The sequence below is a fragment of the Lolium perenne genome, chromosome 7, assembly GCF_019359855.2.
Source record: "Lolium perenne isolate Kyuss_39 chromosome 7, Kyuss_2.0, whole genome shotgun sequence".
Taxonomy (NCBI): domain Eukaryota; kingdom Viridiplantae; phylum Streptophyta; class Magnoliopsida; order Poales; family Poaceae; genus Lolium; species Lolium perenne.
In genome coordinates this window covers 31,919,237-31,990,594 of record NC_067250.2, presented here as the reverse complement: position 1 = coordinate 31,990,594, position 71,358 = coordinate 31,919,237, and the positions used below count along the sequence as shown (strand labels likewise).

Below are 71,358 nucleotides of genomic sequence, written 5' to 3'. Positions count from 1 at the left end.
AGAGTCCAAAGCTTTTAAGCAAAAGAGAGAAAAGAGAAGAGAGGCGTCTTGCGCAAATCTTGTTGCTTCTCAATCTTGCAACCAAGCCACGGTCTCTCTTGCGTTGGCGTGACACCGAGCTAGTAGTCTTCGTTAGGCCCATTTTGTTCTTGCTCATTTTCCAAGTCGCGCTAACCCCATTTTGTCCCACGCGTGTGTTCCTCCTTGTGTATGCCTTTTGGTGATCACCGCCTTTGACTTGTGACTTTTGGATCTTACCCACTTTTGACAATAGACTTTTCGTTTGGTTCTTCCATTTGGCTTTCCACATCCATACCTAACACCATATAGAGTTTTGTTTTTGTGTGTGTAACCGGTTGTTCCTCACCTTGATACACCTTTTCGATTTTGGTTTGCAAGTTTTGACATTCTTGGTAGTCTTTCCTAACCACCCACCACATAGTTCTTGTTTTAGTTGTAACCATGTCTAGTGGAGAAGGGAACCAACTACCGATGACGCGGCACCAACATTGGATAGCTACTCAAGCCGTCCACGCCAAGCTAAATCAATTTGAAGCCATGCTCAAGGATACCAATGTCCGCTATGAAGAAAGAGCCCAAGTGCAAAGGAATGACCTCAACAATCAAGTGCAAGACCTCAATGAGAAGATTGAAACTCAAGGCAATGAGTTGAAGGCCACACTTGCCATACAAGGTCAAGAAACAAGGGAAATGAAGACGGCGTTGGACAATATCCTCCACACACTCAACCGTCAAGAAGAGAGAAGACACCACTCAAGGTCTTCGCGCTCTCATAGCTCAAGGTCAAGAGCTCCTACACCGTCTCGCCATGATTCTAATGAAGACCCACGCCACCATAATGTGGATGTTCAAGTGCTTCACCAACAAGCTCAAGAAGCGGAGCAAGCTCGACTTCGACTTGTCCATGAACGTCAACGCCTTGAAGAAGAGCGCCTTCACCAAGAGGACCTCAATGCTCAATTCCAACAAGAGCAAGACCGCCTTCGACATGATCAAGAGCTAGTTCGAGCAAAGGGAACAAGAGCGTCTCCGCAATGAACAACAAGCACTTGAAGAACAAGAGCGGCAACGACAAGTGCAAGAAGCTCAAGCTAGAAGACAACGCCTTCATGAAGAGGAAGAAAGGCAAGCGCACCAAGAGCGCCAAATCATCAATGTTGTTCGTCCTCAACGCCCTCAAGGTCAAGATAATCGCCGCCATCATGATGATCGCCCTCATGCTAGAAGACCTCCTCCAAGGGCAAGAAATGAAGAATCAAGTCATCACCAAGCATCAAGTGAAGAAAGTGTGATGCCTCGACAACGCCACAACAATGATGATCAAGATGAAGGTCATGGAAGACCACCTCCTCGTCCACAACATAGCAACAACAATAGAGATGCTCAAGGTCCACAACATCCACCTCAACAACGTCAAGATATTGGTGAAGAAAGACCACCTCCTAGGCGCAATGACCGCAATGAAGAGGAAATCTTTGGGAAGCTCAAGTTCACCATGCCCAAATTCCACGGAGAAGAAGACCCCAATGCATACCTCTCTTGGGTTCACAAGGTTGACAAGATTTTCCGCATACACAACTTCTCCGAAGCAAAGAAAGTGGCCATGGCATCACTAGAGTTTGAAGGGTATGCAAATGTTTGGTGGGAAGAAGTGAACAAGAAGCGTGACAAGGAAGATCTAGACCCCATTGCTACATGGGAAGAGATGCAAGAAGTCATGCACAAACGCTTTGTGCCCAACCACCATAAACGCGACCTCTTCAACAAGCTCACTCAACTCAAGCAAAGCTTCAAGTCCGTTGAGGAATACTACAAGGAGATGCACATGACAATGATGAGTGCCAATGTGGATGAGCGAGAAGAGCAAACAATGGCAAGATTCTTGAATGGATTGAACATTCCCGTCAAGAGGATAGTGGAGTTCTTGCCTTACACCAACATGGTTGAATTGCTTCATCAAGCTACAAGAGCCGAGCGCCAAGTGCGAGAAGACATAGCAAGTGCAAAAACAAAGTCCTTCTTCGCCGCGCGAAATGCAACAACCACCTCCTCAAGCATCAAGAACACAAGTGCTATTGCCCCAAAGGATCCTCCCAAGCAAATGAAGAGTGCCTTCAAGTCAACAAGCTTCAAGCCGGATCAATCAAATATGTCCTCCAAAGCTTCCACGGGATCTAGTAACATCACTTGCTTCAAGTGTGGGGCTCAAGGACATAAATCCTTTGAATGCAAGAACACAAGAGTTATGATAACTCGAGATGATGGAGATGTGGAGTACTTGAGTGAAGGAGAATATGAAGCATTGGTACAAGCCGCAACCAATCTTGAGAATGATGACTTGGAAGACCAAGAGCAAGTCCTATGTGTACATGATGCAAGCCCGTCCCTTGTGGTGACCAAAGTGTTGACAACCCATGCACTTCCCAATGAAGATCAAAGGTGCAACATCTTCCAAACAAGAGCCGGAATCAATGGCAAGTCAATAAAGGTTATCATCGATGGAGGGAGTTGCCACAATCTTGCAAGCACTGAACTATGCTCCAAGCTCAACCTCACACTCCGGAAACACCCCCATCCTTACCATGTGCAATGGCTAAGTGACAATGGAAATGTCAAGATACAACACACCGTCTCCGTATCCTTCAAGATTGGCGCCTATGAAGACACCGTTGATTGTGATGTAGTGCCCATGACGGTGTGCCACATGCTACTTGGTCGCCCTTGGCAATATGACAAAAGAGCAAGCCATGATGGCTACACAAATGCCTATAGCTTCAAGGTCGGCGACAAGACATTCATCCTACGCCCTATGACTCCTAGCCAAGTAATTGCGGACAATGCAAAGGCTTTAGCGAGGGCTAAGGAAGCTACCATCACTAGTGAGATGAGTGGTGAGAGAGTGACCCACCAAAAGGAAAGTGAGCGCCACAAGCCATATATGAGTGAGATGAAGAGTGTCCTCATAGCTACCAAGAGTGAGATGAGAGAATTGCACCACAACCCATCCACCATATTACACTACGTGCTCATTTGCAAGGGGCCTTCTTCGGAGACTAACAACTTAACAACACTTCCTTCATCTTTGTTGTCTCTTTTGAAGGAATTCCAAGATGTCTTCCCCGACGAGCTTCCTCATGGACTACCACCGCTTCGAGGGATTGAGCACCGCATCGACCTCATACCCGGCGCCCCACTACCAAACCGCGCCGCCTACCGCACCAACCCCGAAGACACAAAGGAGATCCAACGTCAAATACAAGACCTCCTCCAAAAAGGGTATGTTCGTGAAAGCCTAAGCCCTTGTGCGGTTCCCGTGATTCTTGTGCCTAAACCGGATGAGACGCAACGGATGTGTATGGATTGTCGCCCCATCAATGCCATTACTGTCCGTTACCGCCATCCCATTCCGCGTTTAGATGACATGCTTGATGAACTTAGTGGTGCCACGATTTTCTCTAAAGTCGATTTGCGTAGTGGTTACCATCAAATCCGCATGGCCATTGGTGATGAATGGAAAACGGCATTCAAGACCAAACTCGGTCTCTATGAATGGCTCGTTATGCCTTTCGGTCTTTCCAATGCTCCATCTACTTTCATGCGCCTCATGAATCACATCTTGCGTCCTCTCATTGGCAAGAGCGTGGTTGTCTACTTCGATGATATTCTCATTTATAGCAAAAACCTCGAGGACCATGTGCAACATGTGAGAGAGGTCTTGTGCATCTTGCGTCATGAAAAGCTTTATGCTAACCTCCCCACGTGCACCTTTGCTCAAAACAAATTGGTTTTCCTTGGCTTTGTGGTTTCCGCTAATGGGATTGAAGTTGATTCTTCCAAGGTGGAGGCCATCCATAATTGGCCTACTCCTACAAATGTTGGTCAAGTCCGAAGCTTCCATGGACTTGCCGGGTTTTACCGCCGCTTTGTGAAAGATTTTAGCACCATTGCTTGCCCTTTGAATGAGCTTACCAAGAAGAATGTTCCGTTTGTTTGGGGCAAGGCCCAACAAAATGCTTTTGATGAGTTGAAGAAAAGACTTACCGAGGCACCACTTCTTGTTCTTCCAAACTTTTCCAAAACTTTTGAGATTGAGTGTGATGCAAGTGGACTCGGTATTGGTGGAGTGCTTATGCAAGATGGAAAACCCGTGGCATACTATAGCGAGAAGTTGGATGGCGCACGCCTCAACTATCCTATATATGACAAGGAACTTTACGCTTTGGTTCGTGTTCTTGAAGTTTGGCAACACTATCTTTGGCCAAAAGAGTTTATTATCCACTCCGACCATGAGTCTTTGAAATATTTGAAAAGTCAACATAATTTGAACAAAAGACATGCAAAGTGGGTTGAGTTCATTGAGTCCTTTCCATATGTAATCAAATACAAGAAGGGCAAGGACAATGTTGTGGCGGATGCTCTTTCCCGCAAACTCACCCTCTTACTCACTCGTTTGGATATTAGTGTTTTGGGTCTTGATGAAATCAAAGATTTATATGCTTCCGATACTTTCTTTGGCCCAATCTTTGCAAAGTGTTCTAGTGAGAAGGGCATCGATGATTTCTATTTGCACCAAGGATTCTTGTTCAAGGGCAACAAACTTTGTATTCCTATGTCTTCGCTTCGCCTTCTACTCTTACAAGAATCACATGGTGGTGGTCTTATGGGACACTTTGGAAGAGACAAGACATATGCCATGCTCTCCACTCACTATTATTGGTCAAGAATGAAGCGCGATGTGGAGCGCCTTTGCTGACGGTGTACAACATGTTTACAAGCTAAGTCAACTTCCAACCCCTATGGTCTTTATACACCATTGCCTATTCCTCATGCTCCTTGGTCCGACATTAGTATGGATTTTGTGTTAGGATTGCCTAGAACCAAATATGGTCATGATTCCATTTTCGTAGTGGTTGATCGATTCTCTAAAATGGCACATTTCATACCATGCTCCCGAACGGATGATGCTTCACACATTGCTTCCTTGTTTTTTAGGGAAATTGTGAGACTCCACGGTGTACCAAGAAGCATTGTGTCGGATCGAGACGTCAAGTTTATGAGTTATCTTTGGAAGTCGCTCATGGCAAAGTTTGGAGTGAAGCTCTTATTCTCATCATCCTCCCGCAAACGGACGGCCAAACCGAATTGGTGAATCGAAGCCTCTCCACCCTACTACGAGTCCTTGTCAAGAAGAATTTGAAGTCATGGGAAGATTGCATCCCGCATGCGGAGTTTGCCTACAACCGCGCCAAGCACACTACTACAATGAGAAGCCCGTTCATGGTTGTCTATGGCTTTGAGCCTCCTACGGCGATTGACTTCCTTCCTCTACCGCTACATGAACAAGTGAACATGGACATCGACAAGAGAGCACAATACATGAAGAAGCTACATGAAGATACAAGGGCAACAATCGAGCAACAAGTTCTTCGTCAAGCAACACGCCTCAACATGAAGAAAAAGGCACGGATCTTCAAGGAAGGAGACCTAGTGTGGTTACATCTTCGCAAGGACCGTTTCTCTCAAGAACGAAACTCCAAGCTCAAGCCCCGAGGCGATGGTCCCTTCAAGGTCCTCAAGCGAATCAACGACAACGCCTACATCATCGACATACCAACATCCAAGTACTTGGTGAGCAACACATTCAATGTGTCCGACCTCTCGCCATACCATGAAGATGAAGAGACGTTAGAGTCGAGGACGACTCTTTCCCAAGGGGGGGGGAGATGATGTAGCCCCGCTCACCGACGACGCTACACCAAGACCAACAAGTCCCCCAAGTGGACCGATGACACGGGCTCGAGTCAAAGCGCTACATGATAAGGTGAACTCAATCCTCACTACCCTTGATCTCGAACCCCATTGGATGGCTTGCTACTTCATACAAGTGCTCTATGTGTCATCAGGTACCAAGCTCACCAAGGAACTGAAGGAGAAGAAGGAACGCCGCTAACGCCCCAAGAAACTGACGAAGAAGAAGGATCGCCATCAAATGGAGAAGGTCGCCCAGGGCCGGCACTGCCGCCACCATCAAAGCCGGCATCGCCGCCTGTAGCACCCCCGGCATCGCCGGCCGGATCAGCCCGGCATCGCGGCCGAAGCACCCCAAGATCGCCGCCTCGAAGCACCAGACCGCCGGCCTCCCCGACGTCCATTACATCTGGACCACCCATTTAAATCCTGTGGCTGTGTACTTTTCATAAATGACTAAGTTACCCCTCCTCAGATCTGGGCTCTATATATAGGGCACCCCCAGCCACGAATTAGGGTTAGAGATGAACTAAGAAGAAACTTGAGCTTTGCTCTTACCCATGTGGGAAACCCTAGATCTATGATCTTGTATCCACCCGGGCTCCTTATCGACGCGTGATGATCTCTTTGGTGACTTCTACCGTTTGTTGATCTTTTGCTTGCACTTCTACCTTTTGGTCTTTTGCTTGCACTTCTATCAACCTTCCGGTCTTTTCACCCTTCTAGATCTCGCGTGTTTCGATTTGTCGATCTCTTTGCGGGACTTCTACCGGAAGGTCTTTTCTCGCAACCTCTATCGAGTAGGTGTATCGGGCCTACGAGGGAAAACCGGTTTGTGTGCATGTGTGTGTTGTATCCCCACGAATTCTCCTCCGTGTTCGTCGTGTTCATCGTGTTCATCCACCTCCCCCACGAAATCCACCCAAATCCGTGAAGATCGGGCACATCCCCGGGCTTAGCCCTTATCAAAAGACCTGCCACGACAAGCGACCTACAGGCATGTATCCAGAAGAAGGGTGAAACATCAAGGAGTTTCCTCACTCGGTGGTTAGCAACCAGGAACGAGTGCGAGAACGTTGACAATCGCACATCCATGCACGCCTTCATAGGTGGATTGCAGAGGGGAGGACTGCTACGGCACAAGCTCACTTGCTTGGTCAATGCCAATAAACTGACTTTGGATGACATGATCACCATCGACAGCGATCACACCGCCGCCGATGACGACGCAGGCGGAGATCTCGCAGCTACAGCCATACCCCTGAATCAGCAAAAGAAGAACCGTGATAACAGCCCCAGCAGTAGCAACAAGCGAAAGATTCCCCCCGATGACCAGAAGAGCGGTGGATCCGAGATGGTCGCCATGGCGTTCCAACGCGGAGGTCAGGGAGGCGGAAGAGGCCGCGGACGTGGGGGCGGAGCCGACAGGGGCCAGCAGCATGCTGATGAGGTCACAGCTGCTGGGTTCCGCGCTCCCCAAACCTACGAAGAATACAGAGACATGCCTTGCTTAGCCCACATTGATCCGGCTACTGGCAAATCCCCTCACACCAATCGCAACTGCAAGTGGGTCAATGATCTCAAAAGTGACCCGGAAGCAGGATACAAGCGAGCCCGCAAGCACCGCCCACGCGGCAAAGGAGGCAAGGGCAAAAACAAGGACAAAGACGATGACAGCTCCGAGGCAATGGATGAGGATGATGCTTCGCCGGGTCCCAAGGAGAAACCCGCAGCTAACAAACCCAACCCCTTCGATAAGAAGAGCGCGGGTGCGTACCACACCTTCCTCGGAACTCCAACAGTCCGCGCCACAACTCTCCGGATCCTGAACGCCACAGTTCCGGCAGTGCCGCAGTATGTCAGGTGGTCGAAAACTATGTGTACATTTGATAGGAAGGATCACCCTACCGTCATGCCGAAAGAGTGCTATGCCTTGGTTGTAAGTCCCCGTATTGACGGGTATGATTTCTCCAAGTGCCTTATGGATGGCGGGGCCAGCTTGAACATCATGTACCTGGAGACTCTGGAGCGGATGAACCTTACCAAGGAACAGCTTAAACACAACACCACTGAATTTCATGGTGTGGTTCCGGGTAAAAAAGGCAAACTCCCTTGGCAGCATCAGACTTCCCGTGGCCTTCGGCGATGTTAACAATTACCGCGAAGAGATGATCACGTTTGAGGTCATGCCCTTCAAGAGCTCCTACCACGTCATCTTCGGCAGGCCCACCTACCATAAGTTTCACGCAAGAGCGTGCTACATCTACAACAAGCTCAAGATTCTGGGTCCCAAAGGTGTGATTACCATATCCGGAGACTACAAGAAAGCTCACGAGTGCGAGTTAGGTGAAGCCGCCTTCGCAGAATATGTGATATCTGGAGAGGAGCTGCAAGGCTACAGAGCCGCGGTGGATCCAAAAGAGATGCATACCACCAAGAAGCAGGTTTCCGAACAGAAAACTTCGTTCAAGGCCGCGATAGAGACCAAGAAAATCGACTTCAAGGAAGGAGATAGCTCTAAGCAGGTCTCGGTCGGAGCCAACATGGACCCCAAATAGGAAGACGCGCTCGTCGAGTTCCTCCACGCTAACATGGACATCTTCGCATGGCAACCTTCTGACATGTCTGGAGTACCAAGGGAACTCGCCGAGCACTACCTCAACATAAATCCGGGGGCTAAACCGGTGAAGCAAGCTACGCAACGCTTTAGAGATAAGAAGCGCCGCACCATAGGAATGGAACTAGCAAAGTTACAAGAGGCAGGTTTTGTAATAGAAGTTATCCATACTGATTGGGTCGCAAATCCTGTTCTTGTACCCAAAAAGAATTCTGAAATACTAAGAATGTGCATCGATTACTCCGGCTTGAATAAGCACTGTCCGAAGGATCCGTTCCCCTTGCCACGCATTGACCAAGTCATTGATTCGACGGCGGGGCGGAACTTCTGTGTTTTCTTGATGCATATTCCGGGTATCACCAGATCCGAATGAAAAAGTCCGACCAAAAGGCGACCTCGTTCATCACTCCTTTTGGTGCTTTCTGCTATGTCACCATGCCTTTTAGTTTGAAAAATGCAGGTGCCACTTACTAGCGTACGATGCAGCGGTGACTGAAGGACCAAATTGGCCAGAACGTACACGCTTACATCGACGACATCGCGGTCATGACCCGAAAAGGATCTGACTTGATCAACGACCTCACAGAAACCTTTGAGAACCTCCGAAGGTACAAACATTGAATTATCTGCCTTCGACATCAATTACAAAGCCAGAACTACGATCAAATCCCAGATCCTGGCAGATTTTGTCGCGGATTGGACAGAAGCTCCGGATGCAGAACTGGAGCCGGAACCTAAAACTTGGGTTATGCACTTTGACGGATCCAAGCAGCATCAAGGCTCTGGAGCCGGAGTCACCCTGAAGTCCCCAACCGGAGAAGAACTGCAGTACGTTTTGCAGATTCACTTTGAAGCTACAAACAACATGGCGGAATACGAGGCTCTACTACATGGTCTGCGCATTGCTAAGGAAATTGGGATCAAGCACATTATATGTTGCGGAGATTTCGACCTGGTGGCACAACAAGTAGCTAGAACCTAGAACGCCAGAAACTCCGTCATGGCAGCTTATAGAGACGAAGTTGACGAGATCGTCAAATGCTTCCTCGGATACGAAGTCAAGTACGTCTGGAGAGATGATAACACAGCGGCTGATATGCTATGCAAGCTCGGATCCGGCAGGAAACCCATTCCACCCGGAATTTTCCTTCAGCACTTACGGATACCCACGGTAAAGGGCGCTAACCCGGAAAACCCTGACGTGGAAGTTTCTCCGGCTAAAGAGGTGATGTTAATCATTCCGTCCTGGACTCATCCTTTCCTGGACTACCTCTTAGACCGCAATAAGTTGCCTGAGGACGAAGTCCTCGCACGACAGGTCATCAGACGAGCAAGATCCTACACGATAATTGATGGACAGCTCTACAAACGAAGTGCAAACGGGGTATTCATGAAATGCTTCTCAAATCAGGATGACATTGAAATCCTTAGAGAAATTCATGCTGGCGATAGCGGGCATCACGCCGCTCCCAGATCCCTAGTTGCAAAAGCTTTTCGGCAAGGATTTTACTGGCTCACAACTAAAGAAGATGATGAGAAAATAGTGAAAACCTGTCGAGGCTGCCAATACTACGCTACTCAACCAAGCGCTCCAGCTCAGGAGCTCAAGACCATCCCTATCACATGGCCGTTTGCGGTCTGGGGGCTTGATATGGTGGGGAAGCTGAAAAATCGTCTCCTGGTGGTTTTGAGTACCTCTTGGTCGCTATTGACAAGTTCACTAAATCGATCGAGGCAAAGCCAGTGAGAAAAGCCGATGGTGCTACAACACACAAATTCGCCTGCAGCCTCGTAGTGAGATACGACATCCCACACAGCATAATCACAGACAATGGCACAAACTTCGCACAGGGAGAGTTAAAGGATTACTGTCATGATTTAGGGATCCGACTTGACCTAGCATCTGTGGCACATCCACAGTCCAATGGACAGGTAGAGCGAGCCAATGGTCTCATACTAGCCGGAGTCAAGCCTCGCCTTGAAGAACCGCTGCGTCGCGCAGCCGGAGCTTGGGCAGAGGAGCTAGATTCTGTTCTGTGGAGTTTACGAACTGCCCCTAACAGACAGGGTTTACCCCTTTCTTCCTGGTATACGGATCTAAAGCAGTTCTTCCTTCTGACATCATCCACGACTCACCGTGAGTTTCCGCATATAATGAAGATACAGCTAATGAGGCTAGACAGCTATCTGTGGACCTGATCGAGGAAGCTCGGAACTTAGCTGACCAGCGTTCCACCATCTACCAGCAGAAACTCAGACGCTATCATAGCCGTCGAGTTCGGAACCGCTCGTTTAGGGTTGGCGACCTGGTCCTCCGCCTTCGACAGGTGAAAGAGCATAAGTTGCAATCTCCATGGGAAGGACCTTTTGTCATCAGCAAAGTGCTACACAATGGATCATACTACCTCGTTGATTTCCGGGAAAAAAGTGATTGACCTCCAAATTGGCACCGGAAACGAAAACAAGCGGATCCGGATGACATCTATGACGAGACAGATTGTCCATGGAGCATAGCACAGCTACGTCCTTTCCACACTTAGAAATTTTTCCGAATTAGATACTTTGTAATAGTTATACATGATCAATGAAATAAAGCATATGGTTCACTCTTTGAGTCTTTTACCTCCTTTACTTGTTCATTTTTAGATCGTGTATGTTTTCCGACTAAAACCGCAGAGCTGGATATTTCCGCCTAGGCGTGTATGAAAGTTGTGATTTTCAAAATCGTCCTTTAGGACGTAAGCTTAAGTTTTCTGGTGGAAAATTTTCTGTTGCAAACTCATGGATTCCTGGTAGCAACTTCCGACACCTCAGCTGGGGGCTTGTTTCCGCGGTTATTGACGGATTTCCATTGGGCTTCATCGCCGCAGGCGAGCGTTTCCGGCTACAGGTCTTCCGGCTCATGGAAGGTCAAGTGAGCAAGCCGGAAAACTTCAAAACCAGCACTTGCTTTTTCAAATGAACGAAACATGCATCCATAATATAAACGTTCGCAGGATAAGTTTTCCGCTCACATGCCATTGTTTCGTCCCTAACTACATAAGAATACTTAGGTTTTATTACAAACCCACTCCGGGGCCAAAATGATGCATCATATTGTTTCATGACAGGTTTTACTCGGAAACATGATCTTCATCCTCCGAAGCTAGATACGCGGAAGCGTCACCGGAATCCTCGCCGGAATCATCGTCAGATTGGTCAGCGCTGGACCCGTAGCCTTCTTCGAGGTGTTCGTCTTCATCTTCGTCCTCCGCGTCAGTGAAGCCCTCGGGAAGATCATACTTGTTATATGAAAACAAGAGATTCACTCGCTCGGCTAACGGCCTATCATAACCTTGGGTTTCCGCGAGGGAAAGCTTGACGTTGGTCCCCTTCGGAGCTCCGCGTGCAATATCGGCGAAGTTCATGGTCGGGAAGTGAGCTTTGCAAGTTGCCAAGGTGAGAGAGGCGACCCCGTGGGCGGAAGACGCTTGCCAATCTTTAATGAGATCCGGCACCATTTGCATGAGCTTGGTCATCCGATCAATCACGGCGGTTGTGGCTCTCTTTAAGTTCAAGGCCTTGGCAATTCCGCGGCAGGCTATGAAGAAATCGTTGATAGAGTTCCGCGCATCTTCATAGACTTCTGTCCTGCTGAGAGGAGCTTCCTTGGTCCATTCAAATCCAAGAGCAGCTGTGAAACAACATGACCAGTTTCCTCCGCGACAAAAGCATAATCAAACATGAGAAAGTCGGAGTACAGAATGAAGTCCTTACGGAATATCAGCTTGTCAATATCTTCCGCCTCCGTCTCATAAGCTTTAGCCTTGGTAACTAGCGTCTTTATGTGCGCGTTGCTTTTCTTTAGCTTGTCGTTGAGATCTGCGATGGCTTGAGCATGTCTTTCCTCTAGCTCCTTCCTCTTCTTAGTTTCTTGCTCAGAAGATTCTTTGAGGAACTCTTGGAGAGAGTCATGCTCGGCCTTAAGCACCTCAAGCTCTGCAGCAAGCTCATCGACGGACGGCCGTTTGGCAAGTTGTTCTGAAAGGCGGAAATAGAAGAACATGTTCAGTTTAAAGTTATAAGAGGCATTGCGGAACCTAGGGGCTAAGTCGGAACCTTTACCTTCATAATTTTTAACGCGGGTCTCCAGGGTCGCAATGGATTTTTGGTTCTCCGCGTCCCTCTTCTGCAGCATCTCAATCTCTGTCTTTTGCTCCAGCACATGGACGCGCAGATCTTCATGCAGCTTCCACGTGTTCTGAGAAGCAGGTCAGAGTTAGCCGGAAATTCAAAATTCTTGGGGCTGGACGTGAGGCTAAAATCCTTAGTGTGGAAATTTTTTAAGTTTCCGCTAAGGTACACAGTTAAAGACATTGGCTCATACATGTTACCCAGAAAATGTATAAACCAACGCTTGGGGGCTGGTGTTACCTTGCGCACATTCTTGTGCTTGACGAAAAAGACTTTGAGATCGCTCTCGAGGTCGTTCAGCTCTTGTTGTTCCGTGTCCGCGGATCCCCACACTTTCTCCATCATGCTGGAGATTTCCGCGTGGCGTTGTGAGAGGGGGACTTTCTGCAGGACCGGGAAAAATTGAGGGTGCGTCTGGGGCGTGCCAGTTGCACGACTTAGCAGTAACTTCTTTGCGGCATCATTAACAGAGCTTCAGCCGAGGTAACAACAGGTTGTTCAGGCGGAGGTGGAGGCGAGGATGCGCCCTTGCCGGAATCAGCAGTCGGTTCTTCAGGGAGGTCATCAAGGTGGATGACGTCCTTTGGATCCGGCTTGGCAGATGAAGAGGCCTTGGGCGGAACCTCTACTTCCGGTGTAACAGGTACTGAAGCCGGAGATGGCTTGGCCTTCTTCTTGGGGTTCTTTGGGATCTTGATTCCAGAGGTTCTGCTGCATGCAAGGAAAGGCTTAGCACTTAACATATGCCTATTGAATGGTAGCAAAGGAATTTTAGACAGAAAATAAGCACTTACGAGAACGTCATGAAGAACTGGTCAATGTTTGGTTGTGACTGCTTGCTGGTATCGATATGCTTGAGGCGATGTTTTTCTTTCTCCGCCCTCCGGGTAGCCACGGCACTTGGTGCTTCGCGGGCGCGCTTCGGGGCAGGGCCGGAGGGAGCAGCTCTTTTTCTCTTGGCAGGACCTGAGGTTTCAGGAACCTCCATGTCGGAAGCAGCCTCGGGGTCGTTGGTTCCGGAGGCTGGGACCCGGACTAAGGTTCCGAGGTCCTTCTCCTCTAGATCCTCCAGCTGAGCACACAAACACTTAGTTATTTTTGCAAAAACAACAAAGGAACTAGTGTTATGTCAAGAGTTATACTGCGATCCCGGAGCCGTTGGTGTGGATGTCTAAGTTGCACACGTGAATCCTAAGATCACGCGGAATCTTGATCAGAAGCCGGATCCGCTTGTCCACGGCGTCAGAAGAAAGATTGTCCTTAGAAGCCCGCATAAGATCGTCACCCCCGTGTACTGGAACATCAGACGGTCACGATGCTATAGAGGTTGGATCTGCTTTGTGAACCAGGACATGGTGAGGTCTTTCCCTGACAGGCCGTCCTCCGTCAGCTTGCAGATCCGCCTAACTGCGCGAGTCAATTGAGGAGACTCGGAAAGATGTGGGCACTGGGTCCAGGCCGGAGTCTCGCTGGCGGGGCCATTTTTGAAGGCTGGCAACACCCTCGCGCTGGCCGGGTCGGAAACGTCCTTCGGGTAGAAGAAGCCTCCGGACCAGTACCACGCGGATTCATGGCGGTCGGTGTGAGGATAGACGCGGCCAGGGCGGAGCTTGAACGTTATCGTTCCGCACGTGGCCAAAGAAGAAGTTTGAGGAACCTTCTCCTTCTTGACGGAGAAAAAGTACTGGAAGAGGGAGAGCTCTGGGGTTACTCGGAGGTGGCCTTGGCATAGCGTCACGTGATTGTTGATGGCCAATATGTTGTTCGGAGAGATGTTGTGCGGCTGCAGCCCGTACACCTTCAGAATTTCTGAGAAGAAATCGCTGGGCGGAAAGGAGAAGCCCCGCTCGACGAGCGCCTTGGTCACCACCATTTCTCCAGCTTCGGGAGCTGGAGTCAACGAACCCGGAATCGTCCGCCAGGACTTGGGCTTCAAGAATCCCTCCGCCTCGAGGTTGCGGAGCTCGGTTTCCGTGGTGGTGCAGGGCCACCACTTTCCCTTGGCTTCGCTGTCTCGCGCGTGAGCCTTCGATTTTTTGGCACCTGCTTCCTTCGCCTTCTTTTCCATCTGTTCAGCCCCCGTGGTTTCTTTCGGGTTAGCTGACGGCCCTTCGATGTTTTTGTCGGAGTCCTTTGAAGGCTCCAGCTGGACTGGTACGAAGGGAGGAGGGGCGGAAGAGATTGGTGTCGCCATAATTGGCTCAGACGATGGAGGCGGAAGCGAAGAAGACATCTACAAAGGAAAAGGCGAGATGACTGAACTTAGCCGGATCCCAACGTCAAACACCCTAGTCATCCCTACCAAGTACGGCCAGAAGACGAAGCTCGGAGGACTTACCGTAATGGAGTTTGCGGTTGTCGGAGTCACCGGCGGTGAGGTATTCGCTGCGGTGGCTCGCCGGACTTAAAGAACATGAAGAATAGCTCGCGGCGGCGTTCGAGCTCCGGTGATCTTCCGGCGGGTTCCGGCGCGGCGGAGGAGGATCTCGGAGGCGGCGCTGTTAAGAGAGGTGAAAAGGGTGCGAATGAGGTGATTAGGGTGGACGGTGGGATATTTATAGGCGCTGGGGTGAGATTCGTGCTCCGCATCCTGTGTTCGGAACGCAAGCGTCGCGCCATTGGATGGTTGACTCGTGTCAAAAACCCTAAGCGGTTGATACGTCCAAAACGTATCTACTTTCCCGAACACTTTTGCTATTGTTTTGCCTCTAATTTGTGTATTTTGGATGCAACTAACACGGACTAACGCTGTTTTCAGCAGAACTGTTCTGGTGTCTCGTTTTTGTGCAGAAATCCAACTTTCGGGAAAATCCTCGGAATTTATGCAGAAGGCCCTATTTTCCCAGAAAACTGACGGAGCCAGAAGGACAACTCAGGTGGAGGCCCGAGGGCCCCACACCATAGGGCGGCGCGGCCCAGGGGGGCCCGCGCGGCCATGTGGTGTGGCCCCCTCGGCCGGCCTCCGACGCCCTCCTTTGGACTATTTATCGGCCTCGACCTAAAAACGCACGGGAAGAAGTCGAAGTCGCCAGAAACCCTCCAGAACGCCGCCACATCGCGAAACTCCGTCGCGGGAGCCAGAAGTCTCCGTTCTGGCACTCCGCCGGGACGGGGAATTGGAGGAGATCATCGCCGCCATCACCGCCAACACCTCTACATCAACCAGCCATGTTTCCCCCATCCATGTGTGAGTAATTCCCCTGCTGTAGGCCGAAGGGGATGGTAGGGATTGGATGAGATTGGTCATGTAATAGCATAAGATTGTTAGGGCATAGTGCCTAGTGTCCGTAATTGGTACTTTGATGATATTGTTGCAACTTGTTATGCTTAATGCTTGTCACTAGGGCCCGAGTGCCATGATCTCAGATCTGAACATGTTATTGTTTCATCAAGATATTCATTGTTTATGGTCTTACCTATAAGTTGTATACACATGTCGCTGTCCGGAACCAATGGCCCCGAAGTGACAAGAATTGGGACAACCGGAGGGGATGGTAGTGATGTGAGGATCACATGTGTTCACGGAGTGTTAATGCTTTGCTCCGGTACTCTATTAAAAGGAGTACATTAATATCCAGTAGTTTCCCTTGAGGCCCGGCTGCCACCGGCTGGTAGGACAAAAGATGTTGTGCAAGTTTCTCATTGCGAGCACGCACGACTATATATGGAACACATGCATATTGATTGCTTTGTACTTGGACACCGTTTTATTATTATCTGCAAATGCCCTGCTATGATTGTTACATGAGTTTCTCTCATCCATGCAACGCCCGTCATCCGTCCCCGTGCCTACAGTATTTTAATCCTGCTGTTTACTAAAATCACTACTGCTCTCTTTGTTACTCTGCTGCTGTTATTTCACTACTGCTACTACTATAAAACTGTTACTACTGATAAACCCTTGCGAGCAAGTCTGTTTCCAGGTGCAGCTGAATTGACAACTCCGCTGTTAAGGCTTTCAAGTATTCTTTGTCTCCCCTTGTGTCGAATCAATAAATTGGGTTATACTACCCTCGAAGACTGTTGCGATCCCCTATACTTGTGGGTCATCAAGACTATTTTCTGGCGCCGTTGCCGGGGAACATAGCTTTATTTGGAAGTTCACTTGGATTAATATTGTTCACTGCAAATTCTCCATCATGGGTAAACCTCGCGATACTAAGGTCGCCATATTACCATCCACTACAAGAAAAGGTACAATTCTGAATACCTCCGCTACACTTGATTCACCATCTATGATTGATAAACTTGTTTCACCGCCACATGCTTCACATGCGGGTACTTCTGCTGAATCTGAAAACTCTCATAATATTGATAATATTTCTACTGTGCTTGATGATAGTGGTTCATTGGGATCCTTTCTAGATGCTACGATTGCTAGGTCTAGACAAATTGAAAATACTGAAACTCCTAATGCTACTACACCTGTTAATTCACCTGAACTTGATTATTTTAGTGATGATCCTGATGAAGATTATGTGGAGCTTAATGATGATTTTATTGAAAAATGCAATGCTACTACTGATGCAAGAAAAATTAAAAAGTTGCTTGCGTAACATGCTTCATTAGATATAAACCGTCTCCCCGATCCTAAGGTTGCAACATATCCTATAAACATTAAGGATAAAGATTATGATTTTTCTCTTGATTTATCTCATATAGCTATTGTTGAGAAAACACCCTTTTGTGGTACTGAAAAAGAGAGTGCTGTTGAACACATGATTGAGTTATCTACTCTAAGTAGCTTGTTTTCTGATGATGTCAAGATGCGTACTTACTTTGTTGCTAAAATCTTTCCATTCTCATTAAAGGATGACGCTAAAACTTGGTATAATAGTTTGCCACCTAATTATATTAAAAGTCCAAAAGAATTGCTTGATGTTTTCTTCCGTAAATACTTTCCTGCTAGTGCTCAACATATTGCTTTGCAGAGAATTTATAATTTTGACCAGGAAGATGGAGAGAAATTGCCTGAGGCTTGGGCGAGATTTTGCTCTCTTATTAGAGCTCGGCCTGATCATGATTTGGAAAAGCATGATTTACTTGATATATTTTATAGTGGACTAACCATTGAGCCTAGGGCGTACCTGGATAGTTGTGCTGGTTGTGTTTTCAGGAAAAGAACTCCAGACGACGCTGAAGAATTATTGGCTAAAATAGGCCGGAATCATGATGATTGGACTACGCCTGAACCAACTCCAACGCCAATATTGAAGAAGAGGGGTATGATTAAATTGAATGATGAAAATATGAGGGAAGCCAAGAAGTCTCTCAAGGAGAAAGGTATTAAATCTGAAGATGTGAAGAATCTTCCTCCCATAGGAGATATATGTGAGATAATTCCCCCTTCATCCATGATTGAGGTAAACTCCCTTCAACGCTTTACTAGGGAAGATATTCCGTATTCAAAACCTCCTGCACAATGCTTAGATGAGTTTGATAATTATATTGTTAAGCAAGAAAATTTTAATATGAGAGTAGAGAATCATTTAATGGAAAATTCTCGAGCTATTAGTGAATTGCATGATATTGTAGAGAGAACCTCCAATGATGTTAAGATGCTTGTTAAACATTTTCATATGATTCAAACTCCAAATTGATCAACTCACTAAAGTGCAAAATGACTTGTTGGGGAATAATTCTAAAGAGAAACATGCTTATGAAGTAACAACTAGAGGTGGTGTCTCTACCCAGGATCCTCTATATCCTGAAGGGCATCCCAAAAGAATTGAACAAGATTCTCAACGCATTGAACCTAGTGCTCCATCTAAGAAGAAAAAGAAGAAGAAACATAAAAATGTTGTAGAATCCTCTGAACCTGCTAATGATCCTAATAGTATTTCTATTTCTGATGCTGAAACTGAAAGTGGTAATGAACATGATAAAGATAATGATAAGAATGATGCTTCTGATAAAGAAGAGGTAGAAGATGAACCTGAAAAGCATGCTAAAAATAAAAAGTACACTAAAGAAGATTTTATTGCTGAGAAACATGGTAATGAAAGAGAACCTTGGGTGCAAAAGCAAATGCCTTTTCCTGCTAAGAAACTAAAATCAAAGGAAGAAGAACACTATAATAAATTTTGTGATTGGATGAAACCTTTATTCTTGCAAATCCCTTTGACTGATGCTATTAAATTGCCTCCTTATTCAAAGTATATGAAAGATATTGTTACTAACAAAAGGAAAATCCCCAATGAGGAAATTTCCACTATGCTTGCTAATTACTCTTTCAATGGCAAAGTTCCAAAGAAGTTGGGCGATCCAGGTATACCTACTATTCCTTGTTCTATTAAGAATAATTATGTTAAAACTGCTCTATGTGATTTGGGAGCCGGTGTTAGTGTTATGCCTTTTTCTCTTTATAAGAGACTTTATTTAGATAAGTTGATACCTACTGATATATCTTTACAAATGGCTGATAAATCTACTGCTATTCTTGTTGGTATATGTGAGGATGTTCCTGTTCAAGTTACTACTAACTGCTTGATATTAACTGATTTTGTTGTGTTGGAAATACCTTAAGATGATAATATGTCTATTATTCTTGGGAGACCTTTTCTTAACACCGCAGGGGCTGTTATTGATTGCAATAAAGGAAAGGTTACTTTCAATGTTGATGATAGGGAGCATACCGTTTATTTTCCGAAGAGGATTGAGAAAGCGTGTGGAGTTAATACTATTTCTAATGTGAGAACTATCAAAGTGGGAACTATTGATTGTCCTATATATGAGCCTAAAGAAGAATATCAAACTCTCGTGATTGGATCCATATCAATACAATTCAAGGTAACATGATTGATTTGAGGTTTATTTCTTCTTATGCTATGTAAATTTATTTGGTGGCAAGACTTGATCAACCTTGTTAACAAATACTTTTTATATGCATAGAGGAGGTAAACAACATCTCTTTCTTCCTCCACTTGCTCTAGTTGCTGTAGCACCTTTAATTTGCAAAGTTCCTTAGTTAATTGGAGATTTCAAAAATTTTCCTGGCCAGTAATAATAAACTAAATACCCAGAAATGTGCATTTTCCAAAGTTTTCAAAAATTCACAAAAATTATACCGTTGGTCCTATTTTTCGACGAGGCACCTGGGAGCACCAGAGGATGACCTGTGGGGCACCACAGGGTGCCACACCATAGGCCGGCGCGGCCAAGGAGGGGGGCGCGCCACCCTGTGGTGTGGGCCCCTCCTTGCCCCACTACTTCATCTCTTTCTCCCAGCATCTTCTCTCTCCCGAAAAAACTCGCACCAGGTTCCTCTCACTCGCGTTTTTGCTCAAGAGCTCCAGATTTTTCGATCTCTTTGCTCAGCCCAGATTTCTGTCTGAAATTTGGCACATTTGCTCTTCGGTATGTGACTCCTCCGCCTATCCAAGTAGAATTTTGTTTGGTTGAGTATATCTTGAATATTTTGCTGCTGTAGGTAACATGTTTAGTGAGCTTGCATGCTTGTTCTAAGTGGTAGAAACTAGTTTTGATGCATGATTAGTACTCTAGCAAGTTCCTATAGTAGTTCCCCTTGATTATATGTCACCAAATCAAATTTTATATTGTTTGTTGAAAATTTCAGAAAATGGAGTGGAGTAGATATCAACTTAACCAACAAGAATTGGAGGTCCAACAAGTTATGAGAGTGAATCGTGAAGAGGGAGTATACCCCTCCTACTACCCGTGCGCGGATTTCATGAGAAGCGCGGGAATATTGGAAGATGTTCGGAGTCTAATTTCTCGAGCAGGGCTGAGTGATTTTGTTGAAGGAGAGCCAAGACAATATGCAAAATTAACCATATCTTTTGTGCAGGACTTTAAGTTCAATTGGTCGCGATCTAACCCCACGGTTCAGTATAAAATTTACAATAAAGCTGTCAACTTGCCATTCAGTGATTTTTGTGCAGCAATTAGAGTACCGCAATGGGGATCATGCGAGAAGATAAGGGGATCGCCGCAAGAACTCTTAAGCCTCTTCAAGATGATTTGCTATGGAAGGAGTTTCTCATAGGATAGTGGTAAAATCACTAGCATTCAGCTCCCGGCTATCCGCTACTTTGCCTATTTCATTACTAAATGCGTTCTTGCTAGAAAGATCGGTGGTAAACTTTCTATCCCGGATTTAGCTTTTCTAGCTACGGCACTGCAAGGTAGTAGGACTTATAATTTGGGGGCATTGATAGCTTATAGACTCGCTACTAACCGTGAGAAAGGTGGAATTTGTGGAGGTCTCATTGCCTCTCGTTTACTAGCTTTTCATAATGTAGAACCTCACAATCTTGATATTCCATTTTCCATAGAAAAACTTGACATAGCCTCTATGATTAAACATGAATTTGTTTCTGATTCCTCCAACTTGGGTAACCTGTTTTACAAGATGACATTTTATAAGAAAGTCTGGAGAATAACTAAGAAAACTGAGAAACTAGTAAAATTGCTACTGCTTTGTTTTGTCTAACCTTGATTCCAGGGGAGATTGGTCGGTCACAGAAGGTGCACTGGATGCACACATAGAGGGAGGAGGCCAACATGCAAGAGACGACACGGAGGTCGAGGAGCACCTCGACTCATCATCCGATGCAGCAAGTTCCTCGCATCAACATGTTGGACATGTGGAGCCTCCACGCTTTTCTTCTGCACAGGAACTTTACTATGACTACTCCATGAATTATCCACCGGCGAGAAACAGCGATCCTCGATGGGATTGAACTCCACTTAGGCCAAAAGCCTAAGCTTGGGGGGAGGTATACCGGCATCACTCATTCTTTGCATATTATGATTGCTGGATACTTGTACATATTTGTTTTGTTCGTTTGAGTGGTTTTCTAATGAGAGGAAGATGATATTTGGGGAAGTGCTGCCTGAAAACAGATTCTGGACTGTTACTAGAAAAATTCGTGCGCACAGCCAGAACGTTATTTTGAGCTGCCAATTTTTGTGCAGGTTCCCCAGGTTGTTATCTAACTTTCATTAGTTGAACATTTTTCGAGCTGACCAACGTAAGATTTTTGTAAAAACCGATTTCTGTACTGCTGTCAGGTTTTGGCAGATTTCTGCCATCTCGCTTTTCTGTGTTTCTTTTAGTTTGCTATTTCTTGTTTTTGCTTTGTTTCTTTCCCAAAACACAAAAAGACCAAAAATATTTCTGTTGTTTCTCTTCACCATTTGTTTGCTTTGGTTTCTTGCATTTGTTTCGCTTTATTTGCTATTGCCAGTTTGCTATAAGAAAGCCCAAAAAGATTTTGCTTTGTTTGTTTGTTTCCTCTTGTTCTTGTTCTCAAATTCGAAAACACCAAAAATATTTGCTGTTCTTCTTTGGTTTTGTAAAGTTCTTTATGAGTTCAATGGTCTTCGGTGGCTGGAGCGTGGTTTTCATTTCATATTATCCAAGCTGCACAAGTGAAAAGGCAATAATGACGATCTACGACAATTGGATTGTGGTGAGAGGCTGGTATGAACTCTATTTGTTTTCATTTTTGTACATATACTCATCCATGTGAGCATGCTTAGTTGGTTCATGTGAGGTATATGTTATTTGAGAAAGTCTAGTAGTTTATGATCTCTCATGTTTAGCTCCAATTTATTAATATGAGTAGCATGTCATGGATGTTTGCTTGCATTGTTTTATTCATAAGTAAGTATGGCATTGTGGTATCCTCCTCTGAATAATTCATTTATATCGACTTGGCACATGCTCACGCATGCATATGACTGAACAAAAAGTCAATTAAGCCTCGATGATCTATATTGCTTCAGAGTTCTTGAATCACTTTTATGCCTCCGTTAATTTATTTTGCCGCAAGCATGATTATGACAGTTACTGCTCTCTTGATTTGTCGCTCCCTAGTCTATTGCTAGCCTTCACTTGTACTGAGCGGGAACGCTGCTCGTGCTTCCAAACACCTGAAAACCAAGTTGTTCCAAAAGTGTCCACCATAAATACCTATGCATGGCATTTCAAACCATTCCAAGTAAATTCTCATGCGCTACCTTTAAAACCTTCAAAATGCTTCTCAGTTTGTGTTTATGTTTCATAGCTCATGAGGAAGTATGTGGTGTTTAGCTTTCAACCTTGTCATTTACTTTTGACGGACTCTTATATGGACTAGTGGCACATCCGCTTATCCAATAATTTTGCAAAAAGAGCTGGCAATGGGATTCCCAGTCCCGAATTAATTAACTTAAATAGACACTCCTCCATGGTTTGTGATTGTTGGACGGCACCCGAAGGATTCGGTTAGCCATGGCTTGTGTAAGCAAAGGTTGGGGGGAGTGTCACATCATAATAAAACTAAAATAAAAAGGCACTCCTTCATGGTATGAGATTGTTGGCAGGCACCCGAGGATTCGGTTAGCCATGGTTTGTGTAAGAAAGGTTGGAAGGAGTGCCAAATAAATATGCAATAATTCATGGGAGCCGCTCTTGGGAGTCCGGTTGGCGAGGTAGTTGGTGTACCCATTACCATTCGTTGACAACAACAAACACCTCTCAAAATAATTTTACTCCTGATTTCAAAAATGAAAAGCTCTAGCGCATGTTAGTCCCTGCTTCCCTCTGCGAAGGGTCAATCTTTTACTTTTATGTTGTGTCTCCATTATTTCTTTGAGCACTATCTTGAGAGCACAACTGTCATTCTTAGTATAATATGCTTGTCTCAAAATATGATTGATTGTGGTATAACTTTGATGCTTTTATCTTTGACAATCACTACTTCTAGTCTTTCTATGAACTCCAGAGGTGCCTGGGCATTTATGTTTTGCCAATCAAATACAGGCAAGCGAGATACTACTTTATCATATTCTCTTATGAACATTGCAATCCTGCTTATATACATGATTCATGATGCTTATTATTAATTGTTGGTACCTCTCCATGATTGACATAGCTGTTAGATGATCTTATTTGCATGTATCTCATTATGAACTGCTTAAGTATTAGCCATAGCAATGAGAATATATACATCATATGAGCAAATGTGTTCGTGAAAGTTCTTTTATCGCTCAGTTGTTAACTGAATTGCTTGAGGACAAGCAATAAGCTAAGCTTGGGGGGAGTTGATACGTCCAAAACGTATCTACTTTCCCGAACACTTTTGCTATTGTTTTGCCTCTAATTTGTGTATTTTGGATGCAACTAACACGGACTAACGCTGTTTTCAGCAGAACTGTTCTGGTGTCTCGTTTTTGTGCAGAAATCCAACTTTCGGGAAAATCCTCGGAATTTATGCAGAAGGCCCTATTTTCCCAGAAAACTGACGGAGCCAGAAGGACAACTCAGGTGGAGGCCCGAGGGCCCCACACCATAGGGCGGCGCGGCCCAGGGGGGGCCCGCGCGGCCATGTGGTGTGGCCCCCTCGGCCGGCCTCCGGCGCCCTCCTTTGGACTATTTATCGGCCTCGACCTAAAAACGCACGGGAAGAAGTCGAAGTCGCCAGAAACCCTCCAGAACGCCGCCACATCGCGAAACTCCGTCGCGGGAGCCAGAAGTCTCCGTTCTGGCACTCCGCCGGGACGGGGAATTGGAGGAGATCATCGCCGCCATCACCGCCAACGCCTCTACATCAACCAGCCATGTTTCCCCCATCCATGTGTGAGTAATTCCCCCGCTGTAGGCCGAAGGGGATGGTAGGGATTGGATGAGATTGGTCATGTAATAGCATAAGATTGTTAGGGCATAGTGCCTAGTGTCCGTAATTGGTACTTTGATGATATTGTTGCAACTTGTTATGCTTAATGCTTGTCACTAGGGCCCGAGTGCCATGATCTCAGATCTGAACATGTTATTGTTTCATCAAGATATTCATTGTTTATGGTCTTACCTATAAGTTGTATACACATGTCGCTGTCCGGAACCAATGGCCCCGAAGTGACAAGAATTGGGACAACCGGAGGGGATGGTAGTGATGTGAGGATCACATGTGTTCACGGAGTGTTAATGCTTTGCTCCGGTACTCTATTAAAAGGAGTACCTTAATATCCAGTAGTTTCCCTTGAGGCCCGGCTGCCACCGGCTGGTAGGACAAAAGATGTTTTGCAAGTTTCTCATTGCGAGCACGCACGACTATATATGGAACACATGCCTATTGATTGCTTTGTACTTGGACACCGTTTTATTATTATCTGCAAATACCCTGCTATGAATGTTACATGAGTTTCTCTCATCCATGCAACGCCTGTCATCTGTCCCCGTGCCTACAGTATTTTAATCCTGCTGTTTACTAAAATCACTACTGCTGTCTTTGTTACTCTGCTGTTGTTATTTCACTACTGCTACTACTATAAAACTGTTACTACTGATAAACCCTTGCGAGCAAGTTTGTTTCCAGGTGCAGCTGAATTGACAACTCCGCTGTTAAGGCTTTCAAGTATTCTTTGTCTCCCCTTGTGTCGAATCAATAAATTGGGTTATACTACCCTCGAAGACTGTTGCGATCCCCTATACTTGTGGGTCATCAGCGGTAAATATGGCTAAGGATAAGTACTGCTCAAGTCGCCCGAAAATGGCGCCAAGATTGGCGGAACCGTTAGAACTTTTGGAGGTTCCGGGTAACAGTTTGAAAACTGACAAACTATTATCTCAGCAGGGGAGTAACCCGGAGACGTAATGTAAAAAATGGTGTCGATGGATGAAGTACCGCGGGATAAGGTTATTTTCCGACTTAAAGTTGGGAAAGAAGATAAGATGAAGTTGGAGTTCTTCAAGTTTCCCCATGTTACCGAGAAAATTGTCGGAAGCCATGAAGCTCTGTTAAGGCTGAAACAAGAGGTGAATCTCGGAGAACTCTAGGGGCTACTGTTATGGGTATACTTCATGGGTGTACCATCGACAGTGCCTAGATCCGGCAAGGCCGGGTGGCCCATAGACGGTGATGTGGCATGTGGCCCATCGGGCGGCCTAGTTGCTGTTGATCATGAAGGATGAAGTCCATCCCAGGATCAGGAAGCCGGATCCCAACCGACCTACGAAGGAGGCCGGATCCGTGAAGGTCCATGAGGAACCCGGATCCAGTACGACGTAGAAGGAAGGTGGATCCTTGACGTACACGGCAAGACATTGTACCGTAGTTAGGCATCCTGTAATCCGGCTAGGACTCTCCATGTAAACCCTAGATTCATGCGTCTTTATAAGCCGGATCCTGGGAGCCCTAGAGGCACAACCACAACTCATTGTAACAATGCGAAAGCGCCCAGATAATTCCAGACAAGCAGCAGTAGGCCCTGTCTTCGAGCAGGTGTTCTGAAGCTGGGTAAATCGCGTACCACCGTCCCGAGTGCTCTCCGCCCTATGGCCCCTACTTCTTTTCCCCCTCGTGAGGATCCCTCCTCAAAGGTACCGTCGAGTACAAAACGACATGTGCTCTTGGTTTGCACGTTCTTAGAAGCTTTATTTGCTTGTTGGGTTTCTAGGAACAAGAGGATAATACTTTTACTAAGCAGGTATATGCTACACCATCGGCTCCGCCTGTGAGTCCATGTGTGCACTCTTTATGGAGGACATTGACGGCCTCGGACACAAGCACGCATGGTGGTTTCTCACTACTGCACCGCCACTCATATGAATGTTTTTTCACCACAAGTTAGGTATGTGAATCTTTCTATCAGTCTTTTATTTCTTGTTCTTTTATTTCTTGTGTTATCTCTTCGGTACAGTCCGTGGTTTCTTATTTTCGTTTGCTCTGTTTGATCCACTTTAGCCTTATGTATCATATATTTTCAGTAATGGGATATCAGGACTCCCCTTAGCTAACTTTTTCCTGAATATCTTTCCTCGTATAAATAGTATAAATTAGACATGCATTTCCTAACTTGGTACTAGGCCGTGATAAGGCAAGCCAGAGATCTTAGGAAATTCTACCCTTGATATCTATCCTCTGCTCCTACTCTATGAAATACGAACACATCTGCATGCCATGTTACTACATCTGCTTCGGTTGCTCAGTTCAGACGAAAACCAGAATAGTTGTTGTTTTATCAATTACCTTTTTTGTAGGTTCTTTTCTCTATACAGTTTTATCATGATCATGTGGCAAACATAGATACAGAAATATAAACTTGGTGGATTTTTATCAGTGTTCCACCAAGCATTGTAGGCTTTTTTTTTTGAATCATTCTTAAACTGAAAGAGTCACATAAATCGAGAGGTGGCAGCAGTATAGTAGAGCTGGTGACATAATGGCATCCCTTTCTTCAGTTTCAGCTCATAGCCATTTTTTGAAATATGATGGAGGTGCATATGACAATTAACATGACTGGCCTAGGAATGTCCCCGTACACCGAAGGATGTGGATGTGTCCTCAATCGTATCCATCATGGATGTTGATCTATTTTTTTCTTGCTAGAGATTTCTTTGTTTTCCTCTCTTTTTTCCGATTTTCTGTGTGGTGCCCGTTATTGAAACGGGAAACCGGAGAGATGAATGAGTACTACTTAAATTTAACTCGGAACGAATTGCATTTTCATCTAGATGATGGTTAGGCACTCCCACGAAAAAAGACCCATCCCCAGTTAGATTTCCCGTGAGATCGTATCCATGCATCCACAGTTCCACACCACCAGGCCCCACTCGTTAGCCAGACGTACATGCATTCAGGCTCTGAGCGAATGAGGGCACGCCACGGTGCACCTACATGGAGTCAAAACCTTGGCGCGAAGGTGTGTAACGGCCGCCGCGCGACGGCAGTTAGGCAGGGCGCCGGCGATCGATCGATGCTTCTTCTTCTCATCTTCTCCCTCCGTCCTTTAAAACCCCACGCTGTGCAGCAAACGTAGCTATCACCAACCCATTTTGCCTAGCTCCGATGTGAGCTTGAGCTCCAGCTCCATCTACCCCCATCAGTATTCAGTACCACCCGCGCCATTTCATGGAGGCCACGCCAGCCAGTGTCCTCGCCTTTGCATTTTTCATCTTCTTCCCTTTTCTCCACGGCGCTGGAGGCGCATCGGAAGAGGACGACCGCTCCACGCTTTTAGCCTTCAAAGCCGGCGTTTCCGGCGATCCTAATGGAGCTCTCGCCGGCTGGGGCGCCTCGCCGGACGTGTGCAACTGGACCGGTGTCGCTTGCGACGCGGTGGCACGGCGTGTCGTGAAGTTGGTACTGAGAAAACAGAAGCTCTCCGGCGAGGTCTCTCCCGCGCTCGGTAACCTCCCGCACCTCAGGATACTCAACCTCTCGGGCAACTTCTTCGCCGGCAGGATCCCGCTGGAGCTCGGCAACCTCTCCCGCCTCAAGTCGCTGGACGTGTCGTCCAACATGCTCGCCGGTACGGTCCCGCCGGAGCTCGGCAACCTCTCGAGCCTCAACTTTCTTGATCTCTCGGGCAACGGCTTTGGCGGGGCGGTGCCGCCGGAGCTCGGGAAACTCTCCGGACTAAAGCAGCTGAGCCTGGGCGCCAACCAATTTCAGGGCTCGATTCCGGTGGAGCTCACACATACCCGGAACCTGGTATATCTCAACCTCGGTGAGAACAATCTCTCAGGTCACATCCCGGCGGCCATCTTCTGTAACCTCTCTGCCTTGCAGTACATCGACCTCTCCTCCAATTCTCTGGACGGCGAGATACCCATCCGAGCAGATTGCCCCCTCCCCGACCTGACCTTCCTTGTCCTGTGGTCCAACAACCTTGTCGGCGGCATCCCCCGCTCGCTCTCCAACTCGACGAAGCTCCGGTGGCTTCTCTTGGAGTCGAACTTCCTCGCCGGCGAGCTGCCGTCGTCCGAAATGTTGGGCGGCATGAAAAGCCTTGAACTTCTGTACCTCTCGTTCAACTACTTCAAGAGTTCCCAGAACAACACAGACCTCGAGCCGTTCTTCGCCTCGCTTACAAACAGCACCGGCCTGAAGGAGCTCGGTGTCGCCGGGAACGACCTCGCCGGCACGATTCCGCCGGTCGTTGGCCGCCTCTCCCCGGCACTCACGCAACTCCATCTGGAATTCAACAGCATTTTCGGGCAGATCCCGGCGAACCTCTCCGACCTCGCTAACCTAACCGCCCTCAACCTCTCCCACAACCTCATCAACGGCTCAATCCCTCCGGGCATCGCCGGCATGCGGCGGCTCGAGCGGCTGTACCTCTCCAACAACCTGCTCTCCGGCGAGATCCCGCCGTCGCTTGGCAATGTCACGCGGCTCGGACTCGTTGATTTGTCGCAGAACCGGCTCGGCGGCGCGATCCCGGGCACGCTGTCCGATCTCACGCAGCTGCGCGTGCTCGCGCTCCATCACAACGACCTCGCCGGCGCCATTCCTCCGACCATCGCGCGGTGTGCGAACCTCCAAAATCTCGATCTCTCCCACAACATGTTGCAAGGAGAGATCCCCGCTGACTTGTCCGGGCTGAGTGGCTTGCTCTACCTGAACCTCTCCGGCAACCAGCTGGAAGGCCCGATCCCGGCGACCATCAGCAAGATGACAATGCTCCAGGTGCTCAACCTGTCGTCGAACAGGCTCTCCGGCGTGATCCCACCGCAGCTTGGCACCTGCATCGCGCTCGAGTACCTCGACGTCTCGAGCAACGTGCTGGGAGGCAGCTTGCCGGAGACTGTTGGGTCGCTCCCGTTCTTGGAGGTCCTCGACGTGTCCTGTAATGGCCTCACGGGGCCCCTGCCTCTGTCTTTGGAGACAGCGGCGTCGCTGCGGCGTGTTAATTTTTCCTACAACGGCTTTTCCGGCGAGGTGCCCAGCGGCGGGGCCTTCCTGGGGTTCCCGGCGGACGCGTTCCTGGGTGATGTCGGACTGTGCGTGGGGATGTCGTCGATGGTGCCTGGCTTGCCTCGGTGTGGCGGCGTGCAGCGCAGAGTGCTCCATAACCGCCGGGTGGTGGTGCCCGTCGTCGTCACGGTTGCGAGCTTCGCGGTGGCTATCTTTGGACTCGCCGCGTGCCGGGCCGTGGCGAGAACTGCGAGCGTCGGACGAGACGGGCGGCAATCGACGCTACTCTCGTACGGTGGCGACGAGTGGACGGAGAGGGGAGATCACCCGAGAATCTCGCACCGGGAGCTCTCCGACGCGACTGGCGGCTTCCAGCAATCGAGCCTCATCGGCGCAGGGCGGTTCGGACGCGTGTATGAGGGGACGCTCCGCGACGGCACGCGAGTGGCCGTCAAGGTGCTCGACCCGAAGACAGGCGGTGGTGAGGTCTCCCGGAGCTTCAAGCGGGAGTGCGATGTGCTGCGGCGGACGCGGCACCGGAACCTGGTGCGCGTGGTCACCACGTGCAGCCAGCCGGACTTCCACGCGCTGGTGCTCCCGCTGATGCCCAACGGCAGCCTCGAGAACCGCCTCTACCCTCGCGACGGCAGCGCCGGCCGCGGCATGGACCTCGCACGTCTGCTGGCCATCGCCGGCAACGTCGCCGAAGGGCTCGCCTACCTCCACCACTACGCGCCCGTCCGCGTCGTGCACTGCGACCTCAAGCCCAGCAACGTCCTCCTCGACGACGAGATGACGGCCGTCGTGGCTGATTTCGGCATCGCGCGTCTAGTCAAGGACGCCGGCGACGACGGCCTCGACATCACCGGCTCTGCCGACCCGTGCAACTCCATTACCGGATTGTTACAAGGTTCCGTCGGCTACATTGCGCCAGGTAATCTACTGTCAGATTGGTCAGTGCAAATGCATGCTACGTTCTTCTCTTAAAAAAATTTCCACGTGTTCTTGCGTTGTTTCAGAGTACGGATTAGGAGGACACCCTTCGACAGAAGGCGACGTGTACAGCTTCGGCGTGATGATCCTGGAGCTGATCACAGGGAAGCGGCCGACTGACGTGCTTTTCCAAGAGGGGCTCACGCTGCACGACTGGGTCAGGCGGCACCACCCACACAATTTCGCCGCCGTGGTCGCGCGGTCATGGCTGGCCGACAGGGGATCGCCGGCGGTGCAGGTTGACGAGACGGCGGGGACGGACGACATCGTGGCCGAACTGGTCGACCTCGGGCTCGCGTGCACGCAGCACTCGCCGCCGGCGCGGCCGACCATGGTGGAGGTGTGCCACGAGATCACCCTCATCGGGGAGGACCTCGCCAAGCGTGGCTGCGAGGCGCCGTCGGTGGCGATGACGGTCAGCGATGGGTCCTGCTCCACCGCGGATTCGTCTTTCTGACAAATGGTTGCGAAATCAGGATATAGATGCGCGGCGATTACACATTTTGATCTCTGTTTATCTAGCTAGTTTGTATTGTTTGGGTTGTTTGTAGAGTTTTGCTAAGTTTGAGCTGACTGATATTTTATGAAGCCTCAATCCATTTAAAGAAGTGTAAATGTAATTTAGATGACACTTTTCTAAAAAGCGTGGCAGTTTAGTGAAAAGTGCAACTTGCATTTTTAAGATTTACACACTCCGGCCCTCACTCAATTGGACTTTTCCCACAACTCGATACAATTACACTTTTCTCGATTTATCAAAACAGAAAAATCTGGATAACATAGACGAACCCTTTTCGGTTATAAAAGTTTCCATTTTAGACAAAAAAAAAGTGGGGGTGGGATGAGATATCTCGGGATTATTTCGTTCAAACCCGAAGAAGTAATCAGACAAGTGTGAATTTTCCGGGATTCGAAATAATCCCCTTCAATCCCCCCACAAATACACTAGAAGTAAACATGGCCTACATGTTGAGTTTGGTACGATGTTGCCTCGCCAATTTCGCCTATTTTAGTGTTTGGCCTGGTCGCCACTTCTGTTGCTGATTCTATACAGCAGGTTATAAAGTAAGAACAAACACAACAAAGCCCAGCAACAGTAAACTAAAATTGAGGAAGGGGTGTTATGCGCTTGTGTTCACTCCTTACAAAACCGTGTCCCACGTAGGCATGTGTGTACAATAATCTTACACCTACGAAAATCATCCTACAAAATAATCTTACAGGCTGACTGGTGGCCTGTGTTTGATCAGGTGGTTGTCCGTAACAAATTTTTGTAGGAAAACGTCAGTAGATGAAGCATTGCTCGTGTGTGCATTGTTTTTGAACATTGGCACAAAAATAGGCATGTTTAGGTAGGTGTGTCGTGTGCCAATTTCACTCCTTGCAGGTCATTGCCAAGAGGCCGTCAGAAGTATTTAAGCGTCTTAATTTTTGCCTGTGCTTCCAACCCAATGATGAGTACCAAAGTTCAGAAATGTCTAAACATATCAGTGAATTATTTTGCAGAGACAGGAACCATTTTATCACAGAGGAGTTGTAATCACAAGCAAAACTCCAGTTCTCAGAAAAAAAACAATTATATACAGGGCATCTTAACTGAAGTTAGACTCTAAGGTACTTATGCCGCAATGAGCTTCTGGATGTCCTTCTGCAAGAAATTCATGCCAGGAAGGCTGTGAGCTGCGGGGAACATCAACAGATGGTTCGGGAGAATAACATGCGGGGAATATGACAGATGTAGTTCACAACATTACATAGCTAAGAGAAGATTAATGAATGTGCCACTCAATGGACGTACCCAGTGCTGAGAGCTCCCGTACTGTGCGGGGTCTGGGGAAGGTGTTAGTGGCAAGCCTTACCCTCACATTGTGCAATGTGAGGAGACCGCGACTCGAACCTGGAACCTCTCGGTCACAGGCGGTGAGGCTCTACCGAATGTGCCACTCAATGAAGATAAAAAAAAAAAGATTTTGTTCTTAAATTGAGAGGTTTCAAAGATATTGAGTGTATTTACCAAACCATATAATGACAGGAAAACATAGTAACAAAATGGACCAGAAGCAAAAAAAAAAATAGTTGGTCAATTGGATATAAAGATAAATGGAATTTTGACTGATGGACCATGTCATTCTAATCCCTAGTGATAAAATTAAATACAACAAAGGTCATATAACCCATCCACTGCAGCAATTTGTACTTTGCAATACTGGAAAAGAGCAGAGCACATAAGGGCCTGTTTGAAATTCATGTATTTTTTGGGTGGGCATCGATATTTAGTTCAAATTAACAGGCCTAACTATACTACTCCCTCCATTCCTTTCTATAGTGCCTATAGATTTTTAGCACGGAAATTAGCGCAAAAGTATTTTTTACACAAGACCCCTTCGCTAAACGATTTAAGATCAGACTAAAATTAGGGAAATCCATAACTTCCTAACTTACTGTAACAAATCCCACAAATCTGTCTGGTTGACTCTCCATATATGTGCATCCATGTCTAATTAAGGAAAGAAAAACATTGCTTCCTAAATCTAAGCAATCCTTGGGGCCATGCATTAGGAATCTCAATTAATTATTTCCTATTTTGTATGGATTTTTTTTCATGCATATCGTGTGTGGGAGTTAACCGGTGGAGGGGGTAATTGAAAAAAAAGTCAAGCTACAGCCTTATATTGTGAAACAAATGCCAAAAATCTATAGGCACTATAAAAAGAAACGGAGGGAGTATTGACTAACTGGGCTTTAGTTTATGACTCGTTATCTTCAGCTTCGCCTAAAGTTCCAAATCACATAATCACACGATAGAAATTGACACACTTGCCAAGCCTATGCAGCTTGCAGATGCCCCGTCAACCATTCTGAGCAACTCTCATCATGAACTTGACATGATTCGAGCACCTAAGATTACACAAATTTCGGTCATGCCATAAACTGTGACTGATTGTTACAACTTTGAGCATGTGCCCTTTGGAGGACTCAAGTAGATCTAAGGCTCCCCAAGGACCCCAACAGTGTTCTAGGACATATTGGGGTTATTGTTCTGCATTCTGCTAGACAAGGCTGACTTTTAGGTCGATGCACCCCAAGATCCGAGCCTGCAATGGACTGGGGACTGTGTGTTTTATGAATAAATTAGCATATATTGGGTATCCTTTTAGAAACGCATGCCAACATATGTTCTGGAGTCCTAGAAACATAGACCCAAGTTCACTATAGTTAGTGAAAAATTGGAAGATCACACTAGATGTTGATAGGTTGAGTTAGTGTCCACTGTTTTTTACAGTCATTATATGAAGGAGAACAAAGGAGAGTGTTTCTTTCGGGAACTCAACTTTGCAAATCAAGTGAGAGTATCAAGAGTGACATAAAGTGACAGAGAAGCTTCACAAACCTCAATTTGGAATGGTGAAGTTGTTGGTGGATACCTCTCCACAACTTTGCCGTTTTTGTCCACTAAGAACTTCTCAAAGTTCCACTTCACTAGATCACCCAAAAATCCTCCAGCACTTGACTTGAGAAACTTATAAATAGGGGCTGTGTTAGGTCCATTGACATCAACCTGCCATTGTATGGGCATCCCATTAATTTTGGCAAATGGCAGGAAATAATGAACACAAAGCATTGCTTCTTAGGCTGGAGTTACCACCTTATCAAAAATAGGAAATTCAGCTTTGAACCTTGTGCAAGCAAACTGTTTTATCTGTGGATTTGATCCAGGTTCTTGAAAACCAAATTGATTGCATGGGAACGCCAGAATCTCAAACCCTGCAATTTAAAAAGTATGATGATATCAAGCCTGCTAGGTTCGTGAAAATTATTTTCATACCAATGCTAACAAAAAAAATAGAAAAGGGAATGCAATTGTTTCTGCAGTAGTTATTGGCAAAGCTCTTTGGATAGTTTACTCATCTGATCCGAAGCTTAAGTTTGTATTTTTTTCTCAAAATCATAGAGGTTATTCAGATGATATAACCGAATATATATTTCAATATTTCATCACAACAAATGGAGGATGTGATCTCAAGGAAATAGGGGGAAAAAGAGCATCTAAACTGAATCACATCGAAAGATGTGTTCTACTAAATAGGTATGCTTCTAAATGGCATGGATGCAAGAGATATCTTTGATGTTTCAACTTGCATATTGCTGACTGCCGTTAAGTGAACAAGATGTTCTTGATATATGTTCATATGCATTCACTGCACTAATGATTCCCTAGTGTTTAGGCACGTCGCTTCGAACTTTTCCCATAAACTCCTACAGATTCTCTTCAATCTCATCCATGGATGTTCATACCAGCGCAGGACACCATGTTGGACAAAGTCTTTGAAAAAGGTTGGTCGAATACTCAAGCAGAATTCGCCAAAAAAATCTCTTCTCCATATGTAAGCATGTGCAACCATACTTTATTATTATTGTTCTCTCACAAAAAAAGTAGCCATTGTCGTAGAAAAATATTTTGATTTCAACTATATGGTTTCAGAATAATGGGACCAGCACAGGATCCCTGGGCAGGTTAACTTATCGCGAAAGGTTATTAAATATATTAATTTGCTCAACAAGTTATGAAGGGTTTAAGAATCTGCATGCGTACACACTAGGGTGATTTTCTAAAGCAAGAGTAATAGCAAAATCACAAGAGGTTACTCCTGCAATAAAGAAAAAGGTCACAAATGATTGAGCGGTTCCTTGAACATGTATAAACGAACACCCGTAAGCAGACCTAAATTGTGCGTCATTTGATGTAAACACTGATAACACTACTATGATTAGTCATACTAATGAAAGGGTAAGCAACTCAACATGATTCACAGTACTTGATTTACAGAACTGATAAATCAGCAGTGTCTAGTCCAATGAACACAAAGGCTAAATTGCAAATGAAGATTACCTTGAGCCTTGTACTTCTCGTAAAGATGAGATAGTTCGGTGTAATTTGCTGTTGTAAGCCCGCTGGATTTCACAGAACAAGGCGAGGTTCAATGCACAATAATGCATGACTTACTGTACTGGGGATTAGGCAAAAGATTCAAAAACATATCAAGAAAATTACCACTGTGAAGCGACATTAACAATCAACAGTGCCTTTCCCTTGAACTTGCTAAGAGCAATACCTTTTCCATCAATATCCTGAGAAACAGAGAGATATTTTCTCAGACACAAAAGCCCAAAATAGATGTCTAATCCGATTAGGGAAGTATGCTGGATAACTCATGAATCATATACTGTAATAAATAATTGAACATAAATGCCATAGTACTGCAATTATGTGAAAGCCCTATGGAAATAAAAGCATCATGCTAGTAAGTAGCCAAAAATTTGCAAAGTAAATGTTGCTCGGGAACAAAGATGAATACACTACAATAAAAGTAAGAAGTGGGCCACAACAAATTTCATGAATATATATAACTTCCTTTCAAAAAGGAAGTTTGCCCCGGCCTCTTCATCGACTGATGCACCAGCCATAAATGTTTAATTTTACTTCTAAAACAATTGAACTCCAGAGAATTGCTCCTGTTCTCTCTTTTCATTTTACTTGGACTACGAATCTGCTTGAATAATATAAGTCTGCAAATGAACCACACGGCACAAGCCCACGCCAGTACGTTTATGTAAATCTACTAGCACATGCTCCCAATGCAGTATAGCCTTTCAAACATTTTACTGAAGTGTAGACAAAAATTGAAATCTGATACTAGCTAGCTCACGTTGAAAATTAGGACATCGATATTAACAAACAAAACCCATATTCTTGGTGATTTCAGAGTTGTCCTCCTTAAGCTAATTAAGATGCAGAAGTTAATTCTATCATAAGCATGTATCTGTTAAGAAAAGGCTGATTATGTATAACTTATGTTGATAGCTAATTCTGCAACACTTCAAGTTGCAAATGAACAACTTCTACTCCCTCCGTCCATTAATTGATGTCTGAAGGTTCGTCTAAATTTAGATGTATCTATGCACTAAATAGTGTCTAGATACATTAGAATTTAGACAAAACTTTAGACATCAAAAAATGGACAGATGTAGTACTATATATTAACCTTATTGGCCAATTTCAAGCGTTTCCATCGGCAGCACGAAACATATTTTACAATGTTTGGAGTTTGCTACAACAACCTACCTCAGCATTTGAAAAACACAACATCGACTACCAAATTCCATGAATATTGAACGCATCACCGTCACTGCAGTTTGAAATATTATTTTACCCTCAGTGGCAAACCTTGAAATGTTTCTACACTACTTAAAAAGGAGGAACATGTTCCTTATTCTGTCAATACGTCAAACCCCGTTTGGTCGTCCTCGTCGTACACCCGCTCCGCAAGGGCCTACCTGGGCCGTACCAATATGGGCCGCCCTCCACCGCACGAGCATCACCGCCCACATCTTTGGGAACGCCTCCTGCCTCCTCCGCGACGCGCCGCCTGCATCCTCTGCGACGCGCCGCCGTCGACGCCCCGGAGCGCGTCGTCCTCGAGTAAAACAGCGAGACAGCACTGCGAGGGAAGAGAAGCACGCGAGCCTTCTTCCGTTCCAAAGCTTCTACCAGAGCAACAGACGAGTGAGGAAGCGAGGTAAGGCGGTGGATCTGCGTTCGTTGAATTGAGCATCTCTTGCGTTCTTGATGTTTTGCTAACGGGCCTTGTGCTCACAACTGGTTGTGCTTGTGCAGGTAGAAGGTTCTGCGGCGGAGAGAGATGGCCGGGAAGGGAGGCAAGGGTCTGCTCGCGGCAAAGACGACGGCGGCCAAGGGATCCGCCGACAAGGACAAGGACAAGAAGAAGGCGCCCGTGTCCCGCTCCTCTCGCGCCGGGATCCAGGTTTGCTCAGTCCCCTTTTCCTCTCCTCCCTTTACTAGGGCCGTTCTAGATGTATAATTTCGCTATTGATGCTGATTCTTTCTCGGGGTTCGTTAGATCTGTAACTTCCGAATGTCATTACGCAGAATTCGACCAGGGTTTCATATTTCGTTCGTGCAGGAAATGCTCCTACAGTCATGGTGTTTTTTCTTCAGATTTCTGTCCCTACAATCTGATATCTTAAATCAGTTATTTTGCTTAGGTCCTTGGAAAAATAAACGCTGTCTTAGGTTCGTTACCCCTGTTTAAAGTTTGTTTGCTTTGATGCTTGCTAGATATGCATCGTCGTATTACTCTTGGCGTCCTTATTTGTTCTTAATATCACCGAAGTACCTGCACTGTTTACGTTTCATGAATTGCTTATTGGTTTTGCAAATTTGTATGGTTACAGCAGGCTAGCACTGCACCTAAGTATCAGTAGTTCAGTATTCACATAAGCTAACTTACTGTTGTAGAAGGCTTCAACTAATAGTAGCATGAACAACCTAGGTCTAGCCAGAGTTGTGCTGTGAAAAGTATTACACCCAAATGATATGTTCAGAGTCTTAGCTTCACCTCAGCATCAGTAATTCATTATTCACCTGAGTCTACTTGTACGGTTGTAGCAAGCTTCACTAAATCCAGTTTCATGAACAATCAATTCTACGTAGTCTTGTGCTGTGAGCCTGACAAGCGATTATATGCAAATGATCGATGAACGCCGCGGTGTCTCCTCCTGCCGATTCGTCCTCTGTGGGTTCCGCATTGTCAGCGCCCTCTTGACTTCGTCATCCCCTCCCGCGGACCCTGGTCCTCGATTGCACGTTCCCCACAGATCTCGCGCTCGCCGTCGGGGCTCACCTTGCAGCGCCTCCATCCTCCCTCTCCACCGTCACCTTTCTCTACCGACGAGCATCCGTCCACCCAGATGAGCGCTCTCACCCGCCGCCATACATCCGCCGCCCTTGCCACCGCCTATCTCCGCCGGTCTGCCGCCCTTGCTGACAGTTGTTGTTCAGAAGACTTAGCATTGCTGATAGCCCTGATGGTGCATTTCCTCTGTTTTTAGCAGTTTTATGTTGCTATATAATGGTTGTTGATTACTAACTCCTATGGGATCTATTTTACTCCAGGGTGCTGTCGATGAAGGAAAATAACCGAACAGAGGTAAGATGAGAGCCTTTCGGAAATGGATATACTTTCAAGCTTTAGCTATTTTATTGAGTTAAATCTCAGTCAAGGTCTCTAATATATGTTTGCATAAGCCTTCTCAAAATAGGTTCATATATAGATGTGCGATTTTTAAGCTTTCTGGTCGTCTTTGGCAGATAATGGCCCAGGTTTTCATCCATAACAAGGACTAAAATAAGTAAATGGTTAGTTTTAATGCTACATCATTTCCTATTATTCAAAAAGATCAGATATGTTCTAACTTATGTATTCGTGTATGGAAGCCATTTCACAATAGATCTATGTATTTATTTTGGCTTCCACTACTATCAATTATACCTGCTAATTAAAATACTTTACAGTGATCTTGATAATATATTTCAGTAGCTTAGTGAGATATCAGTGTGACATTAGGGAAATCTTAATTAGGCAATAGTTTTTCTCGTAGATAAATATATTATTCATGATTTTTATCGTATTCCTCAGTTGACGCTGGTTATTCGGAGCAGCAACATGATTAGCCTGGGGCAGCACCATCATTGGAAAACCACTAATGTCCTCATGGTTACTCCATTCAGTGGTTTGACCCTTCCAGGTATATCTTATTGATTTATTAGCAGTGCATTATATGCTTCTGGCCAACTCATTTCGCTCTTCATTTTCTCTAGAAGCATGAACATGTCACTCCGCATTCAGTATATTTTTGGCCACTGCGTTTTAAATAATTGGAATTTTACATGCTTATAATACAAGAGATAGATCTACGTAAATACTGTGTTTGCATTATGTTTTGCCAAAGACCTTCGAATGTGAATGTGTGCATTATGTTTCCTAACTTATATGGGAGGCATGAACGGGATCCGGGGATGATGCCTTGTTCACTGGTTGTTGGCATGTAGTAGCTCTCTTTCCTGGTTTAATCATATTGCAATTTCCATGTGGTGAAGCCCAAACTGAATACCGCTCCATACATGAAGAAGGGCCTCATGATGAGCTTTAGGAAGATGGAGCAATAACACATGCTGAGTTGGAAAAATAAGGGTAATAATGCAGTCCATTTGAAGTTGTAAAAAGATCATCCATAGTTGAAAAACATGACAGAGAACAAAGGAGTCTAATTTTGTGAACGAGGGAAATCAAAATGGCAGGATATTTATCTTCTCATAGCTCTAGATATATTGAAACTTGGGGAGGGAGAACACACATTCTCTCACTTTACAATGCAAGCCTTTTACATATAGAAAATGCCAGAAAGAACTTCTCAACGCAAAGCAATCCTGGGGAAGGACAATTTTTTTAAATCTTGGTTAACGTGTCTCTAATCTGGCTGATAACATTTCACGACAAAAGGGGTTATAAGTATAACAATTTTTTCTAAAGCATGCAGTCAGCAGGTAAATATTGTGCCGTTACAGAAACATTGCCGAGCAAATCTAGATTTTTTTGAAGTGCTGCCAAATGGCCTCCCTTGAATAGCAAGACCAGGATTTATCTTTTTGGTGAAATCAATGTCAGGTAAGAGTTTTATTTTACTATATTTCAGTGTTCAATGTGCTCAGGCTTTATAACATGCTGCATTATTGTGTTCCGAGTTGACAAATTTTAGTGTTTGGTGTTTTACAGAGATTTGAGGATTTGAGAAATAAACCATATATGGTTTTGTGCTTGCGGTGATTTTGGCACTTGGAGTCACTTTGCATGGCTGGAATAGAATCAGATCTCATAGTATAACCAGACGAGTGTGCATCACATATTAGATATAACCGCTGAATATTAAATACCGCAGTGTGCATCAGATTCAAGGTTAGTGAGTCCCCTTATCTGAAACTCTGAATTGATGATGCAGTTGCTAAAAGTGGCTCTTGGATATCAGGTGGTTTGCTTGGAACATGGGTTTTAGGATGATCGTGAGCAACCTAGAAGCTGAAGAAGCCTTCAGTGGTATCTCGTGATATATTTCCGACCCTTCTAGCCGAGATTAAGCGGTTTGTGCCATCCCCCAAGCTGCACACATTATAGTGGACTTACAGTTGCTTCAAGGTAAAGTCTTGTTTGGGACGAGATGAATGCGGAGAAATGGTTCGTGAGCGCTGCACTGCTGCACTAATGTGAAGTGAGATGATGTACTAGGCATGTTTTTTTTTTATTTGGTTGGAATTTCGCAGCTCTTATTACATCACAGTTTGTCATAGCATTGCTCCTGAATTATTTGCAAAGTTCCAAGGAAAAAATAAGAAACAGAAATATATGATGTAAATCTTAGCAATAGATATACATAGATATACAGAGTATATTTTTCAGAATTGTGCAACCTTTTTGTTTGACGTTGTTTGATTAAGGGATGGCTATAAACTGATATATGTGAAATTGTACAACAAGAGAGACTACTCATTGTACGCCCAATGCCAATAAAGTTCAGTTTATTTTTGTTAGGATGTATCAGCGAATACCAGCTCTGTTTGGGTTAGGATAAACGCATCCATTCTGATCATGGTAGTGCATCTCCTGCTATGCCATCGGCATCGACGCCAGGCTAGAGAGGTTATGAGCCATCATGATATATCCCAGTGGTGTGGCTACTTGGCACCGCCCGAGACTATCAGGTGCGCTTGGTGCCTCTACAGTGTTGATTTTTTCCCGTTGCAACGCACGGGCATTTGTCCTAGTTGAACTAAAATATAAGTTTCCAAATAGACTGGCCCGAGCCGGCCAATTCCAAGCACGCCCAGCAATTCCACGACGCATTTCAAATTCTCTGTATTGAGTACAGCAGATGGTTACAACACCGCCCACCTACCTCAACGACATACCATCAAACACCTAATGCCACCGCAGACAACCAAACAATACCACCCAAATTCACACAAATCTCACCTAGCCCTTCCACTGAACCAGGGCGTGCAATTTCACCCGTCGATCGCGCACGGTCGCGCCTCACACGCAATCAAGTAGTACGATACCACCGAAAATGCGCCATTCACAATTATCACGAAATTTACGAGGCGAGAACGGGTCACCTTCACGGTGAAGTCGTAGATGCTCTTCTCCGTGGCTGCGGTGGCGTAGGCGACGCCGGGCGCCGACCTGCGCCTCCGCGGCGCCGCGACGGAGACCGCCGCCCTTCTCCAGGCCGCGGAGTGAGCCGGGAGGGGCGCGAAGGATGCCGCCTTGGGGAGCCGCGAGGCCTGCGAGGCGGGGAGGAGGCAGGCGAGCGCCGCGGCCGTGGTGGAAGAAGCCATGATGCTGGCGTGGCCGGCGGTGTGTGGTGTGCTCGGGGAGTGGGAACAGACAAGGGTGGTGGCGAGGAAAGCCTGGGCGCGGTAGCGGCGCCGGATTGGTTCCCGGCGATTCTGGTTAAGGACGGGGGGAGCTGTTGCGGATGGACCCCTGGGTTTCTCTAGATTTGCAGACAAGTTCTCCACATTTCCTCCTTGCTACTACCATTATTTTTTCTCCAGAAATACACAGAGGAATCTCTTTTATGATAAGGTAAGATGAATCTAATGGGCTGCTGATTTTGTAGCAGAGAAAAACCTTAACACAAAGCAAGTTCTTTATCGATTCACCAAGAGAAACATGGTGCAGTGGTCGAGTTTTTGTTGCTCAACAAAGCGAGGGGAATTTTTTCTCCACTCCAACCACAACATATCTAAAAGACCCGATTAAGTCTAGGTCTAGCAAAGTCGAAGATCTTACTAAGCGCCCGCTCTTAGAGACGGGGCATCGACATAGTACCCATAACGAGTTGGCTTGGGCGCCAATCCTTCGAAGAATGTAGGTGAAGCATCTTCAATGTTTCGGGAAAGCAAACATGATGTATGTCTTTCTTTCTTTACGGCTACTTCTTCTAGTGTTCTTTATAAGTGTTTCTTATGTTCTTATCACATTCAAAAATCATCGTGGTTTAAGATGACAAGGACCACCTAAGGTATCGGCTCGGCTGATCCAAAGACTTGGATCCTTCAAAACCAAAGCGAGACATTCGGCACAAAAATCTAACATAGAACCAGAAGTACACAACACAAACATAGATGATAGATCCATGTTCTTCTCAAAGAAATACTTTATGAACTCGCGATTTTCTTGGCGATGGAGCTTATGGTTCTAATTTTGGAAAAAAAAATCTTACTAATTGACAATGTTGTGTAGTTAAATATTTTAGAAAATAATAATATTTGGAAATGTGCAAGTAGCCGATTGCACACATTTACACAAGAATTTTAATATAATTTTATATGACTATACTTTATAATGTTGAATCCAATATTTTTTTTTCAAGAATGAATCTGATCGGTTTAGAAATTATTATTTCTCTGGTAACCAACAAATCATGAATTTGCTTCGCAGTCTTGGGTTCTATGCTACAGTATGTCTTTTAATAAAAAAAAAATACTGCATAATTTCGCCACACCACAGGGGGTGTGCTCAAAGGAACTTGATTTTTGGCTGGTGGCTCTGGTGGGGCAGCGGACACGTGAAGCGCTATGGAACGGGCGGGTGTTGGTCTTTTTCAGCGGGGCAAGGCATGAGCTGGACCAGCCAATTGTGAGTCTTTATCCACTTCGTTGCGGACTTGCAACGCCACGATTCCGGCCAGCATTTATTGAGGCAATGGATGATGCACATCGTCTCGGTCCATGTATGGGATTGTTTGTTTCGATCGTGTATTGATCTTTGTCAAACATCATTATCTCGGTCGTTGTCGCGCTAGTTCTAGTTAACTCTTCATTCTGCAATTGTTTCAAAAAAAAAAAAAACTCTTCATTCTGCAATGTACCGCACTGAATTTCAGTCCATATGCATGAACCCGTTTTCTATAACATATTCCCCCGATTCAAAAATATGGGTATGTTTAGATTTGTGCTAAGTCAAGGAATATTAAATTTGACTAACTTTCAAGACAAAAGCAGCATCATTTTAGCACTAAAATAGTAGCACTAGATTCATCTTAAAATATAGTTTTATAGTACTATAGGAATTTAATGTCACGCATCTTAAAATATACTACCTCCGTCCCAGTTCATAGGGCTTGTGTGTATCCCTAGGTTGTTAATTTGGCCAACATAATATCAATTGTATAATATAAATATTATATCATTAAAAAGTAGAACATCTAGATTTCTAATGATATATATTTTTTAATACATATATTGCATTATTATTATAAAATTTACAACCTAGGGACACGCGTAAGCCCTATGAACTGGGACGGGGGGAGTAGATTTATAGTTCACGAATTTAATGCCATCACCAATATTTAGTGTAATTGAGCCAAATCATCAAAAGGGGTAATAACAATTAAAACTCAAAAGCATACATTATTTGGATCTTTAACCATTGTCTTTATCGGACAATGATGCTAATTTTCAGACACCGATTACCAGGGTTAGTCCAAACCATCCAACTGCATTACCTTGCAGTTTTCAGGCAAGTTCATCACTTGCTCATGTTACCTTGATTATTTTTATCAAATTACTATTCGTGTCACTCTTGCATTACAAAGCAAAGTATTATTTTTCTAATTATAAATATGACTATATGGTGGGCAATGAAACCATGGTATGAGTTTGGTGGAGGTTCCATTGCAACTGGGTTATCCATCTAGGACTAAAAACAAACGTCGTCGAGTGATTCTTGCACCGCAATACTCGTGTTAACTATAAGATCGGAAATGGAACGGAGTAGTCAGTTGTATTTCCTCATCTCACATCAACAAACACACTTTACCACAACAGTTGTGTCCTGGGACACAACCGGAGTGGTGGGGAGCCCTAAAGTCCCCACGATATTGTGATCTATGATGGGTTGTAGAAGACCGACAAAGGTACCGAGACCGGAACATATCTAGCGGATATGTGGTCGGGGGTATAGAATCGAGGTCGGAATAGACTGGCGAGGATCCAAGGTTGGAACTACAATATGGGTGGATGTGAGGGGTCGTGGAGGAATGCAATGATTGGCTAGGACCATAGACCGGGCCCCATACTAAAATAAGTATGGACGGGAAAGTATGGCCGGTTTGTGCAACAAGACTAAGTTCTCTTATGGGTATAAAGTGTATCAAATTGTGGCTTGTCACTCTCTGTTTTGGGTTTGGAACTGCGTACACAGCCGGAAAGGAACCCCATGAAGTCTAGACACCCGGTGAAGACTGACAGACATAGTTCTTCAGAATAAAAGTAACTTTTTGAAGAAATGTTTCTCAAAATTTGCATTGCCTTTGACTTTCTGGTCCATGGGTGTAGTTATCACCCCTTTTCCTATAATGACCTTGCTCAGTACGCTCGTACTCACCCTTCTTTAAATCCCCTGCTTAGTCTGCCTGAACAACTTGAAGGAGACCAAGGAAGAAGCTGATGCCACCGAGGATGTCTGCTACGAGGAGCCAGATCTGTATGGAGGCATCGAGGCGGTGGACTACCTGATAAGCTACGGCATTGAAGCGCACAACAATGAGGCAAAAGTGTAGACATCGGGTTTAAGTAGTAGTTTGGCAACATCGAACTCTATAGAATAACACTGCTCGAGTAGTCATGGTGCTTAGTCTTCTGGCACCGGTTATTCGCAAACTAGGTAGAATTAAGCTAGTAGTACTGACATAGGCATCCCAAATGGGCCTGCCGAAGATAGTACCCGGGGTTTACTAAAGGCCCATTACCCGAAGAATAAGAAGATTCGGAAGCCCAAGATACTATTAAGGAAAGCTAGAGTTGTAATAGGAAGTATTATTTGTAATCTTGCGGGATGAGTTAGAAACCTTCTCGGACTCTGTAACTTGTACAACACGAATCCCTCGGCTCCGCCTCCTATATAAGGGGGAGTCGAGGGGCGCAGAAATCATCGAATCATTGTTTCCCAAACCCTAGTTTCATAATCGTCGAGTACTTTTCGGCTAAAACCTTCGAGATCTACTTGCCCTCTACTTCCAACTAAACCCTAGTCTACAACCTGTAGGCATTGACAAGTTAATACCTTGTCAATTGGCGCCGACCGTGGGGATTAGAGGCGTCAAGGATCTGGTCTCGATGGCACGTTCAAGATCGTTGACTTCATCAATCGCAAAATCATCGACTTCATCAACCGCGAGCAACGCAATGGATCGAGGTAAACAGATCGCTACTGGTCCTGTCGATTTTGTTCCTCACCCGCCCTCCCGTTTGGATGCATATGCGTATCTGGAGGAGCCTATGGAGATGACGTTTGGAAGGTTTCACTTTCGCGTCGAGAAAGAAGGATCGTATCGTGTCGAAATTCCGATTTCGTTGGGATCGTCGGCGGTCGATTCCGATTTTTCAAGCTATACATCGTCAACCGAATCAGGAGAAGAAGAAACTTCGACGTCACGCTTCATCAGCACCAGGGCAAGAGAAAAACTCGCCAAGATCTTCAGCGACATGTCGTTTGAGTCATCTGCGGACTCATATATAAGCGATGGCTCAAGCAGTGTCGACAGCTACAACTTCATCGACAAATCTATTACAGTGGGCAAGGTCTTCGCCAATCTTAACAATGGTGTCACCAAGCCCAACATAGATCTGAATACAAAGTATCATCAGATTTATGTCATCGGAGAGCCAAGCCATGACCAAGAAGAAACATCTGAGGCTTTCGACGATTTGGGAAATCCATACGTTGATCCCTCTGATTTGCGACGAGGTCTAGGCAATAAATATATCGGGCCACAACCACGAGACAGAGTTCGACTCCCGCAAGCAGCATGGGACAGAGCCGCGAGAGCTATGGATGGCTCAGAACCAATGGCCACCACAGCCACGCCAGAGGAATTACAAGCATACCAATATAGGCTCGCACGAGCTGCAAGGGAATTGGAAAAACAGACAGCTGAGTTAAACAGAAGAAAGGAGGCAGCCTCTGCATCCAGCAGGAGAAGGGCAGAGCTGAGTCGACAATCTAGAACTTCGGGTGATAGCCACAGGGAGGCTCGGAATAGAGCAAGATCGAGGTTACAACACGTACCCGAAGGAGAAAGAGAGCACTTGGTCCAAAACCTCGACATATCTTTTATGTCGATAGATACAAGAGGAAACATCATCCCTAAGACACCAGAGGCTGGGTATATGGCGACACAAGCTTTTATCCTCGCATCCAAACCACCTCCAGGAGATCCAAGGGAAACACTGTACAACATGGCGATAGCAGGAGTTGGAGCCATGGGGACGGCGTTTGTATCAACACCTCCCGAAGGAACAGCAAGGCAAAAATAGTCCACGACCTGCGGCAGCAGCAGCAGCAGTTCCTGAAGGACCAAGTGGAGCAAGGGATACGGCAGCACAAGCAAGGGTCGACAGAGCGCGACAGAGCAGGAGGGAACATCGGCAGTCCCCAGAATTAAACGACGAGGATATGTGTGGCTTGCCGTGCTTCACGAGGAGAGTGCGAAAAACTCGAGTCCCTTCGGGATTCAAGTTACCTTATAATTTCAAAAAATTCGACGGCCTTCAAGATCCAGAGGATTGGCTAGTTGATTATCTCGAGACGGTGAAGCTTACAGGAGGAACCAGAGCAACAGCTATGCAAAGCATCCAGGTGCATTTGAGTGGAGCCGCGCGATCTTGGATAAAGAAACTTCCTCCAGGATCTGTCGACAGTTGGGAAAGCTTCGAGGACGTGTTCGTCAAGAACTTCCGGTCCACGTGCAAGAAACCTGCGTCATTAGAGGAGTTGAGAGCGTGCTGACAAAAGCCAGACGAGCCAATGAGAAAATATATCCAAAGGTGGAACATCATCAAAAACTCGGCAGAAAATATATCTGACGAGAGAGCGATAGATGCGTTTGTCGCAGGAATCAGGCGTGGAGATTTTGTCGAGGACTTGGGGAGGACCAACCCAAAGACAGTATCCGCGTTAATGGAAATAGCAAACAGATGGGCAGATGGAGAAGATGCTGTTCACAACAAACGGCACAGGTCGCCAGAGGAAGACCGCGGTCGAAATTATCAGTCAAGGCGACGATTCCCTCGGCAGTACCCGAGCTATGACACTCCAGGTCAAATCTCGGCAGGCTTCCGAGCAAACACCGGAGGAAACAACAGAGATGATTATCAGAGAAGCAATGAGCAGCGAGGCGACAATAGAGATGACTCTCGAAGCAACAGGCAAAATAGCGGGCCAAGGTTCCCGAGGCCTTTCGTGTCTCCTGAAGAGATGATCAATGGGCCGTGCCAGATGCACTTTTTCCTCGACAGCAACGGAAAAAGACAGTCAGGACATCTGCAGAAAGATTGTCGCAATTTTCAGGCAATGTTAAGGTGGGCAGAGCATGCTAATGCTCGGGCAGACCTGAAGAAATCCTCGAGAACCCAGGAGTGAGATTCACTTGCCACCCCCTCCCGCGATTACAGATGACAATCGACATCAGCTCAGAATAGCGGCAGCGCCTCCACCGCCGCCCTACGTTGATCCTAACTCTAATGGAGCGGTCTCGATGATTCAGAAGGGAAGGCCATCCAATAGAGCTCAGAAAGTAATCTCGCGGCAAGTGTTCATGGCAGAAAAAATGCCTCCACCAACAGTTGAGTATCTTAATTGGTCAGGGCAAGATATTGGCTTCACCATAGCAGATCATCCACAGCAAGTTCCTCGACCAGGACAATCAGCACTTATCCTACCGGCAGTCATCGCAGGGTTCGACGTCTCTCGCGTGTTCATAGATGGCGGCAGCAGCTTAAACCTTATGTATGCAGATACACTAAAGAAGATGAATATATCCCTAGCAAACCTGAAACCAACGGACACGAGGTTCCATGGTATCACACCAGAGAAGCCAAGTTATCCGCTGGGGAAGATCAATCTCGACGTTCAGTTTGGGACTCGAGAAAATTACAGAATCGAGAAGTTGGAGTTTGAAGTCGTAGATTTCCCATCACAGTACCACGCTCTGTTGGGACGACCAGCATACGCTAGATTTATGGCGGTACCACATTACACGTACCTGCCATGGAGGATGCCTGGACCTAAGGGACCAATCACAGTCAAAGGAAGCTTTGCGTTAGCCGATAAATGTGACAAGGATTTTCATCGGATATCAGAAACTTTCGGGATGCAAGCTGAGTATTTGGCGTCAAGGAGTATGACTGACTACGACGTGCTGCCAGACGTTGGAAGGCCAAATAAAGAATCAACTTTTAATACTGAGAAAATTTTTAAGGAGGTGCAGATTCACCCGACAGACCCGAAAAAGACGACGTCCATCGCAAACGACATGGACCTCGCATAGGAAAGCGCGCTCGTCGAGTTCCTCCGTGAGAACTGGAAAATCTTCGCATGGTGTCCAGCTGACATGCCAGGAGTACCCAGGGAACTTGCCGAGCACCACCTAAACTTGGATCCACTAGCGAGACCAATCAAACAACCTTTGCGACGTTTTTCGGAACCCAATCGCAAGGCTATGCTGTCAGAAATCGATCGACTAAGAGAAGCTGGTTTTATCAAGGAGTTGCATACAGAAGCCACATGGGTAGCAAATCCTGTGTTGGTGCCGAAGAAGAACACTAAGGTCCTTCGCATGTGCGTCGACTTTACGTGTCTCAATAAACATTGTCCAAAGGATCACTTTCCCCTCCCGAGGATCGATCAAATTATCGACTCCACGGCAGGATGTGAACGTCTTTCCTTCCTGGACGCATATTCTGGTTATAACCAGATCAGATTAAAAGAAGAAGATGAAGTAAAAACAGCGTTCATCACACCTTACGGCGTTTTTTGCTACAGAACAATGCCCTTTGGTCTGAAAAACGCGGGAGCAACATATCAGAGGATGATGCAGAAGTGTTTGGCGACACAGATTGGAAAAAACGTGCAAGTATACATCGACGATGTCGTCATAACGTCAAAAAAGGGGGCGACACTGATCGAGGATCTCAAGGAAACCTTTGACAACCTCGATAAATTCTGCCTCAAGCTGAACCCGACAAAGTGCTCCTTCGGCGTCCCAGCAGGAGAACTTCTTGGTTTTCTAGTTTCAGCAAGAGGGATTGAAGCAAATCCCGACAAAATACAAGCTATCGTAACAATGAGGAAGCCAACAAAGTTGAAAGAAATACAGCAACTAACTAGGCGAGTCGCAGCTTTGAGCAGATTCGTCGCCAGGCTGGGAGAAAAAGCGTTACCGTTTTACGCTCTGATAAAGCAAGGGGAGAAATTCCAGTGGAACGAAGAAGCTGATAGAGCTTTCGAGGATCTGAAACGCACAATCTCGACACCACCAATCTTGGTGGCGCCGAAGGAAAAGGAACCTCTCCTGCTGTACATTGCAGCCACACCCCAAGTGGTTAGCACGGTGCTAGTTGTCGAAAGAGAAAAAGAAGGAAAACTCCATGGAGTGCAAAGGCCGGTATATTTCATCAGTGAAGTTTTATCGCCTTCCAAACAGCGGTACCCGCGGTACCAGAAACTAGCATATGGAGTAATTGCAACGGCAAGGAAGTTGCGCCACTATTTTTCGGCACACCCGATAATAGTAGTCAACGAAGCACCTTTTTCAAATATACTCAACAATCCAGAAGCTACAGGGCGTGTCTCCCTTTGGGGAATAGAACTTTCCCCTCGGGACATCACGTATGAAAAAAGAAAGGCAATCAAGTCGCAAGTTTTGCCAGATTTCATTGCAGAGTGGATGGAGCTGCAAAACACGGGACCCCCAGATTTGTCGAGAACTTGGACCATGAACTTTGATGGGTCCAAGAGAGCAGAAGGAGCTGGCGCAGGAGTGATAATTATATCACCTGAAGGCGACAAGTTAAAATACGTCCTCCGGATGATGTTCCCTAACGCATCCAACAATGAAGCAGAATATGAAGCCCTCATACACGGGATGAAGATGGCGAAAGCTTGCGGTGCAACTCGATAAAAAATCTTTGGCGACTCACAATTGGTGGCTCAGCAAGTTATGAACCAATGTGATGCAGTCAACGATAGCATGATAGCATACAAGGAGGTGTACAATGAGCCCGAGAAGCTGTTCGATGGATGCGAGGTAAACCACATCAGTAGGTTGAGCAATGATGAAGCCGACGTTCTCGCAAACATCGGATCGCAGTGCCTCCCAATCCCGCCAGGAGTATTTTGGGAGGAAATAGCGGAGAGATCCACAAAACCGAAGAAGTCGCAGAAAAAAGCAAAGGAAGAAAAAGCTTCGGTGTCCCTCAAAGAAGCTGCGGAGGATGAAGAGGATCAAGAGCTTGTGATGATGGTAGAAGTTCCTTGGATGCAAGCGTACATATCATATATCCTCAGGAAAGAAATACCCGACGATCCAGTTGAGGCAAGGCGAGTTATTCGACGATCCAAAGCTTTCACAGTGGTCAAAGGGGAGCTATACAAGCGAAGTATTTCAGGGGTCCTGCAAAGGTGCGTCACACCCGAGGAAGGAAGGACAATCCTAAAGGATGTGCACGAAGGTATATGTGGCCACCACGCGAGTAGTCGAGCCATTGCAGCCAAGGTTTTTCGGGCAGGATTTTATTGGTTGACAGCAATTGAGGATGCCAAGGAAATAGTACGAACCTGCGACGCGTGCCAAAGGTTTGCCGCAAAACCTCACTCCCCGGCGGCAGAACTGACGCCAATACCATGTTGTCATGGCCCTTTGCCCTTGATATGGTGGGCAAGTTGCACAAAGCTTCGCCAGGAGGATATGAGTACCTGTTGGTCGCTGTCGACAAATTCACCAAGTGGGTAGAAGCGAAGCCAATAAATTCACCAGATGCAGCGTCGGCAATAAAGTTTGTGAAAGGCCTCGTTTTTCGGTTTGGAGTGCCTCATAGCATTGTCACAGATAACGGTACAAACTTTACGTCCAAGGAATTCAAGGAATACTGCGCAGAAGTAGGCATTAAATTGCACTTTGCGTCAGTTGGGCACCCGCAAACCAATGGCCAAGTCGAGAAAGCCAATGGAATCATCTGCAACGGCCTCAAAAAGCGCTTGCTAGGACCGCTTGAAAAAGCTCGACATACCTGGCCAGAGGAATTGCCAAGTGTTTTGTGGAGCATCTGAACAACACCAAATACGGTGACACAAGAAACTCCATTTTTTCTCGTCCACGGAGCCGAAGCAGTGTTACCAATTGAAATAGAGCATGATTCTCCAAGAGTAGCAGAGTATGACGAAGAAACATCACGAAAAGCTCGGGAGGATGATATGGACGCACTCGATGAAGCTCGAGACGAAGTACTTTCACGAGTCACCAAATACCAGCAGGACCTCAAAAACTACCACAGTCGACGGTTAAGGCCAAGATCTTTCCAGGTCGGAGATTTGGTCTTACGGTTAAATCAAAAAAGTACTGAAAAGCTCGAATCACCATGGCTAGGCCCTTACGTTGTCACGGAAGTCATTGACGGAGGAGCATACAGGATCAAGGACAACAAGACGGGGGCTCCCGAGAAAAACCCCTGGAACGTGGCGTAGCTCAGGCGGTTCTACGCCTAGAGTCGAAATATAGTCCTCCTTTGTAAAAATACAATGTACTGAAACGCCCGCGAGTTTTCAGACGCACTCTTTTCCTTTTCGGGGCACCGAGTGGGGCCGGAAAGGTTTTTAATGAGGCGGGCTCGCGGTGCTGCAATATAATAAAGATAGTGGAGATATACTTCTTATTCTTCGACACGCTCGGGGGCTCAACGACTTCAAATACATACAATATAGATAAAACTAGATTTACCGAAATATTTCGCCTTGGTACAATAATACCTCGCCAAATATAAACATCGGAAGCTAACAATTATACATATAGTATATTCGTCAAAATCTTATTGCTTTGGTCTGAAAACCTCGCAACAAAAATATAGAACTTCGACATCAAGACACTCGGGGGCTTGTAACCCAACGATGGAAAAATAAATATATCTCCTTACGACAAGAGAAAAAATCTTCGAGATAGCAAAACAGTATAAACTCCAGCTCGAGAAGCTCGGGGGCTCCAACAATATAAGCCACTTTGCAATATAAACAAATTCTTCAGAACAAAAAGAGATCGAAACAATACAGATATAATTTCTCGCAATATAGTACAGCTCAATCAAGGCCTAAGATACTATCTATGGATAAACCTCTGGTTGTTTTGTGTTCAGCATAGGTCCCTTTGACGAAGAATTCTGAATCCATCCGAAGAAGTTCGTCCATCATCGACTCGGCCACAGGAGTCACCATTTCATTGATTGTGTCAATATCATTTTTTCGCCGCGATTTCTTGGCCGAGCAATCAGCAACAATCTTCGTCAGGTCTAACTTGGGATGGCAAATGTTTATCATAATCATGGCGAACCTTGCTCTAGCAGTCAATTGAGCTCGCACAAAATTATGAATGCGGGGGGCATCTCTAAATTTCTCTAGCAGTCCAGGAAGAGTTTTTGGAGCTTCATCTCGAGGAAATAAAGTCTTGTAAACCAGGGTCAAGGTTCTCGTGCAAAAATTGAGAAATTCGCGCACCTGGCAGGCGCGATCTTGGAACCTAACAATTTGTTGGGTCCGTTCAGGGGTGGCCCAGAACAGACAGCCATGGTTAAGAGAAAGATTGACGAGAAGATTTGTTCTGACATTCACTCTTTCATCTTCAGCGGCAGCGTCAAGAACAGATCCTATTAAGCGGCAAGGCAAGAAATTTAAGGGGAGGCACAGTAAAGTAAAAAAGAAGTAGTATGAGGTTGCAAAAACATACCTAGCATATCCGTGCTAGCTTCAGACATTAGCTCGAGCATGCTATTTTCTCGAGTAGAAGCCTTTTCAGCTTCCGACACAGCAGCATCCTTGGCAGCTATGGCCTCTTTGGCTTGTTGGAGAGCAATTTTCTCTCTTTCAGATGCTTTTCGAGATTGTTCCATCATTGACAGAGTTTGCTTTTTCATGGATTGAAGCTGTTGTCGAAGTTCTTGCAAATCTTGCGACAAATGTTTGCTTGCAGAACCTTCGATGAGGTTATCATCGACTAGCGTTTTCTTCGAGAAGGAAGAAGCAGGTGAAGTATCGGCAGAACAAGGGTTGGCGGAGTAGTTATCAAATATTAACTGGAAAAGAAAGTCTCAGGATCAATAATAGGGCAAGGGAGAATTTCATTAATTTCCAGAAAAATTACATAGATATTACAGAAGGAGTTCTCCAAAAGGACTACTAAGATAATTGTCGCCAAAGCTAATATGGCGACAATAACAAAAGAAACAGAGAAAGCAAAAGAAGAGGCATTCAACTAGACCTCCGGCCTTGATGAGCTAGGAGTTGCAGATGGCTTGATCCCGAGATAGGCCAGAATTTTCTTCGTGTTGGGCTTCGCCGCCTTGATCAACGACCGCCATTTAGTTTGTTCTATCTGCTCGGTGTCGCCAACTTTCATCCAGTCCAACGGTTCTTTGGTGTCAGCGACCAAGGCAACGGTGCTCTCGCCAGCAATCTTCATGTTCTCCTGGCGCATCTTCAGTCCAAGATCCTCCGGTGGATTGAAGTTCTTGGCAAGGGCAAGAAAAGTCTTGGGCTCCTCTTTCTTCGGGAAGAAGTAGGGGAACAGACTCGATAATCCTGCGTCAGCATGCGCCATGCCCTCGCGAACTTCGGTTCCATGAAACTCCAGATAAGAGAGTGCGTCAAGGAGAGGATCATCGGCGGGATTTTCTAGATCAAATTCTTGGTTTGTTTTACCTGCCGCAGAAAATATATGTTGGTCGACAGCAAGCAAGAAAAAGCAAGCCTAAGAAAGATAGAAGGGATTGACAAAGTTACCAAGGAAGCGTCGATTCTGCGTGTTCAAACGCTTAATGATCGCCTGTTCACGAGTAGCCTGTGCGGCCTTGTGCTCGTTTAAAGCAGTTTCGGCATCATCAAGCCTCTTTTGCAGATCGTCGACACTAGCAGCTTTTGCCTTGGCCTTCTCAGCCTCTGCTTTAGCTTGGCCAGCGTCAAGTTCAGCTTTCTTGCGAGCCGTTTCACTTTGCTCCAGTTTCTGAGCAAGTGTGTCGACAAGCTTGTTGGCTTCTGCCAGTTTCTCTGCCAAAATAGTAAAGAATCATCAAAATGGTGACAACATAGGAGCAAGAAGCTATAAACAAGGGGCAGCAAAAAAGTTATTACCTTCAGTCTTGCTGGCATACTCGCGGTACCCAATGAATTGGGCACCGATGCGAACAAGCTCTTTGATCATAGGCTATCAAAGAAGAACAAAGAGAGAAAACGTCGGTATGGGAAAAATATGAAGGCATGAAAAAGCAAACAGAGGAAATATAGATAATGACAAGAAAACCAAAAAACTTACATCATCCAAGAGAGAATTGGAGGAGCTACCCAATTGGAGGGTAGGCTCCGGGATTGTTTCAACCCTTGTCCTTTTTGGTGAAGGGACAAGAGGGCTTGAAGGAGGAGTGGTGGCGCCAACGTTTTGTTGAGGAGGCGAGGATTCCTCTCCCTCAACTGGCGTCTCCGAAACAATTAAAGTATGTGACATGCTCGTTCGAGCAGCCACATCAAGAGTCGGTACTTCTTCCTCATCATCACTGCGATTAAAAATCGACAGCATAAAAAGCAAGATACGATAAAAAACTTCGAGTACAGAAATAAGGGGAAAGAAAAGTGACTTACGAGCTGATGAGGGATTCAAGATATGGATCATAAGTTGCCTTCTGACGTGAAGGACCAACTTCTTCGGCTTTGGAGGTGCCGGAATCATCGACATCATTCCTCTTCCTTTTGTTCCTTGGAGAAACAGCAGGAGGAGGAGATTGCGCTGACGCAGTGCCTTCGGAGGCAGCATCCTTCTCAGAAGATCCCGCAGATTTAAGAGAATCCACGGGTTCATTCACAAAGGAGGGGGCCTCTTGGTTGTCATCAGTGACAACGGCCCTTTCCTCGACTTCTCCACCTTCAGGAAGAGGAGGAAGCGAGACAAGATTTGGATGGTTCTGTACAAAAAACAGGGGTAGATATCAGAAAAGGAGTTACAAAAAAGATAGCAAAGCAATAACAAATCAATCGACAAAGGTCACCTTGGGAAGTGGATTGGCGGCGCTGAATGGTTTTACACGGCAAGAAGAAGGGACAGGATCTTTTTTGCTGAGAGACGAGATTTTTCGGACAAGTTTTTCTAAGTCCTTGACCTCTAAATCCGCTGACAACCGATCTGCGTCCTTGTCGCTAGCATATTTCCAGAGAGGGTATTTGCGAGCCTGAAGCGGCTGCACTCTAGTCCTAAGAAAATATGCCGTGATTTGGATACCTGACAACTCTTTGCCGCGAGTATTTTGCAACTCATGGATTCGAGTCATCAGGGCTTCTATCGCTATTTTTTCTTCTTCGGTAGCCTCTGCGTTCCAGGAGCGGCAGCGAAGGATTTTCTCGGCACCATCGAAGGGAGGGATGTTGTCTTCAGCACATCCATGGTTTTCTTCCTGAATGTACAACCACTTCTTGCGCCACCCTTGAACAGAGTCAGGAAGTTTGACGTCGAAGTAATCGACGGTGGGGCGAACAGAAATAACAACGCCGCCTATATTATAGGCGATGTTGGGAGAGCCATTACGGTGACAAAAGAAAATGCGCTTCCATAGCTGAAAGTGCATGGAGCCCCCATGTGTGGTTTTGGTAATTAATGACAATCCCTATGGACTAATGTTTGCATTGAGTTATACTTGTAGGAGTTGTCCATAGGCAATGCTTGAACCATATGTTGGCTTCAAGGTTGTTATAAGAAGAAATTGATGAAGGATATCAAGTGTCAAGTATGTCTTGAAGATGAAGATGAAGTGAGCCCTCAAGTTATCTCAAGACATCAACATGATGAAGAATGAAGAAATGATGTGCAAGTTCAAGATGAGCCAACTCGAAGAGATCATATGCTTGAAGCTTGCCATCCATATGGTGTTCATGGATATGTGAAGTTGCGCCGAAGAAGAAGCTCTCCCATGGTGGTTTATGGGGGAGTAATCTACAAGATTTCGTCCAGCAAGCACAAGCAAGAAAGGCGTTCCATCTTGTTGCGGTCAAGATCGTCATCATCGAGCTCAAGTGGAATGCGCAAGATTAAGGTTTGCTCTTGATAGGGTTTCTTTCTCACCGGTCTCATAGTGTAGTTGGAGACCGGTTTATAGTTTAGTTGCCGTACTATCAAGAGGGCTCTCGAGTGAGTAACTCGATCATATCGTTCGGAGAGAGCTCAAACCTTTGCATCCTTGCATCATCTTTCTTGGTTGTTTTTTTGGATCTTATCCATGTGATGTTTTAGAGCTTGTGCGTATTCTCATGACAAGCTCTAGTTCATCAAGAATGGTTTTTGCTTGGGCAACTTGTTGCATTTTCGAGGTTGGAGGTTTTACCGGTATGTCTTTCTTAGATAGGTCAAAACTTTCATCATTTGTTTCTATACTCCTTTGCTGGACTATGATGGTTCCCTGCATGATCTTGTAGAGCTTGTTACTAGTTTCGAAACGAGTCCAAGATCATCAAAATCGGAGTCCGGATACTCAAGTTATGCTTTTTCTAAGTTTGCCAAAAAGGAGGAGTTTGGGCTGAGCGGTAGTACCGCCCGAGCACGAGCGGTAGTACCGCCCGTGCACGAGCGGTAGTACCGCCCGAGGTACCGCCCGTGGTACCCGGGAGCCATTTGTGGCTCAGTACATGTGCCAGGGAGGTTGGAGCCCCGGCGGTACCTTGGCCGGTACCCCGGCCGGAGGCTCCGGCCTCCCCTCCCGGCCCGCGCGCCCCACGCCTCACCCTGGCCACGTGGCCTGCTCCTACTCGCTGCGCTGCTCGACCATGGCCGGTAGTACCGGCCCAACCTGGCCGGTACCTCCGGCCTCCCCCTCCCAGCCCAAAGCAGCCTCCAACGGGCAGAAAAATTGGGCCTCCTTTTTAAGCCCCTCTCTCTCTCACCTTTTGCATTGCTTCTTCCTCCTCTCTTCTCAAGCTTTGCTCCACCATTGTTGTTCATACTTGAGCTTGAGATCTTTCTCCCCAACCAATGTTTCTTGCATCTACTTGAGAGAAAGTTTGAGGGGATCTAGATCCACACTTTGACCAAACCAAATCACCTCTTTGTGAGTGAATCTTTGGGATCTAGATCTTGGAGAATTTTGTGTTCTCCTCTTTGTTCTTCCTCTCTTATTCCCCCAATAGCTTTTGTAGCTTTGTTGGAATTTGAGAGAGAAGGACTTGAGCATCTTTGTGGTGTTCTTGCCATTGCATTTGGTGCATCGGTTTGAGTTCTCCACGGTGATTCGTGGAGGTGAAAGCAAGGAAGTTGTTACTCTTGGGTTCTTGGAACCCTAGACGGATTCTAGGCCTTTGTGGCGGTTTGTTGGGAGCCTCCAATTAAGTTGTGGATGTGTGCCCCAATCTTTGTGTAAGGCCCGGTTTCCGCCTCGAAGGAAATCCCTTAGTGGAACCGTGACCTAGGCCTTTGTGGCGAGGGTCACCGGAGATTTAGGTGAGGCGCCTTCGTGGCGTTCGGTGTGTGGTGTGAGTACCGCATCTTGGGGTGAGGCCTTTGTGGCGTTGGTGTGCATCGAGCAACCACACCTCAAGGTGAGCCTCTTGTGGCGTTCGGGAGCACTAAGCAACCGCACCTCTCCACCGGAGATTAGCACTCGCAAGAGTGTGAACTCCGGGATAAATCATCGTCTCCCGCGTGCCTCGGTTATCTCTATACCCGAGCTCTTTACTTATGCACTTTACCTTGTGATAGCCATCGTGCTTGAAGTTATATATATCTTGCTATCACATGCTTGCTTGTATTGCTTAGCATAAGTTGTTGGTGCACATAGGTGAACAATAGTATATAGGCTTTGGGCTTGACATAGTAAACGCTAGTTTTATTCCGCATTTGTTAAGCCCATCTCGTAAAAGTTTTAAATCGCCTATTCACCCCCCCCCCCCTCTAGGCGACATCCGTATCCTTTCAATTGGTATCAGAGCAAGGTCTCTCATTCTTAGGCTTCACCGCCTTGAGAGTAAAGATGTCGGCTAGAGGATTAGTGCACGATAACAGTCTTATATTAGATGGCACAAATTATGATGTTTGGAAAATTTGCATGCTTAGTCATTTTCGGGACATTGACCCTCATATGGAGAAAATTGTAGATATAGGTTTTTCTCCTCCTATGGATTCACAAAATCTATCTTTAGAGGATGAGAAAAATTTATATCTCAATTCTCAAGCTTCTTATGTTCTTATGAATGCTTTGCGAGATGTAGGTCTTTTTCCATACTTGCCTTTTTGGAGCGCTCATGAGTTATGGACAAAAATTCAAGATAAATATGATGTGTCCAATATTATTAAGGATGATTGCATTGCTTCCACTTCCGGCCGTGATGAGTTCTCATCTTCATCCACTTCACCAAAGTGTGTCAAGACACAAGGTAATGATATGGTGAGTGGTGATGAAAATTGCAATGTTGATATTGAGCTTTCTATTGAGGATTCTTCATCTCTATCTCATTGCAATGCTTCATCTACGGACTCAAACACATCTAGCACTAGAAATGATTTACATGCTTGTGTTGATAGTCCTTGCATATCATGTGTAAGTTGCTTGAAAAAATCTAATGATGATATGCTTGCATTGTCTTGTGGCCATGATAAAAATGATTCTATTTCCTCTAGTTGTTGTGTGTCTAACAATGTAGAGGAAACCAAAGATTCTATTGGTCAAGACAAGATCTTGAAAGGAGCCTCAAGTAACTCCTCATCTTTATCTCACGGTTCTCATATGTGCCTTATGGCCAAGGGTTCCACGGTATCTCCTACCATGGAACCTCATACTTCTCATGGTGATAAGGATGAGGATGTTTATGAAGAAGAGGATTGGGTTGTCTCTCTACGCGATAAGGGTAAGAGTGTATTCAAGATTATTTGCAAAGATAAAATTGCTAGCACTCACTTCTTTGAAATCTTGACTACCGCTATTGAGAGCCAAAAACTTATTTGGATGCATGAGAACACCATTGATAAAAAGGGTGCTCTTGAACGAGAGTATGCCGATGATGTAGCATCATTAAAGAATGAACTTGAAGAAGAACAAACCATCAAGGAAGCTCTTGAGGAGACCTTTGCTCTAGAATTGTCTAGAGAAAAGGAAAACCATGATAGAGCTCTTGAGATGGCAAATGAACTAAAGCTAAAAAATGATAAGCTTGTGTTTGTTAATGCTAAACTCCTTGAGGATTTTGAGCAACTCAAAAAGGGCTCAAGGGTCATTGAGAGTGCGCTCACCAAACTCACCGAGTTGCATGAGCAACTTAAAGCTTCTTATCTAAAAGTGCATGCCAACTTGCCTTCTCCTATTGCTATTGATAATGATGCTTGTGCTACTAACTCTACTTCTTGTGAAGCATCTACCTTGAAGGAGAATGTTGAGCTAAGGGCTCAACTTGATTTGCTAACTTGCAATTATGGGAAATTGGAAGAAAATCATGGAAAGCTTTCTAGCTCCCATGAGGATCTTCTAGCCTCTCATGATAGGCTAAAGTTAGCTCATGAGGCTATCATATCTAAAGCAACATCTTGTGAGCCTCATGTGGATACTAGCACTACTACCCAAAATGCTATATTGCCATGTGCTAGTCCTAGTAATTCATCCACTCATAATATTGCTAAATCTTGTGATGAATTATCCTCCTTGCCTTGTTGCTCTAACAATGAAGGTTCTACCTCCTCTAGTACTTGTGTTGTTACTAACCATGTAGAGGAAATCAAAGAGCTCAAGGCCCAAGTCACTTCTTTGAAGACCGACTTGGTAAAGAGTCATGAAGGGAAATGCAAACTTAACACGATGTTAAGTGTGCAACAATCCCCCAATGACAAGAGTGGACTTGGATTCAAATCCAACAACAAGAACAAGTCCAACAACAACAACAAGAAGAAGAAGAAGGGCAAAGTACAAGTCAAAGACCCGGCCAAGATTGTTTGCTTCAAGTGCAAAATTGAAGGGCACCATGTTAGATCTTGCCCTTTGAAGAAGAAGCAAAAAGGGAAGCGGCCTCAAGCTCAAACTCATATTCAACCTCAAGTTGAAGAAATTCCACTTCCCAAGAAGAATCAAGCCAATGCTCCCATTGTGGAGAAATCTAGTGAGAAGAAGGAGAAGAAAAGAACTTGCTACATATGCCGTGAGAAGGGCCACATCTCCTCCTTGTGCACTATTGGTACCTCATCCAACTCTATCACCATTGATGATGTTTATTCTCTTCTTAAGGATGAGGGTGGCAATGTGTTTGCCAAATATGTTGGTGCTCAAAGTGGTGTCAAGAAAAGAACCATTTGGGTTGCCAAGCCTATTGTGACTAACCTCTTAGGACCCAACTTAGTTGGGGACCAACAATCCAAAATTTGATCAATAGGTGCTTGTTGGAGGGCATTGGAGACTTGGCTACATCATGAAGAATTAAGGGATCTTCATCATTTATATTATCTCAAGCCAAGTCTTTTGGTTATCTTACTTCTATCATACACCCAATGTTCCTCCTTGCGGTAACATGTGCTCAACTCATTTATATTGAAAGTTACTCGCCCCTGTGCATGTGTTAGTTTTGTTCCTAACATGTGTTTGTATATGTTGTACATCCTACTTGTTTTTTTTGAGAAATCAAGTCTATGTATGTTAGGTTGCACACCATGTATTTGTGCTTGTGTTGGAGCCTCTTTGCATCTTGTTGTATCTTATATGGCTCTTATGAGAGATTAATGGACTATAACATTTTGGGGGAGTGATATGCCTTTAGGAATTTCACAATCCTAACAATGTGTGTACATGAGGAATATCACTTAGAATTGACATTGCAAGATTATCTAGTCTCTATGTGGTATGTCATCTTCATGAGAAATTCAAATTCTAATGTTCATTAATATCTCTAGTTGGATCTTATTTGCCTCTTGTGAAAATAAATTCCTTATCACATTATGGGGGAGTAATAAGCTTTGTGCATATTACAATCCTAGGAAATGTGAACATTTGAGGTTGTGTCACATAGAATTGATATTGTAAATTATCTCTCATATGTGACATGTTTTCTCAAACAAGTTCCAATTTGCTTAAATGGCTTCATTGCTAATATCTTTGTGGATCTTATTTGTGAAAGTGGTCCTTAGCATGGTTTTTCACAATGTGTCCCTCAATACATTTTTGGAAAAACCATATGCTTCAAGTCATACTATTAATTGCTTTGCATGTTGGTATGAATACTATTAATTGCTTTGCATGTTGGTATGAATACTATTAATTGCTTTGCATGTTGGTATGAATACTATTAATTGCTTTGCATGATGGTGTGACTAATTGAAGCTATCAAGAAACTCTCTTTGCATGATGGTTAACTCTTATCTTTTACCATATGCTTTATTTGGTGTAGATATGATCTTACATATACTTACAAACTACCACCGGGAAATATTTCCTAATACCTCTTGTCCTAGGACAATTGGCAATCTATTATGAGGTAGATATTTATTGATCATATCTACATTGGCTCTTGTATTTATATTGCCTTATTTATTGCCATGAATTTGTTGTGCTTTGACTCCCATGTGTCTTCCTTGCATCTTATGGATCTAAGTTGTCTATTCAAACTTTCTTAGCATTTTTAGTAGATATATGTAGCGTGATGATCCTAGTTTTGTGCATTTTGTATCCATATTCTAAATCCTAGATAATGCACCAAACTTGGGGGAGCTCTTCTATATTATTAGAATGCTTAACATCTCTTGATCTTTATCAAAAATTTGGTTTTGGGAGACATAAAATTTTCTTTTTGGTACTTTGTGCCATGATAAAAAGTTTCGAGGGTTTGGTTTATTTGTTGGAACCTTGCTCTCTTGGGAGTTGATTATCTCATTCCTTTGTGTTTAGGTTTAATTAGCTTCTTATAATGAGATAAGTCTTTGGAGTCAATCTTGTGTTGATTTGATTCTTTGATATAATTTGGACAACCTTTGTCTCTTGATTTATTTGGTGTTTTGTCCAAATTGTATCTTTCTTTGGTTCTTGAAAGTATTATGCGTGCATATTTAATATATGTATATCTTATGGCATGGGTTACTTTCTTTGATCCAATATATAGGGTAAACTCCATCAAATCCTAATTTGATTAAGATGTGCATGAAATTCAATTTCATATCTATATGCACATAGAATTGTGGAGTTTGTCCTATATGTTGTAGTGTGTCTAACTACTTCGGACCCAATTAGTTTGGGGACCATTTTGTACTTACCTTTGTGTTAGGTACAATGGATATGCATTGGATGCTTGTCTCACTCTTGGAAAGAAGTGGTGACTCAATGGTAACTTGAGGCAAGCTAGGATGGTCAACGAACACATATCTACTACATCCACACCAATGCTATCGTGGTAACAAGTATCTTCTCATGCATACTTTTCTTGTATCCAACCTTATGGTTGCATCTTGGCATGAATCTCTTGATTTGCAAATGTTGTGCTTTTTGCAAAAGTCTTAATGAAACCTCTTTATTCAGAATGTGAGTAATTTGAGATGAGTGCATTTGTTGGGAACTATACTAAATCATGCTCATGATTCATCCATCCCAACTATGCCTATCTAGCAATTTTATTGCATATCAATTCCTCAAGGCTCTCACATGTGCAATATCGATGATAGTGCAAATTGAGTTATTTGTTGTGGTATCCTTTCTTTGTGATACTTGTTGCTCCTCTCAAAGTATCTCAACTATCATCTTTCCCGTGTTGATATTTGTGATATCTTTGATGTGTTTGTGGTTGAAGTTCATGAATGTACAATAAGATAAAATTGAGCCTTTGGCCATGCTATTACGCAAAAATTCTTATTGGTATATTGCATGACTTCATTTTGGATATCATACTACATGTCTTGTGTGTCTATTTTGTGTGTGCATGTTTCTTTGTGGATAAATATCTTAGTGATGTTGTCCACTTAAAGAAACTTATACACATAAGAGATGATACATCTCCATTTTATATCTTATTTATTTGTTGCGTGTTGATTGGTCATGCTAAGCAATATAATTCATTGAAGACTATGATGATGCTTTTTGATCATCCTTGTAATAGTCTTATAATATGCTTTATCGTGTCTTTCACATATCCTCTTGGTTGAGCCTTTTTTATTATGTTGCCTCTTACTTGTTGCTCAACTATTTGTTTGTTGCAAGTGTTAAGCTTATTTTTTTATCTATGATCTATTACAAATGTGTGTGTTTTAAATGAGGGAGTGAGGATTCCATGTTATGCATATTGTATTCAAATACAACATTTTAATTTATGCATGTACCTTGGGGAGCTTCCTCATTTGATTTAAGTGCACTATCTTGTGGTGATCATTAGAGTTTGATTCACTTGGTATTTTTTGTTTTTGAATGATATTATGGGAGTGATGATTCCATGTTTGTGCACTTTATACTCCAATGCAAATTGTCTAGTTTTGTGCACAAACCTTGGGGAGCTTCCTCATATTATTTAGAGCAATCTTCTTGATCTTATCATAATATCTATCTTTCTTTTGGTATCCTCTTTGTGGTTCATTTGGTTGCTTGCTTCATTCGTTGAAGCTTCTTGACTTTGTTATCTTTTTGCAATCTTTGATCCTATCTATAGTGTGATTCCTTCCGAATATTCGTCATTGGATACGTGCATTTGATTCCACTCAAATTATGAGAAATGCACACGCTATGGAGGAACTCTCACTATATTGGCCTTCTAAATTTTTCACCCATTTCGGCAATTGGTGCCAATGGGGGAGAAGTTTGGAGGGTTTAAGGGAATGTGGTTATGTCTTTGCTTTGTGCTTAAGCATGTGCCTTTATTGGTGCCTTTATTGCATTGCATCTTGTTGCTTTGCATAGTTGAATATTTAGAGGAAACTCCACTAGGCCTTGAATGCCAATATATGCAATGAAAGTCAAGATCATTCACACATGCATATACTATGGGGGAGTTTGCTCTATATATTCAACTTGTTTGTTACTTCAATTCCTTATATAAACCCTCTCAAAGAGATTGTCATCAATTACCAAAATGGGGGAGATTGAAAGTGCATGGAGCCCCCATGTGTGGTTTTGGTAATTAATGACAATCCCTATGGACTAATGTTTGCATTGAGTTATACTTGTAGGAGTTGTCCATAGGCAATGCTTGAACCATATGTTGGCTTCAAGGTTGTTATAAGAAGAAATTGATGAAGGATATCAAGTGTCAAGTATGTCTTGAAGATGAAGATGAAGTGAGCCCTCAAGTTATCTCAAGACATCAACATGATGAAGAATGAAGAAATGATGTGCAAGTTCAAGATGAGCCAACTCGAAGAGATCATATGCTTGAAGCTTGCCATCCATATGGTGTTCATGGATATGTGAAGTTGCGCCGAAGAAGAAGCTCTCCCATGGTGGTTTATGGGGGAGTAATCTACAAGATTTCGTCCAGCAAGCACAAGCAAGAAAGGCGTTCCATCTTGTTGCGGTCAAGATCGTCATCATCGAGCTCAAGTGGAATGCGCAAGATTAAGGTTTGCTCTTGATAGGGTTTCTTTCTCACCGGTCTCATAGTGTAGTTGGAGACCGGTTTATAGTTTAGTTGCCGTACTATCAAGAGGGCTCTCGAGTGAGTAACTCGATCATATCGTTCGGAGAGAGCTCAAACCTTTGCATCCTTGCATCATCTTTCTTGGTTGTTTTTTTGGATCTTATCCATGTGATGTTTTAGAGCTTGTGCGTATTCTCATGACAAGCTCTAGTTCATCAAGAATGGTTTTTGCTTGGGCAACTTGTTGCATTTTCGAGGTTGGAGGTTTTACCGGTATGTCTTTCTTAGATAGGTCAAAACTTTCATCATTTGTTTCTATACTCCTTTGCTGGACTATGATGGTTCCCTGCATGATCTTGTAGAGCTTGTTACTAGTTTCGAAACGAGTCCAAGATCATCAAAATCGGAGTCCGGATACTCAAGTTATGCTTTTTCTAAGTTTGCCAAAAAGGAGGAGTTTGGGCTGAGCGGTAGTACCGCCCGAGCACGAGCGGTAGTACCGCCCGTGCACGAGCGGTAGTACCGCCCGAGGTACCGCCCGTGGTACCCGGGAGCCATTTGTGGCTCAGTACATGTGCCAGGGAGGTTGGAGCCCCGGCGGTACCTTGGCCGGTACCCCGGTCGGAGGCTCCGGCCTCCCCTCCCGGCCCGCGCGCCCCACGCCTCACCCTGGCCACGTGGCCTGCTCCTACTCGCCGCGCTGCTCGACCATGGCCGGTAGTACCGGCCCAACCTGGCCGGTACCTCCGGCCTCCCCCTCCCAGCCCAAAGCAGCCTCCAACGGGCAGAAAAATTGGGCCTCCTTTTTAAGCCCCTCTCTCTCTCACCTTTTGCATTGCTTCTTCCTCCTCTCTTCTCAAGCTTTGCTCCACCATTGTTGTTCATACTTGAGCTTGAGATCTTTCTCCCCAACCAATGTTTCTTGCATCTACTTGAGAGAAAGTTTGAGGGGATCTAGATCCACACTTTGACCAAACCAAATCACCTCTTTGTGAGTGAATCTTTGGGATCTAGATCTTGGAGAATTTTGTGTTCTCCTCTTTGTTCTTCCTCTCTTATTCCCCCAATAGCTTTTGTAGCTTTGTTGGAATTTGAGAGAGAAGGACTTGAGCATCTTTGTGGTGTTCTTGCCATTGCATTTGGTGCATCGGTTTGAGTTCTCCACGGTGATTCGTGGAGGTGAAAGCAAGGAAGTTGTTACTCTTGGGTTCTTGGAACCCTAGACGGATTCTAGGCCTTTGTGGCGGTTTGTTGGGAGCCTCCAATTAAGTTGTGGATGTGTGCCCCAATCTTTGTGTAAGGCCCGGTTTCCGCCTCGAAGGAAATCCCTTAGTGGAACCGTGACCTAGGCCTTTGTGGCGAGGGTCACCGGAGATTTAGGTGAGGCGCCTTCGTGGCGTTCGGTGTGTGGTGTGAGTACCGCATCTTGGGGTGAGGCCTTTGTGGCGTTGGTGTGCATCGAGCAACCACACCTCAAGGTGAGCCTCTTGTGGCGTTCGGGAGCACTAAGCAACCGCACCTCTCCACCGGAGATTAGCACTCGCAAGAGTGTGAACTCCGGGATAAATCATCGTCTCCCGCGTGCCTCGGTTATCTCTATACCCGAGCTCTTTACTTATGCACTTTACCTTGTGATAGCCATCGTGCTTGAAGTTATATATATCTTGCTATCACATGCTTGCTTGTATTGCTTAGCATAAGTTGTTGGTGCACATAGGTGAACAATAGTATATAGGCTTTGGGCTTGACATAGTAAACGCTAGTTTTATTCCGCATTTGTTAAGCCCATCTCGTAAAAGTTTTAAATCGCCTATTCACCCCCCCCCCTCTAGGCGACATCCGTATCCTTTCAATAGCGCCCAGTTAGGCTGGACGCCAAGGAAGGCCTCGCAGAGGGTGATGAAAATGGAGATATGAAGGGTGGAATTGGGCGTGAGGTGGTGAAGTTGCAGACCGTAAATAAAGAGCAATCCGCGGAGAAAAGGATGAATGGGGGCGGAAAGACCGCGGATGAGGTGGTCGACAAAACTTACCCGATACCCCATTGGAGGGGTTGGGTAGCTTTCCTCGCTAGGGAAGCTCAGCGCGTTGGGCTTCTTGCTGATCCCCAGTTTCTTCAGCAAATTGATGTCCTGGGTGGAAATCTTGGACCTTTCCCACTCCGCGGTTCCTAGATCCACGGCGGCCATTGATGATTCCGGCGTGCTGTGCCTGGTCAAACGACGCGGTGGCATCAACAATGGCGCAGGAATGCAGCTTTGAGAAGATGAGCTTAGGGGATTGAGGAGCGCAGGAGGAGGTTTTGCAGAGGAGAGCAGAGGTGCGGCGTGAGCGGAAGTGCTCGAGGAGGAAGAAGGAGATCTTATATAGAGGTGCGGCGAAACGGCGGACCGTTGGATAGAAAAAATGAGTGGCAGATGATAACCACGTCGAAGTGGGGGTAAAAAAGTATTTTAACATTGGAGGAGTTACGGTACGTGCGCCAGAAAAAGCGGAGGACGTGTGTCCTCCACTTGCACGATGTGTCAAGATAGTGGATCAATTGGGCCCGCAAGGCAGTGGGAGGAGACTTCTCGCGATTTTTAACTCGTAATCGTGGCTATCGTCAGCAATAACGTCACCTTGGCAGAAGAAAAAATTTGTCTTAACAGTTTCATAAAAGGCGATATGGAAAAGTAATGCTAAGCCTTTGATCAAATACAAGTTTTTGATCAAATGCTCGGGGGCTACTTTGGAAAAAAGAAAAAAAAGACAAAAATAGAAATGGCGTGAGCCTATGATCAAATACAAGTATTTGTTCATAGCCTCGGGGGCTACTCCCATCGGGAGCGCTGTTCGCGCACCCGAGCAATTGTAAAACTTCGGGAGAGGAAGAAAATATAGCGGCATAAGGCGTGGAGCCTACAACCAAGCACAAGTCCTTGGCTGTAGCCTCGGGGGCTACTCCCATCGGGAACGCTGTTCGCGTACCCGATGAAATTATGAAAAAGAAAGAAAGAAAAAGAAAAAGAAAGATAGCAGATCAAAATAGTATATTTCGAGTTATAAATAACTCTGCATATACTCCCATCGGGAGAGAAATATAAGTCATCTTTGACTCAATAAAATGTGCCATTCCAACAGCCGAATAAGCACTCGACAATATATTCTCAGAACGCCAAAGTTGCGATCAATTTCTGAATGCCGCAAATTTGCGAAGGTAAGACCCCAGATCCATTCTGTGAGGCGTGGCATCGCCAAAGACTGCGCTCTGCTACTTTTATCCGTATCAACAGATACGAAGAAAAATCCTAACGGACGCGTTAGGTACCCGATAAATTTTACTGGGACTCGACAGAATGGTAAGACCTTAAGCGGCACCTGTCGAAGTTTACACCAGTATCCCGAGATCATGTCCAGGGATGTGATTTTGAAGTAGGTTTTTGCGGATTGCCACTAGAGCAGTTAACTAGTACCTGATCCGTCAGATGAACTAGCCCCAACTACCATTATCCATGTACAATATAGAAGTTTATACGAAGAAATATAGAAAAGTTAAAATGTCGAATAAAAATAAACAGTGGAGATTTTCCCTGACTCTACAATTCAAGAAAAATCTCGGGGGCTACTGACATAGGCATCCCAAATGGGCCTGCCGAAGATAGTACCCGGGTTTACTGAAGGCCCATTACCCGAAGAATAAGAAGATTCGGAAGCCCAAGATACTATTAAGAAAAGTTAGAGTTGTAATAGGAAGTATTATTTGTAATCTTGCGGTATGAGTTAGAAACCTTCCCGGACTCTGTAACTTGTACAACACGAATCCCTCGGCTCCGCCTCCTATATAAGGGGGAGTCGAGGGACGCAGAAATCATCGAATCATTGTTTCCCAAACCCTAGTTTCATAATCGTCGAGTACTTTTCGGCTGAAACCTTCGAGATCTACTTGCCCTCTACTTCCAACTAAACCCTAGTCTACAACCTGTAGGCATTGACAAGTTAATACCTTGTCAAGTACCGAGTTATCCTCTCTAGATCCAGGAGGAGCTCAACTATGATGTACATATATATGGTTTGTAATATTAAGTGAGTAAATAAAGGACTAGCTATATTTCTGTTGTGCATACTCTAAGAGATGTAATATTTTCGGATTGGTACTTCATAACTATTATGTCAACGGCTGACGTAATATAGCATGCAATGATATGCCGGATCACCACATAACCGGGACTAGAGGCTGTTCTGAATCGGGACAAAATGTCCGATTTCTACTAGTGGATGGATTCGAGAGATTTTATTGTAATTCATAGTTATAGGATTTACTTTATAATTTATTGGACTTATGATCCAAAGCATGCACAAGAAATGGTTGTCAAGTTCACATAAATTACAGGTCATCTAAAAAAGCTTAAGCTCGATTCAAGTCGCTGATATAGTTCGTCAGAAGATTGAACCGTTTTGCGGCGGCTTTGGATGTCGTGACCTCGTTGGAGGCGTCATTTTTTGGAGTCTTGGAAGCCACTTGTTATCGATGCCTGCACCACTGGTTTGGGTCGTGGTCTTCGGGTACCGTCGGTGTGCGAGTGCCGCTGGCTTGCTTCTTGCGGCTTGCCTCTCCCTGCGAAGCTTGAAAGGCCTAGCCGTCTCTTTCGGCTCTGTCTTCCTTTCCAGGGATGTGGCCCGGGCAGTCGTGGTGCTCGTCGTGCTAGTGTCATTCGACGGCGCTTCATACCTAGTTGAGCTAGGTCGTGTGGCCAAGTGTGGTTTTCGCTGGTTTTCCTTAAAACTGCGCCATGTAGGTTTTCTTTGTCTGGTTTTCCTTAGGGCATCTCCAACGGGGCGACACAAACAGACATTTTTCGTCCGTTTGCATCTGCGCGGACAAAAAATGCGCTCCAGCGGCTAGACGCAAAACGTCCGCAGCGTCCGTCCTGACGCAAACGTGGACCAAATATGCGCCAGGAATGCGTCTCTGCGGACGTGTCCGCGCATCCGTTTGTGTCCGATTGGGCTGCATGCAGCCCTCTCTCCTCCTTTAATCACACATGCGTTCATTTCTAGCCACACAAATAAACCTTTCTCTCTCTCCTCTCTAATCACGCATGTGGTCCAATAAATGCGTCCCTGCCGCTGGAGAAAGGGCAGACGCATATGGACATGCGAACGTTTTTTATGTCCGTGCCCGACGCAAACGGACATAATATATGCGTCGCCCCGCTGGAGTTGCCCTTATAAACCGGACACGGGTGTCGAGTTTGTATCGGTTTTCGGTCGGTTTTCCTTATAAACCGGCTAAATTTCCCTCTTCTTAATGAATAGGCAGAGCTCCTGCCGGTTGCTCCAAAAAAAAAGATTGAACCGTTTTTGTGTACCTTCAGTCGACCGTCTATCAGCGATCAGACGGCTAGAGTTCTAACAAGGTAAAATCACTTGACAAACCCCGGTAGCCTGGACGGCCTCGACCGCGCAGATGCCTTCTCTCCACCACCACCCAGCCTCCGCCGCCCTGTTCTTGGCCGACGCCGGCACTCTCCGGCGCTCATATCTACGCCTCATTTCCCTCTCTTCCACCCTCCGCCACCTCGACCAGCTCCTCGGCGTCTCCCTCGCCTCCGGCCACTATCCCCTCGACCCCGCCCCGGCCACCTCGCTCCTCCTCCGCTACGCCTCCTTCCGCGCACCTCCCCGCCACCTCCTCCGTCTCTTCCGCGCCTTCCCGCTCCCCGACCGCTTCCTCCGCAACGCCCTCCTCCGCTCCCTCCCGTTCCTCCGCCCCGACCTCCTCTTCCCCTCCCCTGACTCCTTCTCCTTCGCCTTCGCCGCCACCTCGCTCACCTCTTCCTGCTCCCGTGGCGATCCCATTTCTCATTCCTCCGCCGTCCGCGCGCTGCACGCGCTAGCCGTCGCCGCGGGGTTCTCGGGGGACACGTTCGTGGCGTCGGCATTGACCAAGGTCTACTTCATTCTGTCCAGAGGTGACGACGCACGCAAGGTGTTCGACGCGGTGCCGTCGCCGGATACTGTCCTTTGGAACACGCTGCTCGCCGGTCTGTCCGGTTCTGACGCCCTGGAGGCCTTCGTGCGGATGGCAGTGGCAGGATCGGTGCGTCCTGACTCGACCACGCTGTCATCGGTCCTGCCGGCGGCGGCGGAGGTGGCAGATGTGACGACGGGAAGGTGCGTACACGCGTTCGGGGAGAAGTGTGGGCTGGCGCAGCACGAGCATGTTGTCACTGGGCTTATCTCTCTTTATGCCAAGTGCGGAGACATGGATTGTGCGCGGAGTCTCTTTGACAGAATGGCGGGGCCAGATTTGGTGGCGTACAATGCCTTGATCTCTGGCTACTCGGTTAATGGCCTGGTTGGATCATCGGTTGAGCTGTTTAAGGATCTGGTGGCCTTGGGCCTGAGGCCAAACTCGAGCACGTTGGTGGCACTGATCCCGGTGCACAGTCCATTCGGGCATGAACAACTTACTTGGTGCTTACATGCTCATGTTGTCAAGGCCGGGTTTGATGCCAATGCTCCCGTATCGACAGCTCTTACCACTCTGTACTGTAGGTTGAACGATATGGACTCTGCAAGGAAGGCCTTTGATGCAATGCCTGAAAAGACCATGGAATCATGGAATGCTATGATATCGGGGTACGCCCAGAATGGTTTGACA

At 45.6% G+C, this 71,358-nt stretch overlaps 4 protein-coding genes across 4 annotated transcripts in view; 3 read left to right on the top strand and 1 right to left on the bottom strand.

Annotated features, from left to right (window-relative positions):
• Positions 1-27,160: 27,160 nt before the first annotated feature.
• On the top strand, positions 27,161-30,876 carry LOC127317918 (uncharacterized). The gene is made up of 2 exons (XM_051348520.2): positions 27,161-30,136; positions 30,222-30,876. The coding sequence occupies exons 1-2, from the start codon at positions 27,415-27,417 to the stop codon at positions 30,650-30,652; spliced, it is 3,153 nt and encodes a 1,050-aa protein (XP_051204480.1). The 5' UTR covers positions 27,161-27,414; the 3' UTR covers positions 30,653-30,876.
• Positions 30,877-31,650: 774 nt separating this feature from the next.
• On the bottom strand, positions 31,651-41,552 carry LOC127317919 (probable phospholipid hydroperoxide glutathione peroxidase). Its single transcript, XM_051348521.2, has 6 exons — positions 41,225-41,552; positions 35,249-35,325; positions 35,087-35,148; positions 33,842-33,960; positions 33,587-33,754; positions 31,651-31,843 (listed from the first exon to the last, which is right to left on the bottom strand). The coding sequence occupies exons 1-6, from the start codon at positions 41,444-41,446 to the stop codon at positions 31,814-31,816; spliced, it is 678 nt and encodes a 225-aa protein (XP_051204481.1). The 5' UTR covers positions 41,447-41,552; the 3' UTR covers positions 31,651-31,813.
• On the top strand, positions 36,458-40,515 carry LOC127317921 (uncharacterized). The gene is made up of 6 exons (XM_071823214.1): positions 36,458-36,773; positions 36,872-37,019; positions 38,171-38,204; positions 38,694-38,802; positions 39,831-40,010; positions 40,081-40,515. The coding sequence occupies exons 1-5, from the start codon at positions 36,458-36,460 to the stop codon at positions 39,836-39,838; spliced, it is 615 nt and encodes a 204-aa protein (XP_071679315.1). The 3' UTR covers positions 39,839-40,010; positions 40,081-40,515.
• Positions 41,553-70,131: 28,579 nt separating the features above from the next.
• The window catches only part of LOC127317922 (pentatricopeptide repeat-containing protein At4g30700), a 2,663-nt gene continuing 1,436 nt past the window's right edge, over positions 70,132-71,358 (top strand). The window contains exon 1 of the mRNA XM_051348522.1: positions 70,132-71,358. This exon is cut by the window's right edge and continues 1,436 nt beyond it. Coding sequence (XP_051204482.1) covers positions 70,162-71,358 — 1,197 coding nt within the window. The 5' untranslated portion in view covers positions 70,132-70,161.

Bases quoted from the DNA above. Each gene is read 5' to 3' on its own strand.
- LOC127317918 (XM_051348520.2), top strand. From the start codon at position 27,415: ATGGAGGCCACGCCAGCCAGTGTCCTCGCCTTTGCATTTTTCATCTTC. The intron at 30,137-30,221 runs GTAATCTACTGT...GCGTTGTTTCAG, and splicing joins CGTCGGCTACATTGCGCCAG to AGTACGGATTAGGAGGACAC.
- LOC127317921 (XM_071823214.1), top strand. From the start codon at position 36,458: ATGTTCCTTATTCTGTCAATACGTCAAACCCCGTTTGGTCGTCCTCGT. The intron at 36,774-36,871 runs GTAAGGCGGTGG...GTGCTTGTGCAG, and splicing joins CAGACGAGTGAGGAAGCGAG to GTAGAAGGTTCTGCGGCGGA. The intron at 38,205-38,693 runs GTAAGATGAGAG...CGTATTCCTCAG, and splicing joins AGGAAAATAACCGAACAGAG to TTGACGCTGGTTATTCGGAG.
- LOC127317919 (XM_051348521.2), bottom strand. From the start codon at position 41,446: ATGGCTTCTTCCACCACGGCCGCGGCGCTCGCCTGCCTCCTCCCCGCC. The intron at 33,755-33,841 runs GTGGTAACTCCA...ATACAATGGCAG, and splicing joins AATTTCCTATTTTTGATAAG to GTTGATGTCAATGGACCTAA. The intron at 31,844-33,586 runs GTTTGTGAAGCT...AATTTCTTGCAG, and splicing joins CTTCACCATTCCAAATTGAG to AAGGACATCCAGAAGCTCAT.